General features: G+C 44.9%; 1 protein-coding gene across 4 annotated transcripts; it reads left to right on the forward strand.

Annotated features, from left to right (window-relative positions):
• Positions 1-8,550: 8,550 nt before the first annotated feature.
• On the forward strand, positions 8,551-49,814 carry LOC311595414 (uncharacterized protein). 4 transcript variants are annotated; one of them, XR_014778432.1, is made up of 5 exons: positions 8,551-8,748; positions 9,285-9,546; positions 32,146-32,256; positions 43,630-44,646; positions 48,527-49,814. XR_014778432.1 is itself a non-coding variant. In XM_084778063.1 (5 exons), the coding sequence occupies exons 1-3, from the start codon at positions 8,600-8,602 to the stop codon at positions 32,181-32,183; spliced, it is 321 nt and encodes a 106-aa protein (XP_084634189.1). In that variant the 5' UTR covers positions 8,585-8,599; the 3' UTR covers positions 32,184-32,256; positions 43,630-44,646; positions 48,527-49,814. The 4 variants fall into 4 exon arrangements, 2 of the variants coding, with proteins under 2 accessions (XP_084634189.1, XP_084634190.1); XR_014778433.1 differs by having other exon boundaries at positions 8,553-8,748; positions 43,630-43,994; XM_084778063.1 differs by having other exon boundaries at positions 8,585-8,620.
• Positions 49,815-63,329: the final 13,515 nt, after the last annotated feature.

The raw sequence follows: 63,329 nt of genomic DNA on the forward strand, positions 1-63,329 counted from the left end.
TTTTTAACTTCTTCATTTGCTCATTCCTTCTTTGCCCATTTCTTTGTTCCTTATAAATTTGAGACAACGAACTTGGGAGCCATTGTTTAGTGACCATTGATTGCTGGGTACCTTAGTCTCTGGGTCAAGTCAGTCTGCACCAGGAGGGGGACCCCACATCTCTTCAAGGTCAATACATAAATTCCCCTGCAAAAAAAAAAGACTCACACCATTTGGGTAAATAATAAACAGCTGCTGAGAGCACTCATGTGAGTCTGATGCTGTCTCAGCTACACAGAGACACATGTAGTTGTATATATTACACAGTTACATGGGGATATCGAGGTTATAATAACAGCTTCATGGGTGAGGTCAAAGAAAGAATTTGAATATAGAAAAATGTTTTGGAGCATCGTTTTCCTTCTTTATTGCATGCCCCTGCCTCAGCCTCAAGGATAGGGAGTGTGGCTTAGTGTTTCTGTCATTCACACAATGCTCTGTCGCATGTGCGGACTTCAATACATGACATATTGAGCCTCAGAAAATGTTTTATCAACTGTTGGAATGACAGAAGATTGGAATTCTCGCTGCCTCTGGTGAAAAATATACCATGTGTTTTCTGTGAGAAAAAAAATATAAATGGAAAATCAAATTAGAGTCAGATCCAGTATTGGAAGCTGCTGTTGACTGGTTGCTGGTTCTATCTCCTTGAATTTTTCTTCTAAGAGGAACCATGACTAGATACCCTCTTCCTTAATCGGAAGTACTTTGGTTTCTTTTGAATTTTTTTTTTTTTTGCCCCGGCCCGCCTGGGTTCGACCAACGCTCGGGAGGAAATTTTTCCTGTATAGGGACAGAACACACAACACGAAGAAGGGGGCAAGTCTGGATTCTGATCAAACCCCATTTATTGAGAATTTTCACAGTTTTTATAAGGCAGGGGACAGGGAAACATAATGCTATGGCAACCCAGCTGTAGGCTATCTCAAGATGAGAGGAATTCCAAGCAGGTCACAACATCCTGCCACACCGAATACTTTGCTATCTTTATCTAATCTAACTGTTAAACTACAGCAGGGTGGCTCCATCTAAATCCTATCTTTAGTCTAACTGCCGAACCACGACAGGGTCAGCTGGTGTCTGGTAAATGGCAGACTGCTGGAGAGATAGGAACCTAGGTTCTGACTGGATGGCTGAACATTGGCTATATAGCCCGTCCCCAGCATTTTTTAATAACAGCTGTATTAAGATACAATTCACACATCATAAAGTCATCCCTTTAAAACGTAAAAGCCCCCACTTCTCAGAACACACACAAAGCAGTGTTGTCATCTTAGCACATTCCTCGCCCTAAGGACACCCTGCACCAGCCAGGGCTAGTTCTCAATCCCTGCCTCCAGCTACTGCGAGTACTAACCTGCTCTCTGTCTCCATGGATTTGCCTGGTCTACACATTTCTTACAAATGGAATAATATAATGTCTTATCTTTTGTCTGACTTTCAGTAAGATCCATCGTATTGGAGTAGGAATCAATATTTCTTTTTACCACACAGTATCCCAAAGTGTGGCTATCTGGTGCTGGGTTGATCCAGTCTTAAGTTGGTGAATACTTGAGTTGTTCCTATTAGGAGTAGAGCTGTGGGCATCCACATGTGAGTTTTTATGTGATCGTATGTCTTCATTCCTCTGGGGAAGTACATCAAAGAGTAGCCATGCTGGATCTTATGATAATTACATTTTATTGAGGAAATGGGACCTTGTTTCTAAAATAATCACATTTCCTTATGGGCTTTTGGCAATGTATGAGCACCCCAATTCTCTGTGTACTCCCTAACCTTTGCCATTTGTCATTCTGTGTGCACGTGTGGTTGCTGAGAGTCAAACTGGACACCTTGCGCATGCCCAGTAAGCTCTCTGCCACAGGAGCCACACGCTCAGCCCCATCTTTAAGGGCAACCATCATAGCAATGCAAATGTTCTGCTGATCCTTGGATGCCGAGCCTTAATGGCTTATCTTCTGGATGTTGGGTGTTGGTGGTCTGGTGTGTTCATGAGAGAAGGTATGTTTCTCATGTTTGAGTCGTTGAAAGAAAATGTGTCTTTAGGTTCCCTAGAATGAGGCTAAGGATTGGTGGGATCAATGGTGGCTTCCTGAACACTGATCACATAGAAGAGGCAATGTGCCAAACTGTGGAGCATGGTGAGAATTTGTTATTTAGTAAAATACATGACCTGTCCCGTACTGAGTGGAAAGTCATGACCAAGAAGTGTGTTGCTAGTACTTCATTTTGGAGCATTTTAGAAGAACATCTTTCTTTGTGTCAACAGAAATTTGTGGTTGGCAGCTGGGGGATTGGCAGGGCCTTGTTTACCCCAGCATCTGGAGGGGTGTGTGTGTCTGCTTTCTAACCACACCATAGGCTTTCTCTGGTGGGTATGTCGAGGTGATACAGACTGTTAGCTGATGAAGACTTGCAAGTCTGGGCATCCCCAGCCCTCCTGGTGGCAAAGATGAGTCACAGTTCTGGTTAGCTGCTCCCTGGGTTGTAATCTACAGTTCACTGTAAAGCAGTCACGTTTGGAGCCTCAAGGTCTGACAAAGCACATGATCACTGATTCTTGGGAGATTTAAAATAAATAAATAAATAAATAAATAAATAAATAAATAAAATAAACATTTCAAAGATATAGTCTTATTTCTTGGAGAATGATTCAAAATCAGAAACCAAATGAGACTTTTTTCTTTTATTTTTCTAAATGACTTTATTTTCCAGTTATTGCAGTTGACTGATTTATAAACACACCGAAATGGTAGTTTTTCATATGACTAATAATCAGTGCAAAGAACAGCACGTCTCTTCAGTGAGGCTGAGAAATACGCTTCCTATGTAACAAGTTCACCACCATTATTATCTCGTATTGCGGCATTCACACTTGTGTTCTCATTGAAAAATCGTGTTACTCCCTTTCATTAAATAAACATTCAGCGCAGAATTATGCAACATGGTGCATGGCTTGGAAAATGGGAGTTAAAAACATTGTTTTGATGGATTGTTCCTCCATCTGCTTTTAGACAACTGATTTGCAATTAACTGAATTGGGGATCAAAGCAGGATTATATCTAGAAAATTCTTAACCTTGCTTTTAAGTAGTCACCCAATTAGAATGCTTCTGGCTTGTTTGTAGATTTCTCGTAAACCCCATGGAGCCTGCATTTTACAGGCTTTCATCTACAGAGCCCACTCTAGGCCCTATATTAAAATTTCATCCCCAAATGCATACGTGTCAGGTTTTACAAACCTAGATCCACCCTTGTTGAAGGAAGCCTCCCTTCTCTGTAGGCTGTTTTAAAAACATGTATAAACAAGTGACTACATTCATATGATGCTTAAAATACACTAATACTTCAAGCTATTTGAAGAGATAGCAAAGGAGAAAATCTTAAGTTTCCTAGTACTGAACCTGAAAACCAGTTACCCGCAGACTAGCTGCAGGACTACAATGTCTCAGCCACTGAGAGGGTGGCCGATGTTCAGTGCTCTGTGCCTGGAGAATGTGGCCTTGGTTTGACTCCAGGAGAATGTGGCTCTACTTTTATTCATGGCTCCATAGCCTACCTTGTAGGATGTTGCATTAAGTAGATATGAATTTATCTTACCCTAATGACACACAGATACAGCACACACACACACACACACACACACACACACACACACACACACCAGGGTTGGAATTTTTTGGCTCTGACTCTTAATAATTAAACTTTATTATACAACCCAACTAGCTTACACAAGAGGGAAAATAGGTTAAAGGGAAAAAAGAGTGAACCTTCCGGTATCCATTCCATGGGATGGGTCCCTAGATGTTGAAAGACCCCATTTCTAAATGTTGTTTAGTCAAGGCTTGCTATTTTGTAAATGATTCTATTTTGTAAGGCTTGTACAATGGTTAAGGGAGGTCACCTGAAAGGCTCAGTCAGACTGGAAAAATACCACCATGTCACAAGGCTCGCAGATGTCACAAGGTTCGTGGTCACCTACCATTTCACAAGGTCTGGGAAACTGCCCTGGGGTCAAGTTATTGGAAAAACAAGATGTATGGTCAGTGAATAGGCTAGCCTAACCATTTCCTGATTCCAAAGCCCTAACCAGAGCTAAATCTAGCCGCATTAAGTTAGCCAATCAAGACCCTGTAACTATGCTTCTCGCTTCTGTAACCCCCCGCTTCCTGCTTCCCACCCTATAAAAGGGTCTCCTCCCCTTCACTCGGCGCGCCAGTCATCCGATAGACTGTGTCGCCCGGGTACCCGTGTAATCAATAAAGCCTCTTGCGTTTGCAACCGGACTTTTGGTTTCGCTGGTTCTTGGGGAGGGTCTCCCTGACGAAGGACACTCCGTGAGGAGGGTCTTTCAATGTCTCTGGCCAGCATGCAGGTCCGGCCTGTTCGCTGATCCTCTTCCTCATCCACGTGAGCTCAAACCTGGTCTTAACCTGCTGCCCCTACCGTCCTCTCCGCCTGCCTGTCTCTCACATGCAAAGGCCAGTCTCTTCCTCCCATCGAGGGTCGATTAGAAACACAATAGTCCAGGTGGAGTCCCCAGTCCGCTTCCTGAATTCCAGGCCCAGGATGGCTCCACCCAGTCTATCTCAAGGTTAATCTCAGGGAGTATCCATGGTGTGTCCAAGGGCAAAGCCCGCCAAGACTGCTTTCACCTGTGACAAAGCTTACAATCCTTCCCACAGAATTTCTTATGTGTTAACTGGCTAACTGGCTTTCCTCCTCAATAGATGTCAGGTCCTTTTAGGAAAGCAAGATAGCATAAGGAAGAGAGGATTTCTGGGTGACCTCTGCCAGGGTTGGACTGATCTGGGTGCCCTGTAGGCCCCAAGCTTCATGCAGGGCTTGGTGTTGAGTAAATATTCCCAGCATCAATTGTCTCACTCATTGGGTGTAGGCTTCTTTCACTGTTCTCGGGTATTAGGTGAGTACTACTAATATTTTGATGGCAATCTTAATGCATAACACACGTGAGTGTCCTGCTTGTGGCAGTCTCATGGTGGAAATCAAGATGAAAGACAGACTCGGCAAGGACACCAGTCTGATGGAGGCCCCACTGTCCTAACAGGTGACTTTTACGTCACCAGTATCCCAGGTCTGAGGTAGAAGGTGGGAACCTGGCGGGGTGCAGAGAGGCTCATGTCCCACAGAAAAGAACGCGGTCATTTGACAGCATGCTTCAAGGGGGTCTGGAAAATGAGGTCTAATGGCCTCCCAGTGACATCCCTTCAACATAGAAGGCAGCACACTGCTGGCAGCTGGCCTTCCCTGCTGCACGGCCATACAGAATTGAATGCGAGAAGGGGGACGGGTGATCGAAGGTAGAAATGGTGTGGCAGGTGAGAGAGGGACAAGGACACGGAGAGTTTCTGGAGCATCTATTAGAGTGATGACAATAAGAGTGCAAAGTAAAAATAGAAGCGATTAATGTGGGCAATGTCCTTTGATCCTTTTGTGCAAAAACAAAGCCGCGGGTTTAAACCTTCTTCTCCATTTTTCTCCCACAAAACCTTCCGTTCGTTTCCCAGACAGACTGTGAAAACCTTTCAAGCCCTGTCTCCTGCCTGGATTTCAAGTAAGAATGCCACACAATACTAAATCTTGGATGCTTGTCTTATTCTACCTTTACCCTTGCAGACATCACTCGGAGGAACTTTATGGCTACAGAAAAAACCTCAAGTACCACACATGCTTAAAAAGTAGCTTGTCATCCATTAGCAATGGATTTCTAAAAAACATGTTAGTCTGTCCGTGACCTGAGAATCTCTGGAATAAAACGTATTTCTAGAGAGAGAGTTATCACACCACAGTGAAGGCATCTGGATGTAAAACCCTGCTGAAATACCTTCTGGTGAGCCAGCCGTGGTGAGAAACAAATTGTTTGAACAATAGACTTAATTAACTCTGAGTTTGTGTCTTCCATCAGCGCAGGTGTGAAGTCAGGGGGCATCTGCTGACACACCTGAGCTACAGCCTAGAGTTGCTTCCTGAGGAGGGTGAGAAACGTCTGAGGAGGTAAATAAGGCCATGATGGTCTGGTAGATCTCTCTTGCTGTTTGCAGGGAGGGCTCCGAAGGGAAGGGAACTATGGGACTGAGTCCTTCTGGAGTTTGTCTACTGTGTGCATTTTAACTGTAGAAGAGCATTTAGCATGGATGTAAGTGCAGCTTGGCTTACAAGGAGACTGTCTGCATTAGCAGATACATGCTATGCTGGCAGATGGCAAAGGGAGGGACAGAAAGGTGAGGGGTGGCTGCGATGCTGCTGCCCTTTCTTGTGCCTGCCTCTCACTTCAAGAGCATTTCCTCAGGCTTAGTTTTTCCAGCTATGTAGATGTAAACATCTCTCTCTCTCTCTCTCTCTCTCTCTCTCTCTCTCTCTCTCTCTCAACTAGTCTGTCCTAAGTTGTGCTTGCTTTCATTAAATGCCTTGGCCCCCCTCCTTGGATTTAGTGTTTATTGTAATGTATCTTAAATATGGCAATAAAATCCCCAGGGACAGAATAAAGAACACGGATATAACTTCTTGTCTAGTTGTTCTTTTAAGCTTGGTTTCATCCACTAATGACTGGGCTACGAGATTCACTTGGGTTTCCTACATCTTTAAAAAAAAACCCCAGTATTCAATCTCCTTATTATTAATCTTACTGATGAGACTGACTGCTTTCTAAGTTTATGATGCAATACCCACTTGGTGGAAAAGTAGCCTTCCCTGGCCCTGTACACATTCTCATCTTGTGTCAGGAAAGTTGTTGACAATTTATGATGCTCTTGGAGAGACAGACTTTCTGAAACAGTGCGTGGATTCCAGAAGAGACTGGCTGAATATAGCTAGCTTCATTATTTTGATTTGTCACCCAGATTAAAAGGCTGAGTTATGATATGTGTGTTTTCTATATGATTTGCTCATTCCTCAAATACCTGATCAATAATAATTGAGCCTCTGCAGTGTGGCCAGCAATGTACCGACAGCTGCTAATTCAAACCCACACACTAGTGTCACAAGCAGGTCTGAGAAGGGCGCTGGGCTCATAGGTTTGTGGGATATATTCATTATATGTGACCTCGGGGACAGATTTCCTGAAATTCTCTTCCCTTGTCCCAGGTGACTGTCTTCATAGGTTGAGGCTAAATCCAGGAAACCGTAGCTCAACCTGTGAGGCATGCAAACTCTCTCCCTAACTGTGACTGAACCCCTACTCAATGCTAGAAGCAGTGACACAGGGTTAGGGAGCACATGCTATTCTCCAGGAATTACTTGAGGTTTTGGGGGGCCTTGAGTAATTAGCAAGTGGGAAAAGCTTAAGTAGCAGAAGCGCAAAGGAATGTGTTCTATTCTGTCTGGAGAGGCCTATGGAGGTAAAGTTGTTACATTTGAAGTGAGCGTTAGAAATAAAGTGTTAGTGGGCTGGAGAGAGGGCTCAGTCAGTAAAGTGCTCATCATGCAAGCATGAAGACTTGAGTTCAAATCCCAATATGCACACTAAAAAGCAGGAGGAGGAGGAGGAGGAGGAGGGGGAAGGGAGGGAGGAAGAAAAGGAGGAGGAAGAGGAGGAGGGGGAGGAGGTGGCAGTGGCAGTGTGCTCGCATGCCCTCAGATCTTGGAGATTAAAGACAGAAAGAGGTGCTAGGCCCTAGGTTGGGATGTGGAAGAGAAAGGCAAAGACAAAACAGAAAGGGAATGCAGACTGAGCTTGATGAGAGCACACTCCTCTAGTAATGAGATTGGGGAGCAGAGAGAGTAGGAGAGGAGGTCAGTTAATCACGTGAAGCCAGTGATTTGGTGAAGAAGTTGATTTCATGAAAGTGTTTGAGCTTGTTGGTTGAAGTGGAGTGACAAGCTGTGACTATAACAGAGTGACAATTGAGAATGCTGATTAAAGTAAATTATCATGTTGATCTTATTTCCACAATCAGAGATAGAGCTGAATGAATATCCATCAAAATGGCCCAGGAGCTCTGGTGGGACCTCCTGTTTAGCATAATGGAAGCTGATGGTTCATTCCATCCTAATTTCAATTTTTGATGCATTGCGTATCCCAGCAGGGCTAAAAAGTACCAAGTTTGCATTCCCTGCAAATTCTAGTACCATGGCTTGTCTTGAAAAAAATCTAACTTTCTTTCTTTCTTTCTCTCTTTCTTTTCTTTTTTTTTCTGAGACAAGGTCTCTCTGTGTATGTAGCCTTGACTGTCCTAGACTTGCTTTGTAGACCAGGCTGGCCTCGAACTCACAACCATCTACCTGCCTCTGACTCCCAAGTGCTGGCATTAAAGGCGTGCACCACCATGCCCAGCAATCTAACTTGGTTGGGCATTGGCTTGGTTAGGAAGCATAAGGCGCATGAAATGTTGCAGTATTTGCTAACAGAAAGTCTTATATCTTTTTTTTTTTTTTTTTAGTTTTTCAAGACAGAGTTTCTGTGTCCTGGCTGCCCTGGAACTCTCTTTGTAGACCAAGTTGGCCTCGAATTCACAGAGATCCACCTGTCTCTGCCTCCCTAGTGCTGGGATTAAAGGCGTGCGCCACAAGCTGGGGGCTACCATGAAAAAACCCAGCAAAACATGAGGAGTGTCGCTAAACACGTGAGGATTATGGGAGTAAAACCTGGCACCTCAGACTGTGAAGGCATGACTATGGTCTTGGCTGGGGTCATGGACCAAGGTCCTTAGATGTGTCTCCTAAGAAGAATGTGACCTCTGTCTGAAGAAGGGTATGTCCCGCAGAAGCTAATATCCAGAGGCTGTGATCTCTAGTCACCGTGCAGCATATTCCCCGCTGTGAGAGAGAAGGACCTTTATTGAACGTGGTTTTGAGGGGCTGCCTACTCTGATGGTGTGTCTTAGGAGCAATTGGACCGTGGGGCTTCTTCTACCTTTGCTCTCTCACCTTAACATCTTACAGAAAGGGGCAGCATTGGCAGGCTCCCCACGACCTCTGAAAACTGTTTTCTGTCAGGCTTCCAAAAGAAAGTTTCTGACTGGTCTGACGTGGGTCACCTATTTTGTTCTGGACCATATGTTGTGGCTGGGAAATTTTTATTGACTGATCATATGTTCCTCTTCCAGTATTTACGCACCTCGATTTCTCTAGGCCTTCAGGACTCAAACATTTTTAAAGGATTCCACATGTAGGGTCCCTCTGTCACCCCACTTTATTTTCTTCCAAATAGTCATCACAGTTAGAAATATATTAATCAATATGCTTATTGCTTGTCAGTTTATATGCTTTTTTTTTTGCCGTTTGTAGCAAGAAAGGCCGTTAAACCGTGCCTGTGGGAAAGAAGGCGAAATCCTGCATTCCAAAGTAGATGCACCCCAGCATTCCAAAGGAGCTTGGCAAAATTACCCTCTGTACAGACAACGGAACCTGCGGAGCAGTTCCGCGAGAAAGCAGGTTTTCGACAGTGACAACAATGGACCGGCTGGTTGCTCCAGGTTGGAGGCGATAGCGGTTCCCCGTTTAGCGCAGCACATTTTTCCACTACTCAGACTGGATTCAGTTCCTTGCTGTAAGTAGACACTATCGTTGGCACAGTTATTATCCGCAATTGGTAATTCAGAACGATTTTATGGAGATGGGGAGCTGTTATGAAGTCCTAATACCCATAATCCCCCAGAGCCCTCCCGTTCTTTGACAACTCATTTCCGAGTCACAGACGTGCTCCGTGGGTCTTAGTGTAACTATTAATGCACAGGGCTCAGGCTTATGAATAAGCTCTTAGGTTTCAAGCCTTGCGTCTCACTCATGAACCATTTCTTACCTAGACGACAGAAGGCAATTTCGGTAGCACTTAACTTAATTGGTTTGTGACCAGACAAGGACTCTGGGCCCTACTTACAGTGTGTGGGCAGTACACCTTGCTTCCACAAGTCCAGAAAGTTCTCATCCTGTAAATTCAGTGTCTCAGTCGTTTCGCTTGAACCATTATTTCTGAACCCTTGTTTCTGCCCACTAAACAAGGTTTATGAAGCCTAAATTGCAGATCACTGATAAAATTGTTAAGGTAATCAGAAGGTTGTGGGCCATTGGAAAAAATGCGTCCATTTCTCTGATCTGGCTGGCCCGTTCACACATTGCCCCTTACTTGTGGAGACTTGTGCATTTACAACTTGTTGTTGATGATGTTGTTGGTTTTTGTTTTTTTACCACGTTTTCCAACCTACATTTGCATATGTTTAAAAATAGAACTTTGTTCTTGTTTGTCCATTTGGTCAGAGCAGACCTTCTTCTTTTTCTATTTTTGTGAGTTGGGATATGATAGGAAAGCTCTCTCTCTAAATATGGTGACTTTGCCACATCCACTGCAGTATCTTCCTTTTTCACAGTTTCTCCTTTAGCCTCCCCCCCCCCCCCCCCCGCACCCCTCCCCCTGTGAGACCACAGCTTCCTCCATCCCCACCTTTGCTGCATCTGGAACCTACCACAGTATTTTCCAGTTGCGCCTTAAGTGGGGCCTTTTCCCAGGCTGTCTCTCTCTCTCTCTCTCTCTCTCTCTCTCTCTCTTCTCTCTCTCTCTCTCTCTCTCTCTCTCTCTTTTTCTGGTCTCTGTATCTGCATCCTGAGACCTGGGTTCACATGAAAGCTATTCTGAAGTCTCCTGGGAAAAAACCAAAAGCTTGCCTCTCAGCCGCAGGAATTTCTACTTTCCCGTAAAAGCACCAAAGCAAGCACAAGGGCTTTCACTCCTCCATCACGCCAGCAGACTGCACTTGACTTTTTCCCATTTATTTCTTTGGTTGCTTTTGTTTATGTGTAGGGATGTGAGTGTGTGTATGTGGCTCAGAAGACCATTTTCATGAGGATTCCCTCTCTACTACATGGGTCCCAGGGATCAAACTCAGGTGTTTGAACTTGGTGGCAAGCACATTTAGAAACCGAGCCATCTTGCCTGCCCTCATATCCCAGGTTTTGATGACAGTAGCCAATGATGCTCAAGGTGCTGCCTGGGAGTGTAAATCCTATTGTACGGGAGGTGAGCTGGTGGAGAAATGAGTAGCCCGGGACCAAGTATACCTCGGCATTTCAGGGGAATCCTTGACCAAAGGGACACAGACCACCTCTCTTTTGGGGATAGTAGTAGTATGAAGGAAGATAGGTCAGGCCTTTGACTTCAGTTTACATTCAAAGGATGGAAGAGGGCAAGTCACATGATTAATTTTATGGTGGCTGTCAACCAGCCCAGAGTTTACATCCCCCACCCCAAGAATTACACATATTCAGCCATGGGTGTGATATCATGGAATTTGCGAGAGTTTGTTCCTGGACAGTTCGCTTAAGTGTCTTTTCCCCAAGATCTTGGTTCTTAATAACTCTGACCTGGCATTTGTATCATGAGCAAAACTAAATGGGTGGCTGAAGACTAATTAATGCTAAGTGTTCCAACAGCATAATTACCAGTGTTCAGCAGTGAGTATAAAAAGGAATATCTTGGTGTGTCCTGCCCTCTTTATTTTTTCTTTTCTTCTTCCTTCCTTTCTAAATCCTTAGCTCTTTGTTTTAGACTTACTTAGTGAAAGTTTATCCTGAAGGTGGGTTTCTTTCCCTCTGTCCCTCCCTCCTTTCTTCCTGTCCTCCCTCCGTCCCTCCCTCCCCACTCCCTCCCCTTCCCCTTTCTTTCTTTCTTTCTTTCTTTCTTCTTAATCCCCAGCTTTTTATTTTAGGCTTACTTAGTGGAGGCTTATCCTGAAGGCCTCTCTCTCTCTCTCTCTCTCTCTCTCTCTCTCTCTCTCTCCCTCCTTCTCTCTCTCTCTCTCTCTCTCTCTCTCTCTCTCTCCCTCCTTCTCTCTCTCTCTCTCTCTCTCTCTCTCTCTCTCCCTTCTTCTCTCTCTCTCTCTCTCTCTCTCTCCCTCCCTCCTTCTCTCTCTCTCTCACACACACACATAACCTGCCTGCAAAAATTTAGAGTGCTTTTATTCCATGTAACTTTAAATGTTAGTTTCTGCTTCCTTAGAGTCTTCCCATCCAGACAGTGAAGAGATCACAGAGAAAGCAAAATCTTGTCATGAGCTGCAGCCTTGGGGCCTTCTGAGTCGGAGCCTTATGATTTCGGCTAAGGACCACCATGCCTTGTGGCATGCGGCACAGTGCTTTGCTTCGTGACGGTGTTAATTGCATAGGCGAGCAGGAGGGTGTGCACATATGTTCTTGCAAAATTTGTTTTTTTATCAAGTCAATAACAAAATAGAGAAACAGGCTTTTCATAGCAAATGCTAATTATAACTTAAACCTCCCACACAGGAGCAAAGCAGACACACACTAGACGACTGAGCTGTGATTTACTGGGGATCATGGTTGGCAGCACTGACAGCACAAGTCAAGGACCTTATAGGCAAGATTATCCAGGAAATCCCTGGCTTCCAAAGCTGCGATCCTTTAAGGCAGCTGTATTTAAATGCATCTGTACTGCTGATTAGATGTCAGAATTGGAGCACACTGAAGAACTCTGCCTAGTGATTAGCTCAATGGACCAATTTTGCTTTCAGATACTTACTTGGAGGAAAGTTATGCATACAGATATGGAAACAGGTCTGTCATCTTCCTAGGGTACACAGGGACTGGGGAAGTGACATGTGTGCAGGCCACAGTCACTGCCTTAGCTCTGGCTTCATCTCTGGGTGAATGATTTTCTTTACCAAGAGTGTGACACAGGCACAGGCTTTGGTGGGAATGAATCGGCTTTGTTTCTCACTGCTCTGTCCATGAGGAGATCCCTAGCTACTGTGCCGGGGGTGGGGTGGAGGGGGGAGTCCATACTCATTCCAAGTGTGGAAACCACACTTCCTACTGCAAAGATTGAACAGAATATGGAAACACTGAAGAGAATCTCCACATCGCATATCCCTGGGTATCTAAAGATGCACAGTAAGCCACAAATAGCAGGCTTAGTTAGAGCTCCAGCCTGGCCCATGAGCACCTGCAGGCGACCATGCCCAGCAGCCAGTGATGTGAGGTCTGGTAGGAGGAGACAGTCAGGGACATTGTTGAGAGTTTTCAACAGCAGATTTCCCGGAACATTTGCCGGTGCCAGGGCAAAAGAACAACGGAACTACAGCACACATATTTTTATTTATGAGTGCTTTATATGCAGAAGAGGGCATCAGATCACATTATATAGATGGTTGTGAGCCACCACGTGGTTGCTGGGAATTGAACTCAGGACTTTTGGAAGAATAGGCGGTGCTCTTAACCACTGAGCCATCTCTCCAGCCCCCCAGCACAAATATTTTAATGCTACTAACCAGGTTTAGAAATGGAAAGATATTTTCCACCCCTTCCTCAACAAAATAATCCCATAAAGGCCTGTAAGACTCAAAGATCCCGTGTTGTCTCTTCTAGCCTCGACTCCCTTCTGTTTTGAAGGCCTTTGTCTCCAGATAACACCGAGCAGCAAACAAAGTGTGACTCTGTCACCAGTGGGATCTCCAATATTTAATCACTTGAATGATGCTTTCATACCCTTCTGAGAGGCCGATGCCCTCACAGCGGCCTACTAGGGGACAGGCCACTTCCACAGGCTGAAGGGGCAGCTCCGGCTGTGACAGATTCATCCCCTAAATTCACAGCTCAGGCCCATCAGTTCTTAGGGACACACGGTGGGTAGGAGGGTGTTCCCCTGAGAATGATAGCCACTGTTCTTCATGGATAGTCTGGCAGCCATCTCTAAGTCCTATCTTCCTGAAAGGCTTACAAGAGCCGAAGGTAAGGGCTAACCAGCAGCTTTAGGAGCCATGTGCACTGCCCCCTGGCTATGCTTGCTCTGCAACTGCAAACAACATATTTAAAAGGCAATAATCTCTTTCTAATGTTTCTTATTAATATGATTTTAGGTTCTTTTTATGGTGCTTTGCTTCTGCCTGCTTCACTGTGGGCTTGATGCCATCTTTACAGCAATTCGTACCCCACCACCTGCTTCCAGTACTTTCCTGGCATACGATCAACAGATGGATTTTTAAAAATTACTGAGAGTAAACCCCAGATGCATCTTGTAGGCCTCACTCAGGAAATTTAGTGTGGCAGGTGTTTAAAAACAGAATATCCACTGCCAAATAGATTTTTTGTTCTGCATGGACTTCCTACTGCTTTTAACTGATCGTAATGGTCAACATTCCCTCTCTGAGGTCACATGACATCCCTGACCTGGGAGGCCGAGTCTGATGCATGGCCCATCTTTGTTTGACATGTAGCTTTTGGGGAGGGCACCATGCTTGGTGCACAGTTACCGTGATTGGCTAGCGAAGTTGTGTTCTGCACTTCCTCACAGCTCTTCAGGGATTTCCCACTGTTGTCCAGGAGATGGCGCCCTGAGAAGAGCCAGTAGCAGGGGGAGGGTGTGAGGACAAAGCAGTGAACTGTAACAGGGTGACATGCATTCCTAGCTCACTTTCTATTACCAAAAAGGGGCTGGAGGAAGTCAACTTTGTAGAGCAGTGTTTCTCAGCCTATGGGGAGAAACCCCTTTAGGGGGTCAAATGACCCTTTCACAGGGGTGGCCTAAAGATCATCAGAAAAACACAGAAATTTACATTACAATTCAAAACAGCAACAAAATTATAGTTACGAAGTAGCAATGAAAATAATTTTATGGCTGGAGGTCACCACAACATGAGGAACTGCACAGCATTAGGAAGGTTGAGAACCACTACTCTAGTGTGTGTGTATATATGTGCATGAGTGTATAAGTGTGTATAATGTGTATGTGAGTGTGTAAGTGTATGTGTATACGTTTGTATATATGCATGAGTGTGTGTGAGTGTGTATGTATGCATGAGTGTGTGTGTATGCATGTGAATATGTGTGAGTGTGTATGTATGCATGAGCCTGTGAGTATGTGAGTGAGTGTGTGTGTGTGTGTGTGTGTGTGTGTGTTTTTGTTAAAAGTAATCCAGTGGTCTAGAGAAGACAAATGTCAGCCAGTTGTCAAAATGACAATGCTTGAGGTAGTTGTAGAGGTTGAAGTCACTTGTTTTAACCCAAGTTTGTGGTATCAGACTCTTGGTGAAGCTGTCATACCCAGGTCTTTTCTCCCTAAAATGTTTAGCAGTTTTCCACCTCATGCAGATACATGCCCGGGAGAGACATTGCTCTCTAGAAAATGCTCCTTACAGTATTGAACTTGGTTTCCCATAGGGCAGCTTTTACCAGCTTTACAAACAGATCAAAGCACCTTAAGCCCATGCTGTAGGCTTTCCTTGTGATGTCTGCCTGCCTCTCCAGTCTCCCAACAGCCACTGACACTGCTCCAGCCCTGCCCACAAGGGACACTGCTCCAGCCCTGCCCACAAGGGACACTGCTCCAGCCCTGCCCACAGGGGACACTGCTCCAGCCCCTGCCCACAGGAACACTGTTCTAGCTCTGCCCACACGGGACCGGCACCCATTGATGAACCCTCTGTCCACCTCAGCATTTTGGGGTGAAATAGACTTAGTCCACACACAGCCTCAATGGCTGGGCAATATGTTTTAGGAGGGATGTGTGCCAAAGGGATTTCTAACTCATAAGATTGAGCTGAAAATAGGTCAGCTTAGGGCTATAAGATCTGACCCCATCGATGATGATGATGATGGGGTTAGAGTAATGGCATCACTTACACCCTTCTCAGGGGACATCTTTTGTTTCTTCCTTTCTTGTCCTATTTTCTAGGTAAAACCTCCTCCTCTCTGGGAGGAAAAAACAAGGGGGCGCTTACAGTCTAAACTCTTTCTTGCGTTGTAACCTTGGACAGGATATTCAGCCTGACCATGCACCAGGTTTCTTATCTGTAAAATAAATGTAGCAGTGCAGTTTATAGGAAGGTGACTGAACATTGAGTGAGGCGATGATGTGAACACTCAGCTCACTGCTTGGTACTTGATAAATAAACAGTGAATAATTGCACCTTTTATCACAGGTTTTATGTCAGTGAGGTTTGGTTGACTCCCCCACTTCAGCTGTTATTACCTGCACAGGTGTCATGGATGTCGCCAGGAAACAGGCTGTGTGTGCCTCAGGGCTTGCTCACTGGAGGGAGGGAGGGAGGCAAAGAGGGAGGGAGGGAGGGAGGGAGGCAGGCATGGCTCTTGCCTAGGAATCTTAAGGGTAACTTGAAGGCTTCTGTTAGAAAATTGCTGAAGAAATGGGAGGGAAGGAAGAATGGGAGGATACAAGGGATGGGATAACCATTGAGATATAACAAGAATAAATTAATAAAAAATTTTTTAAAAAATTGCTTAAGTCCTCACCCTCAGCAAAGCCCACAAGGTGCAGGAACCCCTCGCTTTTCTCTGAGCAATATTTCTTCTGCCAGAATAAGAAAGCACCCACATTCTTTCTCCTCCTTTTTCCACCTCCCCCACTCTGCCTTTTTTCTTAAAGAGCCTCAGCCAGATGTTGCTATTTTCAAACCTATTTGAAGCCATTTAGGGAAAGGTTGTGTTTTCCCTCCTGTCTTGCAGTGTGCTGGATGAGACCACCTTTGCATTTCCTTCCCTCTGTGTCATCTCTCAGACTGAGGTAGGGAGCAGCAGTGTCTCACTGCTGGGGAGTTTGTCCCACTCCCACTGTGTAAAGCAGACGCCGTGAGGGGGGGGGTCCAGAGAGCTGGGTTTAACAAGGTCTCCTTGGGATGCCAGTGTTTATACTGCGCTGTGCTTTTAGACCAGGCTTCACTCTAACAGTCTTCTCTCATCGCATTGTGAGCCACCATAGTGACAGACATAAAGATAAAGGCTGTAGGGTTGTCCGAGGGTCTGCTGTTTGGATGAATCTGGTATAATCACATCTACAGTCTGAGATGGGTAGCCCTGTGTGGTAGGTGTTCCTGTTGGGTGTGTACCGCTTAGTCCTGTAATCTGTTTACCGACTTCCTGAACTTGATCATCTCAAACCAGACAAGAGATGTTTCATGTACAGCATAAGAGCATTTCTGCATGTTCTTGGTTGGCTTTGGCCCAGGATTCTCTATGCATGGGCCGCTATCTCAATCTTTAGAGTAATGCCCTTGTGAATGCCACCTGCTGCAGCACTGTAGCACCTTACTGGTGCTTTCCCAAGTCTCAGAGAGCTTTCTTCATGAGCTGCTACTCTTGTTGGCTTTGAAAACGTGGCTTCTTGGACAAATGGATTGAACTAGAAATGATCATAATGAGTGAGTTAACCCAGAAGCAGAAAAACTCACATGTTATATACTCACTTATAACTAGGCACTAGCCCAAGGGGCATGGCCCATGAAAGTCTTCACTTACCAGGAAAGTGGGATAGATGTGAGGACATCCTATTAGGACTCTAGGTGAGGGAAGTATGGGAGAATGGGGAAATAGAAGGATCCAGAGGGTCCTAGAAACCTACAAGTAGAACTTATGACGGGCAGATCTGGGCCCAGGGGTTCTGCTCAAACTATAGCACCAGCCAAGGACAATGCATGCAGTAAGCCTCGAACTCCCACCCAGATCTAGCCGATGCACAGGACATTCTCCACAGTTGAGTGGAGAGTGGGGACTGACTTTTACATGAACTCTGGTGCCCCATATTTGACCACGTCCCCTTGATGGGGAGGGCCCAGTGGCACTCAGGGGAAGGATAGCAGGCTGCCAAGAAGAGACTTGATACCCTAGGATCATATATAGGGGGAGGAGGTCCCCCTCAGTCACAGTCATAGGGGAGGGGAATAGGGTGAAAGTGGGAGGAAGGGAGGGAGGAATGGGAGGATACAAGGGATGGGATAACAATTGAGATGTAATATGAATGAATAAATAAATAAATAAATTTTAAAAAGAAAAGAAAACATGGCTTCTAGTCTAGGCCTCCTCAGGCTCCAGAGAGTCCTCTTCGGATCTCATCTGTTTGGTTCAGCCTCCAAAGCCGTACTTGCTGTTCGTATGTGTCTGAGATTTCACTCTACCCCCAAATGGTGCAGTGCTCTTCCCTTGAACCTTGCTCTTCCTGTCCCAGGCTCCTGCTGGAATCATCTGGCCTCCCGTTTGGCTAGCTTCAACTCCCTAGCTCTGCTGCTTACAGCAGACATAGCCTTCCTCCTGGACTTCTCCCACCCCATGCCTGTGGCAGATGACCCACAGTCCTGGCATCTCAACATCTTGGGATCACCTTTGCAACTTAGGCTTTCTCCTCGCAGTTTCGTGAAAACGTCTCTTGCAGTCGGTCTCCTTGCAAGGGCTCTGACACGGCCACGGTGGCTCTCTGGAGCCACAGTACAAGATTTCATGTCCCATTCAGTCTTGTATCTTTGATGGCTGCAAAACTAGTATACATTGCTGCCAAGGTATGCCACTAGCTTAGGACAGAGCCTGGCCTTGTCACCAGCTATGGTCCTGGAGAACATTCTCTAAGCAGTTGCTGGGCGGGCGGGGGTGGGGGTGGGGGGTGGGGGTGGATGAGTGAGTGGAGGTGGGGGTGGGGCATTCAGTGGCATTCTTAGTTTAGGCTTTCTCCTTTAAAAGAGTTTGCATTTTCACAAGAAAGATCCTTCCATGGGTGGGCCATGCCCTTAGGAGACTTTTCCTATTGTCTCAGTGAAGAATGCCAGGTTGTTCTTTAATGACACTAATCAGTTTAGGGAGCACAGCTACTGTTAAACTTCCCTCATCTGGAACTTCGAACGCATCCGCTCCCCTTTTCCTTGACAAAGTGTTTATTTTTCAAATCTTTCTACGTGGCCTGTTTCTCTCTCTCTCACTGTGGATTTGGATAAGTTTAGGGACTTCATCTGTGGAGTAGTCTTCTGCTCAGTACTTTTTGATGTAGTTACACTCAGATTCTCAGGACATGGGCAGAGTGCAGCCCATGTTTACTAGGAAAGAACAGATGCTCCCATTAGCCTAGTTCCTGATGGAGTTCTTGCTTCCTTCAGAAACACCATGAACTGTGTCTTTACTGGCCACACTTCTCTCAGAATTCCGCTCTCCCAGAATGCCACCATAATGGCCCAGGAAGCCCTTCCGGAAGCATGCCAGTATGTTTCCGGTCCAAGAATACAAATTCTTCCATGTTTCTCTGAAGCCTAAGACCCGGATGGCCAGCCTTATTACTGCAACGGCTCTACCTCTCCATACTGTTTGAGGTTGTGGTAGGGAAATCACAGCAGCAGGAGCTTGGGGGCAGCCAGCTGGCCATACTGCTAGCTTTCTCCTTGCTATTCAGTCCGAGGTCCCAGCCCATGGAATGGTGCTACCCTCATTTAAGGGGCTTTTCCACCTCAACTAACTCGGTCTAGAAACTTCCTCACAAATTGTCTTTAGTTATGGTTTTATTGCTGTGGAGAGACACCTCGACTATGGCAACTCTCACAAAGAAAAATATCTAACTGGGGCTGGCTTACAGTTTCAGAGGTTTTGTCCTTTTTCATCATGGAGGGATGCATGGCGGCATGCAGGCAGACATGGTGCTGGAGAAGGAGCTGAGAGCTCTACATCTTGATCCACAGGTGGCAGAAGGACACTGTGACAACTGGAGGTGGCTTGGCCATCAAAGACCTCAAAACCCCCCCCCCCACACAGTGACACACTTCCTCCACCAAGGCTACACCTTCTAATAGTACAACTCTCCTTGTAGGCCAAGCATTCAAATGCACGAGCCTAGGGGGCCCCATTCCTATTCAAACCACAGCACAAACCCAGAGTCTGGTTTCCATGGTGATTCTACATCGTGTCAGGTTGACCACCACAGTGATTTTGTGTTCTTTTTATACCCAAGCACTGTGGAGAGCTGTTGCAAATCAGTCTACAACAGGGTAGACTTTATTTGAGTCCCTTGTAAAGCAGGAAAGAAACTCCCTCGCCATTCCAACCATTTCAAGTTACAAGAGGGCACGCCGAGTCCTTGACTCCCCCTGTACAGCTAGTAGCTGTTAGCTGGGGCTGCCACGCTGTCTACTAAGTCCTAAAATTGAGTCAGCATTCACTTTCCTCCACGTTCCTGGACTGTAGTGAGTGTGAGGGCAGCTGATGCATGCCCACAGATGCCAGAGGGTTACTGCCAAGCTTTTCCTTTTCTTGGTCTGAGGTCTGGCAAATGCCCTTAGTGACGTCCGAGATATACTGAATACGCAGCTAATGCCTGTTTTCAATAGGAAAGACAAGTTTTATGTAGCAATCTCAGCCCAGAAACACTTGTAGGTTAAAAGAAGCAGGAGCCCAAGGCTTCTGAGCTATTTATGTCCATCTAAAAGGCAGGTGTCTTCCCCCTGACCTGTTTTCAGGACTACAACCCCATTACGCTGACGCTATGCTCGGGAGCTTGGCTTTGGGAATTTCAACCCTTTATTTGTGGCCGTTCAGAAGCTGTCTGGCACTCAGACTGCACTGGGGGCGCAGGCCCTTTGATGGATCTTGCACTTTTCCTGAATGCCGCTGCCCCGAACGGTTCTCAGGTAACCACTCACTGTCTGTTCGCCATCCACTCTTTTAAATAGCAACTCTATTCATAGACCGTCAGGGCCTCTCCTGAGAGATTAGCTGATAACTTTGTCAGTGACTAGGAAAATGTGAAGCTGTATTTCTGTGAGACTTGCCGGGGTGCTTTATGCTGTCGAATGGAGTAGCTTCTCAGGCTCTTTACTTCAGCCCCCTGCAGGTTTGCTGGTTGAAGTGGGAAATATTCCAGGGCATGAGCTGCACCCATAACCCCATATCTGCAGGTGTCATGTCAGGCAATGTCAGTGTCCGTGCTGATGGTTGGGATGGGGTGGGGTGGGGTGGGGTGCGGTGGGGTAGGTAGGGATGGGGTTGGGGTGACTCTGAGGGCTCGGATTAGGAAGTGACAACCACAGACCAAATCCTCAGATCAATCTACACCTCCTGTTTTTCTCCCTCCCAGTGATGTGGGTTTTTTTTCCTTTTACCTTTTAAGTGCTTGGTAAAATAGAAACAAATTCTTTCAAAACATATGAAGATTCGATGAACCTCACGCCCATCAGTAAAGTGCTGATGGAACACACCTTGCTTCGCATGTTGGCCATGACCATGTTTGCGTTGTTGTGTCAACGGCTGTAGATGTCATATGGCTCACAGAGCCTAGAACAGAGACCATCCATTTATCAAGCAGTTACTTTTCACGTGGCAGGAACTCTGCTCAGCACTGGAAAGCGAAGGATACAAAAACCAGTTCTTCCTGGAGGGCTCAACTTACCGATGTGGAGTAAGGTAAACAGAAAGTACATAAAGAGATAAATGGTGTAGTTGAGACGTATGGAATGTGCTGTGGGCAGAGGGTCCAGCCCTTCCCTGGACAGTCTCTGTCGTGGCAGAGGTGGGACCCTTGACAGCTGTAGCATTGCACACACTACTGTACACTTCATGTGCTTGCCAATCACCCTTCTTTAGGAACTCTTGTATTCTAAATTTTTATTTACATTGATGCTCTACCTCCACGTGCGTCTGTGTGAGGGTGTCAGATCCCCTGCAACTGGAGTTACAGACAGTGGTGATTTGCCATGTGGCTGCTGGGATTTGAACTTGGGTCATCCGGGAGGGCTGCCAGTGTTCTTAACCACTAAGCCATCTCCCCAGCCCCGCCCATCTCCCTTCCTATGCGTGCTTTATCTGGTTGTACACAGCAGCTGGCCTTCCTGTGGGGGCTACATGCCAAGACTCACAGTAGGTGCCTGGAACACTGGGGTATATTCAGCTCTGTAGATATAGCTATGTATACCTAATGACACTGGGGATACTTCCTGGAATGTGTTGCTAGGCAACCTCGTGGTGGCAAGACCACTGCAGAGTGTACTTACACAGACTGTGATGTCTCCAACACCACTTTTTTTTTAAAAGAGAGATGTATTTGGATTTTATGCGCATGAGCATCTGCGTGAATGTATGTGTGTGTGCCACAGGTCTGCCTGGTACCTGTGGAGGCTGGGAGATGGCATTGGGTCCCCTGTAACTGGGATGACAGTTACGAGCCACCATGTAGGTGCTGGGAACAGAACCCGAGTCCTCTTTGAGGGCAGCAAGTGCTTTTCAATGCTGAGCCGCTCTGCAGCCTCTAAGCAGTGTAACCCTCGGGGGAGTACCCTGTGTATGCTCTGCTCTGACTACAGTGCCTTATGGCACAGGCCTAAAATGTATTCTTCCTATACATACCTAAAGGAATTTTAGCGTATAATTTAAGCACATTAAGAGACCAACAAAAATAGGTAATAAACTAGAACAAGTAGAAAATATAGAATGGGAGTTATTTAAGACATGAATTTTTATTTTTCACTTTAATATTTTCAGATTATAGTAACCGAAACAAAAGGATTTCATTATGTGTGGGAGTGTGTGTAGGCGTGTGTGTGCCACAGTGTGCATATGGAGGTCAGAAGACAACTCTTAGGAGTTGGCTCCTACCTTTCTCCTTGCTGTGGCAGGATGTTTCTATTGCAGAGTACTCCAGCCTAGCTGCCCGGGAGCTTCCAGCCAGGTCCCCTGTCTTGCCTTGCAGATTTAGGAGGGCTGCGATTACAAATGCATGCCACTGCATCTGGCATTTCTGTGTGGGTTCTGTCACTCAAAGTCAGATCATCAGGTTTTTGTGACAAGCATTTTACCCACGGAGCCATCTCTTCACCCCAAATGAGATTTTCAAAGCTCATGGGACACAAATAGAGAAGACCACCCCTCCCCTCACAAAGTCATAGAAATAGCCCAAATGAGAAATCACAACCCACAGAAGCGGAAAGTGGAAACAAAGGCAGAAGGGCTGGTTCTGAGCATCATTTTCACTATTAAAGGAACTGGCAAAGTGATACGCTAAATTTGGTTGAAATTTCAAGGTTATGGCTTTACTTCTGTCTCCCAAGTGCTGGGGTTACTGGTGTGTGCTGCTACCAGGCTGAGCAGGAGTGTAGCAGTGTGGTGAACTGGACGTCTAGGAGAGACGCACACTCAGTATACACAGGTGAAATACACAGAAAAGATGATGGAGAACAAGGCAGGAGAAGGGCAGACTCCGTGAATGTGCAGATTGCGGTGTGATAACGAGCTAATGTTCGATACGCCCGGGTCGGGGACGTGGGTACCACACACGCGTGACCCCGGCACTTGGGAGGGAGGTGGAGACAGGAGGATCAAGTGTTCATAGGTGACATGAAACACTGTCTCCAATGATAAACACACAAGGAACCCGACCGCAAACAGGAGGTTTTCGGAGCATGGCTGTGTCCGCAGAGCCAGGGGAAGCAGGAAGGATACAGAAGGGAAGAGGGTGATTTTTACCTTTAGTTCATTGAGCACCTTTATGCATGTTTGTCCCACTGGAATATTAATGTCTTGGTGCCTTTGTGGCCCAGTGCATAAGAAGAAAGGGAACACCTTTCCAACATTTTTCATGACTCCACAGAGACATATCAGTTTGCCATGAACTTGAGTTTAATAAATACCAGCCTAGAGAAAGAAAAAGCTTATGATACTATCCTCCTCTGGATTCTTGCTGGTCCACTTACCCAGGGCCCTGGCTTCCTGTCTAATCCTCAGGGAGAAAGGCAGCTATTATCCTGTAAAGAAAAACCCAGGCTAAGGAACCATAGCTGCGAACTGCTGGTAAATCACAATCCCAACCAGCAGAGGTTATACCACCCAACTAAGACAAAAAGGCAGCAAACACTGTCACCGCTCTGTGCATCATGTCGAGTTAAATGTCTTTCTGGCTGTACATAAAGCTAGATAGAATACCCCAGAGGCATTTTTTTTATTGGTTGGAACAGCAAGAAATAAAGACTAAGATAAATTTAATATTTAACTCTAAATCTTTAGTCTCCCTCATTAGCTAACTTGCCTGCAGCCACATATGCTGTAAATTAAACTGCCTCTGCTGGTGTGTTGCCAAATCGCACCTTCGGTGAATGTTAACAGTGCTCATTCTAACACCCGATCAAGTTAAAAAACAAAAAGTAATCTGTTTGCCATCCGGAGATGTCATTAGGAAGGGTGGTTAAAAAAAAAAAAAGCTGTTAACTTCTTCGGGAAGTCAGAGTTGGAGGCTGGCACTGTCACCAGCCCCAAGCCGGGGTTTGTGGGACTCAATTCACAGAGCTGAAAGCAGAAAGCGCTCTTTGGATGGTGACCTCATCACTGGGAGTCTAAGCAAGGCTGGTTTTTTGGTTCTCTGGTCAATTGTTGCCAAAGTATCATTGTCCAGAGAGATGAAGAAGATGCCTTCTGCCAGGGAAGCCAATGCAGATACAGTAAAGCCTTTGTGTGGAATGTCACAGGGAAGGCCCCAGGGGCTGCAGCACAGACATGGGGCCGCAGTGCCAGCACAGAGAGTCTCCTTCACGTGATGGGCTGGTGGGTCCTCTCCCACCTTCGGTGCATTTGTCATTGTCTTCATTTGTACGTGTGACCGAGAACAAGAGCTCTGATTCTAGAAACACCAGGCAGTGCACACTGATTATTATGCAAGAAGAAAAACCTTTAAGCAGCACAAAGGGTTAGCTGCATATACCCTTGTGGGGAATGTCTGTGCTTTGTATCAGGTGCACAGAGCTCCTCCATTCAAAAAGAAAAACAAAGCAAGTGAAAAATGCAAACAGGGAGAGAAGTCACATTAAATTATAGCTGTGCTAAAGGGTAAGCTAGGACATATTAAAATATTAGAGAGCCTATTTGCACAAATAGGAATTCACAAGGGGACAAGATGCCTTCTCTACTTCAGCGTTCCCACCTCTGTCAGAATCAATGCACTAGCAATAAACACAGCCCTCCACCTGTCAGCCTCGCCCGACTCCATTCTGGAGGTATCGACAAGCCTGTGTGTAGCTCAGATTGTCTTCACCCTGGCTACACACTGGGGCTGCCTGGGTAGCACTTAGGTCTCTCCGTGCCCCTGCAGCACCCCAGACCAAAGATGCATCGTCTGCAGCATAACCCTGCAGACACTGGCATCTTTTAATGCTGCCAGCAGAGAACCAACTTAGAAATCCACTGCATTTTCAATCCCGCCCACCGCAGAACTCACTTGGGTCTTTAGAGGGGCCCCAGATCAAGGGAGTCAGAGTAGTACTCAAAAGTCCCCCCAGGTGAGTCCCATAATCAAAACCCTTTGCTTCAAACAGACCCTTCAAGTGTGATAACAAACCTCATTAGGAACAGCCAAGCCCCACATTAGATCTGTCATTCCCACGCCTTCTCCAGACCCAGAAGTGGAATCCGTCTCTATTTTGCCAGCTTTCTAGGTGATTCCTGTATTCACAGTATTTGAGTCCCACATCCTAAAATGTCACCTCTAATTGCAGATTTAGCGCTGTCCCCTAAGGAAGGTGGGGTTTGTGGTCTTGTGCACATATAAACACCATGAGATAACAGCCAGGGAGCACTGGGCACAAAGAACACGTTTTGAGCGGCTGCTACAGCATTAGCCTTCTCAGCAGTCCAAAGGACTTGAGTGTGGGGGTGCTCGTGACTTGCTTCATGTGCACAGAGCTCCTCTATTAAAAAAAGAAAAGTAAATCAACGGCAAATGCAATCAGGGGGAGAAATTATGTCAAACTTTATTTGTGCCAAAGGGTAAATATTAAAATACTAGAGAGTTTATTTGGGCAAATAGGAGTTCATGAGTTGAGTTGGGTAGCACCGGACTAAGATGCTATGAGGCTCCTGCCCACGGCAAGGGAGAAGGTGTTTACAGGGCAGATTGGATGGCTGTTATGGGGCCATATTTGAATCCTAGAAGTGTTAGTTGGCAGCTATTGGTCAGACATCTTTTGCTTCTAGAATATGACTGTTTGTGTTGGGGTGGGTTTTACTTGCTTTTGTAGGAACACAGGGCACTGGTGCCACCTTCGTCTAATACCAATTAGTGAACACTAGATACTATCTCCTAGGCCGGCTGACTTATTTCATCAGAATGCCCATACCGGTCTTTTAATGTCAGGAGGAATAGAATACATTATCATCAACACCAGGGAAAGCAAGACTGTATGAAGGAGGAAAACAGGAGTCACGGTATGCATAAGTGTTTGGAGTCTTCCTTTGCCAAGTTTATATTTTCACTTTGTACAGTGTTGGGCCTTGATCTACAAGGCAATGACAGACACAAACCAGCAGGCATGCCTCTCTCCAGATAGTGATGGTTGGAAAAGAAAGGCCTCTTGTCCTCACCAGGCTCTCTGTAATGCTTCTTACTAACTTCTTAGAGCTCAGCTCAACAAGCTTCTAGGAAGTGGTGCCGCATATCCTCTCGTGGCCACTGGGTGGCAGCAGCAATCCAGCTTGTGGTCCAACCCAGGTGATGGTGCGGGAAGATGGTTTTCCTTTGGTTAGTGTTCTGGTCATAGAAAAGTGGGCTCCTTAGGCAGGACTCAGCATATCAAAAATTCCACTGACAACCACAGATGCTTAAACGGAGGAAAAAAACCAGCGTAACTTTTAATACTTCATAGTAAATGCAACACATTTAATCTATAGAAGGTAAAGAAATTATAACATTTCCAGACCCCTAAGCACCTCCTGTATTATCTCCTTAGCTCATTGACAAGGCTGTGGGCGTTGAGTACTGAGGCCTTCGCCTTCGAGTGGGGAAGCTATAGTTGTAACAGGTTTGAGAACTTGCCTGAAGTCCCAGGCAGCCAAGTCGCAGAAGTAGGGTATGATGCGCACGGGACCACAGGGGCTGGATCCGCCTGCAGACATCACTGCATCACGGCAGCCTGCTTTGGGTATCAGGCACCGGCTGAAATGTGCTTTGAAGGGAGTTGCGTCACAGTGTGTGTGTGTGTGTGTGTGTGTGTGTGTGTGTGTGTGTGTTGGAGCATTAGCTAGCAAAAATAGCAGATTTTTTTAAAAAAGAAAAACACTTTAAGCCCAGGTCCTATATTTCTTTTTGTACATAGGCCATGCATTTGAGCGGAAGAGGCTCCAGCATCTCAGGCTCCTCCTCCTTAGTCCTCACACAGTGAGCTTCTCTGGGTGGTGCAGGTGTAGATTCGCATGTATGAAGCCAAAGGAAGAACTCCATGTTTCCTAAAAGGCCTAGAGAACACACAGCCAGTGCCCTCCTCTTTCTCTTCCTGTTTGTCATTTTAGTGAGTTACTGCAAGATGGCTGCCACAGGCAAAATAGCAGAATTTTGGTGAGAGGATGTTACTATTGTTTCAGGCCCGTCTCAGGTCCCAGGGCTGATGGTCATGAGATACAAGAGGCAGGGCTACTTTCTAACTCAAACTGCAAGGGTACTGAAGGGCAGTTTCTTGGAATCAGAGGGGTCTTAAGCTAGGAAGCAAATAGTGTTTCTCCTTATATATGAACCTGAAGTGACAGGTTTTATGTCACATGAAGTGTCAGTAGGAATATTTATTAGTTAAATCTTCCTCTATACTTGTTCCTTTGTATCTAAAGGACACATGCACCTCTCATTCAAAATTCCTCTTCACCCCACTGAGAGAAATGCACTTATCTTTTCGTAGTTTCCCAGCCGTCTCTTTCCCTCCCTGATCTTTGGTTCACTGTTACCAAGGATTATTATTTGCATTGTGCCCCACAACTTTGAAAAGGGTAGTTGTGATATGATTGAAGGGGATTTGCTATCAACCGTGACATGTGCTTCATCCTACTGAAAGGTCTTCCTGTATGGATAACCCTCTGGCTTTGTAAGGTCAAAAAGACATGCAAAGGTCAAATGGATGCTTCTTTCTTTCATGCTCAAAGTCAGAGACAGCTTGGTGTATTTGCATCTGTGTATGACGGGGAGGCGGGAGTTCTGTTCCCTTAACTTATTATAATTATTATATATGAATGGTTGTGTTCCCTGACTTTATTATATATAATACATAATACACATGTATATTTATGTTCCCTTACTTTATTATTAGAAAAATATGATGGCTGTGATGGCTAATCTTCTTCGAATTTGGAGTCCCCTAGGAGACACACCTTAGGCATGTCTGTGAGGGTGTTTCTAGAGAGGTTTAAATGAGGAGGGAAGAGTTACCCTAAGGGTGGGCAGCACCATCCACTGGCTGGAATCCAGGACTGAACAAATAAAAGAAAAAGAAAAAAAAAGAAAAAGAAAAAGAAAAGAAAAAAGAAAAAAAGCCAGTTAAACAGTAGCGTTCTCCTCTGGCTGCTTCCTGACACTATATGCAGTATGGCCATGTGTCTCATGCACTTCCTGTCGTAACCTTTTTGCCATTCTGTACTTCGTTCTCTCCCTTAAATTACCTCCTGGTAGGTGATTGGTCCCACCCCTCGCTTGCCATGCACTCTAATATGATGCCCCTTGAGCAGACTCCTGAGCAGGGCGCTGTGACTGTGTGGCCTTGTCCCACGCCTGCCCCCACGTGCCTTCTTTGTTGCACTGCTTGGCTGCTTTCCTTATTTGTTAAGCCTCACGCTTCTTCTTTAATTGGATTTGCTTTGTGTTTTGATACAACGCATCCTTAATGATTTCAGGAAGCACTGTCTAGGGAGGATATTTGCCAAAGGTTTGTGTGTCTCAATGTTACTCTACCTTGACTGAAATTTCTCAAGGAATATGTTCTCTTAATTTCCCTCTTAACTCATCTCAGTAATTTCTTTTTTTTTTAAAATTGGTAACAAGTCATTGTGTGTCAGTTATATTAATTACATTGTGTAATTTCTGTTGAAATCATTTCAGTTAAACTTTAATATAATTATCATGATTGGTTGGTATTTTGGGCAGATTCTCTTTCTGTAGTCCAGGCTAGAACTCACTAAGCACCTCAGGCTGGCCGCAGACTCACAGGAAGTCTCCTCTCCCAGTCTCTGGAGTGCTGGGGTTAAAGGCTAAGCCAGCAGCCTCAGATGGTCAGCTTTCTTTCCTTCTGAGGTGGCTGGATTGAGGCAGGGTCTCACAACGTAGCCCCAGCTGTCCTAGAACTTGTGTGGCCCAGACTAGCCTTGAACTCACAGATATCTTCCTGCCTCTGCCCCCGCCACCACACTCAGCTCAATTTTTAAATATTATATATTAATATTTTAAACAAAAGAGATAATATGATTCAATCATGGCCTTTTAGCTATGTTCAGTAAAAAGGAACATCCCGCCATTCTTTTGGCAATACCAACCACAAATCTTTTTCACAATCATTTGCTTGTTACTGCAGTGCCTTCTGGGATTGTGTTTAAAAGTATTATTCCTGGCCTAGCAAGATGGCCCGGTTGGTAAAGACACTTACTGCCAAGCCTGATGGTTTGATTTCAGTCCCCAAGCCCATGTGATGGAAGAAGAGAACTGACTCTTGAACGATGTCCTCTGACCTCCGCACACACCGTAACACGTGCACATTTCCCCACACCCACGCTCCAAATGTGAAAAATGCAAAGAACTATTATTTCTACATCAGCCGTGAGTATCAAAATAATCCATGACTTAGTTTGAAGCAGAATAATTGGCACGAAGCTATGTGGGGCTCAAAGTGGGTGAAACACCAGTGTTCTGGCAAGATTTAGAAAATAAGGTCTTCTAATAGCCCAAACTGATACAGAGACACTGGTTTGCTTTAAAATACTTCTTTTTTTCTCAATAAAAAGGAGAAGGTGGTTAAGGTTATAAAACTATGACCTAATCCATTGTTCTTTATAGTGTAAAAAAATGGTCCTTGCTGGGTGTGGAGGTACATGTCTTTAGTCTCAAGCACAGAAGCAGGCAGATTTCTGTGAGGTTGAGGCCAGCCTCATCTACATAGTGAGTTCTAGGCCAGTTAGGACTATATAGTGAAAACCTTCAACAAACAAACAAACAAACAAACAAACAAACCAAAGAGACAAACAAAACAACAGAACTGGATTCTTCATCTGGTAGACCTAAAGATACTTTTAGCTAACGTGAAAAACTATCCAGGTCACACTAAGTGCTGTATCTTCTTCCATGATGCCCGAGTGCCTATACCATCACCCCTGCTCTTGATACATAGAGTAGTGCACCATCCTGTCCTGTAACACACACACACACACACACACACACACACACACACACACACACACATATGCAGGGCAGCATAGTTTTGCTGTTAGAATGTGGCTCCAGGCTTGAGGATACATCCCTATGGCAGAACCTTTGCCCAGAATATCTAAGACACTAGAATTTATTTGATTCCTAGCTCTCTAGCCTTCTGTGTTGTTCCCTACCTCCAAGGATGTGGCTCCTAAGGCCAGACTTCCTAGGTTCAAATTCTGCCCCATCTACTGCCTGAATAACATGGGGCCACGTTGTTTAACTTTCTTGAGCTTAAAGACACATCCCTTACTGAAGATGGCCGCCTTTTGAAATGAAGATAACGGTTGCATCTGTGCTCTGGGACTATGGTAAAACACAGCGATTTGTCTTCTGCAGAGAACCAAGAACACTATGGGGTTCTTGACAAGACCCCTGTGCTGCAGACACCAGTATTATCTGTTATGAATGATCTGTACGTATTGTACCCTCTAGGCTTGTTAATGTCCAAAGGAAGATGTAGTCATTTAGGGTTTATTGAGAAGAATCCCAGGGAGTACAGGTCCTTTTCCAAAGCCTCGTAGAGAAGATAGATTTAAATTGAAAACAAATGCTCTTGACATGGTCTAAGTGATTACGACAAAGGGAGCTGGCTAACACTGAATCCACTCAGGTGTGTGATAGGGAAAGACGGGTGCCTCAGAGAGAGGGAGGTCTTTGTGCAGGGTTGAAAATACACAAAAAGGAAACCTTAATAGTCAAGGAAAGGAGATTTGACTTTACATTGACATATTAGGTGTTTACCAAATTTTTAAAAATATTTATTTATTTATTTATTTATTTACTATGTGTACAGTGCTCTGCCTCATGTACCCATGCAGGCCAACAGAGGGCACCAGATCCATTATAGATGGTTGTGAGCCACCATATGGTTGCTGGGACTTGAACTCAGGACCCTTGGAAGCCAATGCTTGGAAGCCGCAGCCAGTGCTCTTAACCTCTGAGCCACCTCTCCAGCCCACCAATGTTTTAAAGGGACTAGTGTGGTAGCTAGCTGGAAGAAAGCCTTCTGACCTGAATTAAAGTTTCATCTTCAAAGTAAGACACTGTGTGTAGCAGTTCCCATCCCATTAAGTTATTTTCTCCTTGGTGGAGGAAGAAGGCTCATCAGTCCCAGAAAGCTAGGAAAACACACAAGGCCTGGGAAGAAAACAAAACTTGCAAGAATCCTGAAAATTACAAGGTTCACAAGCTTTTGCACCCCCCCAAAGCCATATAAGCAGTAAAGACTTGCTATGAAGACATGTTGGGATCTCCAGGGGTGCAGCTTTTGTGAGTCATTGCACAGGCTTCAGTGGCCTTTTTAAAATTACACACACACACACACACACACACACACACACACACAGTGTTATATATACACAGTGCTCTGCCTGCATGTACACCTGCAGACCAGAAGGGGGCACTAGATCTCATTATAGATGGCTGTGAGCCACCATGTGGTTGCTGGATTGAACTCAGGACATCTGAAAGAGCAGTCAGTGCTTTTAACTTGGAGCCATCTCTTCTTGCCCACTTCTTCTTCTTCTTCTTCTTCTTTTTTAAAAAGGTATTTTTCAAGATAGGATTTCTCTGTGTAACAGCCCTGCCTGTCCTAGACTTACTTTGCACACTAGGGTGGCCCCTGCCTCCCGGAGTGCTGGGATCAAAGGTGTGCACAACCATGCCCGGCCTGGGTGGCCTTTTTGATAATGCAACTTCCTTTGCATCATCCATATAAGCATTCCTATAAGCAACCCTTTATCGAAACGTGACCCCAGTAAGCTCACTGGCTCCCTACAATTTGGGAAGAGCTGTTCTTTTGGTCTGCTGTTAGTGCTCTATCTGGAGTGAGCACACCTTTGTTCAGAGCTCCTTAGGAAAATTCATGCAATATGCATGGAGGAGAGAGCCAAGGGGCTTCTGAACCTCAGTAGGCCTGATGCTGCCTTGAGTAGTGGGCAGCTGAGAGTGAAGGGCTCCCTGGGGGTGCTGGTCCTTCACACTGGACCCCAATCTGTAGGCTGTAAAAGCAGGGGTTTTGTTTAATGAGGTGTCTGTGCTTTTCCTTCGTGAAACCCTGAGGTTCTAACAGCAACGAGGTGCTCTCCTTTGCTTGTCAATGTATGAAAATCAAACAAAGATGGGTGTCTGGAGAAAAACCTAGGATAATGTTGCTCAAAAGATCTGTTCCTCTATTTCCAGGTTTTAAAGGATATGTGAAGGGGAGAAAAGAAGTTTAAGTGCAGACCAAACCTAGCACCTACAAAAGGCACTTGGAGGCTGGAGAGATGGCTTAGTGGCTACGAGTGTGTGGTGAGTGCTCTTCCAGAGGATCCGAGTTCAGTTCCCAGCTCTCATGCCAAGGGCTCCATCTCCAGGGGATCTGATACCACTGGCCTTGGTGGGCACCTGCACACACACACACACACACACACACACACACACACACACACACAGACATACACATACACACACAGAGACATACACATACACATTCATACACACTTACATACCACAACACACACATATATACATGTACCACACACACACACCATAACATACAAATACACACATATACACACATGTTTACCACACACATACACACCACAGCACACACACATACACACACATTCATGCACCCACACACGCATACACCATACCACACACACACATACATACACACACACACAGTATCACACACCAGACATATATACATGCAATTAAAATGAAGCAAAAGCGTTGAAGGCTTAATACTAAGTGAATCTCACAGCATATTCTGCAGTAAGCTCAAGAAGGCCTTTGCATATTGGTGTGATCACATTCAGAATGATTCCAGGCTTCAAGAAAGAAATTCCTTGTCACTCTGTTTCTGTTTGAGTGGATAGATTAAAGTTTTTAGCTCATGGACTTCAAACTTCTAAGAAGCCTGACTTAAGACTCGTTATTACTTTGTGTTTAAACAATTACTTTGAGGATTATCCTAAATTCATTGACCATGAGTTTTTATTTCATTAAAATGGCAAACAACTCATAGACCGTGTATAGTAGATAGGTTTTGAGTAATTCCCTTGGAAACAAATATTTAAAAAGATCTGTTATACAGACTGCATTTTCCTCCCTGAGCTGAAATGAGCTTAGTGATGCGCTGGTCTAGAATCATGAATGTTAGTGAGGATGGCTTGTCTTCAGTGAGATGCTGTCTCCAATTAGTGGGCTCTGGCACTCTGCTGTGCGGCCTGCAAGTTTTCCGAAATTCTAGTAGTCGGCTCTGCTCAACATCGTGGTCTCTCCTTGTGATGATGGAAGAAAAGTTAGTAGAGGAAAAACTACATTTCTCCAAGATCTCTCCATGTCAACAAAGGCTTCGGCAGGCATGGGGCATGCTTGGTTCCAGTGGAAACTCTTGTTTCTCTACACTTCTGCCAACCAGGAAGCTAAGATAAGCCTTCTCAGGACTCCACCTTTACCAGAAAACAATGACTGTGGTTCCCCGTGCTCGGTCTGTATGAAGACACAGTAGGAGAAGCCTGACTTAAGCCCATCCTTAAAGTGCTGTCCGTTTCATCATTACTAGCAATACTCCTGAGCACAGGGCATCAACAGAGCAGCTGTGCGTCCTCGGAGAGTAAGCTGTCCAAGGTGCCGTTTCCTGGTCGCGTCATGCCGCTGTCTCACTCACAGTTCCTATTCAATAAAAGCATTCACGAGTTCCAGCCATCCAAACTGGTCTTTACATATGTAAACATTTTCCTTGAGAAAAAACATCTTTTGTTTGCTCCTACTTTTCATACACAACTTACCTTCAAAAAAAAAAAAAAGACAAATATATGGTTAGACGTTGATAAGGCCAAAATATAAGGAAAGGCTGAGCTAATCATCCTTACATGATGCTTCTAAATTTCATACAAAAAGCACCTGATTTTTACCAGCAGCGTCCCTGACACACAGTTGCTGCAGAATGCCTGCTGTGATTCGAGGCGTGAGAACGAATGTTAGTTCAAGAGCTTGCCTATCATGATGTCTAGTTGGCATTCTGAAAATAATTAATTTTCTTAAATTCTAGCACTATAACTAGCCATTAGATCCCTTTAAAAACTCTTATTTAAATATACATAGTTCATTCTTTCAGCCCTGTGGAGTCCCTTCTCAAGTGTGTGTGTTAGAAGCTTCTTAGAATGAAGCCAGTGCTGGACCTGGGGCACAGTGATGAGCGGCAATGCCAGACGCCACAGAGCAGTGAGCCTGGTGACAGGCGGTGTCAGTGATGCTGCATGCATGGCTCCCTTGTCAAAAATCTGTGTGAAAGAGAGGGAAACTGAGTCAGAAAATGATTTAGGGTAAATGAAAGGGAGCTGTGAGCGCCTACTTCTCTGTGAGGTCCAGGCTGGCTTTAGTACCACCCTTGGTGCCCAGTCGGGAGGCCAAGGCAAGGGTACCAACTCTTTCTCACCCCTGGCTAAGTCCGTGGGCAGTGATGTCTTAAGGATCACTGGCTAAACTCAAGCAAAAAGAACAAAACAATAACTGTAAAAAAAAAGCCTCAAAGCTAAAAGCAAAACAAAATGTCATGATTTGTGCATTTTTCAACAAAACCGATTTGTTCTGTGGTAGCAGATAGAGTCTGCATTTGATTTCTACAAGATATGCAGTAATGGGTTATGTACTCCAGGGAAAAACCATTCTTAAGGGAGAGAGAACGTGATGGATTCACTTCCTAGGTGAGGTTTATAACATGTGGCAGTTTTAGTGCGAGCAGGTATTTGGTCTATAAACTTGAAGGGCTTGGCATTAGTGGTAGCTCATTTCCAAATGAAGAAGAATGCAGCTCCCCCTCTCCCTCTGGTTATTAATCCTCCTGGGGAGAAGCAGGAAGATTAAGTGTTTTCCTGATGTTGTGTTTGCCTGTCATGGTAATGTGCACACGCCCGTCACCGGCACCTGTGTGCGGCACGCAGCCCTGCTGCTTCTGGTTGGTAAAGGAGCTGTTCACGGCCGGGCCTGGGCCTCATGCTCAGCTGAACGGAGTCAGGGTTATTTCCGCTCCTTGTTCAGATGCTCCCTCTCAATTAGATGCTCTACGATTAGCTGCTTTGCAATTAGATGCTGGGTTTCTTGTTCTGTGAACAGCCCGTTTTCTCTGTCCCTCGAGGCCGTTTCCCGTCCTCCCTCCTCAAAGCCTGCTGTTCCGCTTGTTTCAGTTTAAATGGTGCTAAAGAGAGGCAGAGCTGGCAGCCAGCTGGCCTCCCAGAGGGCTTTGGAGACCACCCCCAGCACTGGGGGTCTCTGGAGACACTGGCCTCAGCTGGGCAGGGTACCACATGGCACCATCCCCACGGGGAGTGGTTCCGTTCTAGTGAGGCGCACTCAAGTCAACAAACCTCATGAAAGACTGTCAGGTAAAGCAAAATGCCAAATTACTTATTCACTATTAAAATATACCTGCAAAGCAATATATTAGTGTCAGCCAGTCCGTTCTCTTAACACAACTACCGTCTGCCTGGGCAACCATGATGTTTCTTGGTGACAGACTAAATGACTCGGGATGACTCAGGATCAATTGCTACATGCTTTCTTGAAGACAATCTACTTTTCAGAGGTTAATTTTGTTTGTTTGGTTTGTGTGTGTGTGTGTGTGTGTGTGTGTGTGTGTGTATGTGTGTGTGTATACATGTGTGCAGGTGTCTGGGGAGGCTAAAAGAAGGTGTTAGGTCCCCTAGATCTAGAGTTACAAGTTCTGTGAGCTGTCCAACATGGGTGTTGGGAAACAAACTTCTCTCTTCTGAAAGAGCAACATCGGCTCTTATGTAGTAGACCCTGTCTTGAGAGTCTTGGAAGGCACTGGTTTGTAATGAGGGGATTTTACACGCAATAAGCTTGGTAATATTTTTGTCTGTTTTTCTCTCTCTGTCTCTGCCTTTTTCTCTGTCTCTGTCTTCTCTGTTTCTCTCTCTTTCTGTCTCTCTGTCTCTATCTCTGTCTGTCTCTCCCCTACCCCCCAAAAACACTGTAGCTGACACTGACCTTGGACTTCGTAGTCCTCCTGCCTCTGTCTCCCAAGTGCTGCAATTACAGGATGTGATGAGTCCTTGACCAGAGTCCCCCATTAACAATGTGTCCGGCAGAAGCCCCCCTATCACTGACCCAGGACTTAGCAGCTCTCCAATTTTCTGTATGTCAGCCGTTTACAGGTAAGGCCTGCCTCGGTTGCCTTCCCAAAGCCTGCAGCAGATGGGCCACCATGACCCATAAAGAGGTTTTGCTCCCTGCTCCAACTCTTCCATCTTTCTATTTCTGCTTGATGATTGCAATTTCTGGCTGTTTAGAGTATGGTGCACAACAAGTGAGGAGACTGCTAAGTTCAAAGTGAAGATTCTATGCCTCTACTTCCCAAGGATGGCGCCTTATAGCATAGATTAGCTAAAGACCATCACCAATCCATTTGTCCAAGCTCCAGGCCTGCTGTAGGCAGCCTGATTGATTCAAGGTGGAGTCGATTGGTTTTAAAATTCATTCTTGGAATTTTGTGTTCAGGTGCCAAACTTCAGTGTGGAAAATTTATTGTAACTGGTAAATATGAACATTAACTTTTTGTGTTTTGGTTTATTTACTCAGATTAAATTCCTGTAACAAGAACTCTTGTTGTTCATGAGGGTTGGCATATGGTGAGATTGGGGGTTCTAGAGTTTGTTGTTATTTTTCCTTTTTGGAAGGATAGGGTCTCCTGTAATCCAGACTGGCTCAAATTTGCTTTGTAGTCAAGGCTGGACTTGAGTCCTACCTTCCTTTTTTCTTCTTGAGTCCTGGGATTTGAGGCATGGGTTCCATGGCTTTGGAGTTTATTATTTCTATGCCTCAGGGTTGAAACTCTGCTTTAGACACCCTGCTATATATGCATCGAGAGTCTTAAAGATGTTCATAGTACCAACAAAACGTGTGTTCCGCACTTCACCCCTGGAGCTGTCCCCACAGCATTCTCTATATTGTTTAATTTCTTAGCAATCTTATGAATTATATATTATCAGTGTCCATTTTGCACATGAAGATACTAAGTCAAAGGAAGACTAAACAACTTGGGGCCAGCAGATGGCTCAGTTGGTAAAGTGCCCATTGTGCAAACATGGGGGCCACATTAGGACATGAAAATGGATGGAAAAGTTGGGTACATGGCATGGCCTGTAATCTCAAGGCTGGGGGTGGGGGGGGGGAGACAAAGCATCTCTGGAGTGCTGTAGCCAGCTAGTCTTGTTGAATCGGAAGCTGATTCAGTGTGAGTCACTGCCTCAGATTTGAGGTGGGGTGACAGGAGAAGGAGCTCAACTTTAACTTTGAGCCTCCACATGCACTGGCGTGTGTGTGTGTGTGTGTGTGTGTGTGTGTGTGTGTGTGTGTGTGTGTACATCCTCACACAAATGCACACACAAAACGCATACGTGGATATACCACACATATCAAATAAAACAAAGCAACAGCAAGAAAGCCCAATTTATCTAGTCACATCACTAAAAAGCTCCGAGTCATGTTGGGTGGTGGCAGCACACACCTTTAATCCCAGCACTCCAGAGTCAGAGGCAGGCAGATCCCTTGGAGGCCAACCTAGTCCATGGAGTAAGCTGCATGATAGCCAAGGCTACATAGAGAAACCCTGTCTCAAAAAAAAAGGTCCTAAGTCTAGAATTTAACCTAGATGTCTGACTCTGGCACTGACTATGGTTGTCATTGCTCATAAATAAAACAATTTCACTTAACAAGTCTGAGGAAACATAGATAAACATACAAAACAAGGCACTTGGGTAGCAGTTGCTGTGGTTTCTAATAACTGGTATAAACAATATTCTTGGTATCATGAAGTTAACCAAGGTTCAGCATAGTCATACACTGGGACCAAGAGGCTTTAAACATATTACTCGTTTTTCATTTGCTTTTGAGACGGGGTCTTGCTGTGTGTGCTACTCTGGCCTCAATCGTACCCCCATCCTTCCTTAGCCTCATGAATCTGGGGTTGCCTGAGTGTGTCTGTGGTAGGGGAAGTATGAATGGAAATGAGAAACAGATACAATTATCTGCCAATCAGAAGGAAAAACCAGAAAGGAGCTATAGTGGACAATGCCAGCAAGATCACAAGAATTGACCCTTCCTCCAGCTGATGGGCATGGAACTCCTTCCAACACACTGTAAATAATTTGACAAAAACTCCTGAAAATATTTTAAAATTTAAAATGTACAAGATCTTTAAACAATGGTGTTTTTTGTGAGACTCCATACTATAAAAAGTAAAACTTGGACAGTAAACAAAACCTGTAAGAAAAACTGTTTTTATAATATATGTACAACAAGGCCAAATTTTGTGAAAACAAGTAAGAATCTTTCTGTATTTGCATAAAACTTTTTGTAGACACAGAAAAATGGATGGTTACAAAAGAGGTTAACTTGACTACACCAAGCAGGGAACATCACATACGCACACATGCCTTTTCAAGTCTTTGCATTGTTACAGCAAGCATTCAACATTTAAGAATTAAATTTTATTAAAGAAAACCATCAAACTATAGAAATGATTATGACCTATGGGTCAAATGAAAAGAAAAATGCATATGCAGATTACATTTAAAAAGCAAAGTAAGCGTTTACACAATGGGAATGAAGTCATGAAATTCACAGGTAGATAGAGCTAGGAAAAAAAATCATCCTGAGTGAGGTAACTCAGGTCCAGAAAGAGACATACGGTAGGTATCCACTTACGTGTGGATGTTAGCAGGCTATAGTCCATAGAACCACGGGGGTGGGGGGTGGTGGTGGTGGTGGTGGTGGAGAGTTACCAGGTGGGAGGGATGAAGCTCTCTAGGAAGGGGAAATAGAATAGAGAGGTATGGATGGATGAGGTGGGGTTTGGGGAGGGAGGATCAAGTGGGGAGGAGGAAGGCGGAGAAGGATGAGAGAGGAAATATGGGGGAAGGACAACTAAAACTAAGGGCTGTTTGAAGGGCTGTATGGAAACCTAATGCAGTAGAAGCTTCCTAAAATATATACATATGTAAGGGCAATCTAAATGTAACCTCCAAAAAACGGGGAAGACATTATTTGGACATTTCTTGTCACCAAGTGAAGCACCCAATAATGGGGATGGGTTACATCTCATCAGGTTGTTGACCAAAGGGCTCCATTGGAACCTCAAACAACTTAAGCTTTTGCCAAGGTTACTTTCCATAAACTGATGATAAGGCTCTATTGTTGAAGACAACACCTGCACAACTCAGTGAACACAGAGAGGTTGAGCTATTGCCTGCCCTGAGGTAGCTTGTGTTCATGGTACTGGAAGATATGCAGCTACTCCCAAAGGATAAAGGCAAACACCCACGCAACCACTAACCCTTTATCTACAATGATGGGCTGCCAGAAAGATGTGCTAGGTCAACAACAGCACAAAGCTGTGGGAGTAACCAGCAAATGTCTGATTGGGCTTAAGCCCACTCAATGAGATGGAACCCATCCTGACCCTGCTTGGATGTCCAAGAAGCTGAGACTAGGCAGGAGGGACCTAGCAGGAAACCAAATATTGCTACCAAGTTCTGCTAAAGGAATGTAGCAGTAAAAAACACTCCCAACGACATCCTGCTAGACTCATAGACCAGTGCCTTCCTCAGCCATCATCAGAGAAGATTCCTCCTGCACCGGATGGGAACAAATACAGAGACACTTGGCTGCACAAAGTGCAGGGGGGGGGTGGAGTGAGGGAGAAAAGGAGGGAAGAAGGGAAAGAGAGGGGTTGGATTTAGATAGGAGGTGAGGAAGGGAGGATATTGTAGAAGTTTGGGAAGATGAAACTATAATCAGAACACACTGTGTGAAAAAACATTTAAAAAATGAAAATAAAACCAACCTAAATTATACATATATACATACATACACACATGCATACATACATATATATGTATGCATGTATGTATGTGTGTTATATATGTATTGTATGTATGCATGTACATATGTGTTGTGTGTATACATGTATATATGTGTGTATGTATGTATTGTATGTATGCATGTATGCTATGTATGTGTGTATGTATGTATTGTATGTGTTGTATGTCTGTATGTGTGTATGTATTGTATGTATGTACGTATGTGTTATGTGTATGGTATGTATATATGTACACATGTAGCTGCCGAGAAGACAGGGCTGTAGCTCAGTGCTACAGTGCTTATCTAACATCCATGAAACTCTGGATTTGATCCTTAGCAGAGCATTAAAAAAAACAAAAGGTTAAGACTATTTTGGATTAGAGGATTTTATTGTTTTTAATCTATCTATATTTTCTTAATATCAACTTAATAGTAATGAACATAATTTATTTAAAAATTTCCTTGAAGCCGGGCGGTGGTGGCACACGCCTTTAATCCCAGCACTTGGGAGGCAGAGGCAGGCCGATCTCTGTGAGTTTGAGGCCAGCCTGGTGTACAGAGGGAGTCCAGGACAATCAAGGCTACACGGAGAAACCCTGTCTCCAAAAAAAAAAATTCCTTGAAGAAACAGAAAACTCAAGGTGGGGAACTTGTTCCCAAGGCAAAATATAGACTTAGAATTTGTTCTGGAAAAAAAATGAGGGTGTAATTGATGAACCACTGTCAGAGCAAACAGCTGACTGACACAGGATGACACAGTGAGCAGTTAAGTGCCTGAAAATGTCTTCTCCATTAGAGGGCGACATCTCCCATGTCACTATCAAACAATCTTCTTGTCACAATACGCGATGAGGAGCTTCTGTTGTTTCACAAGGGCTATACTTTTCATCAAAAATGCTCTGGTTTCTTCTAAAGAATGCTGATCTTCGAAGGAAAGAAAGAATTTGACACAGAAGAGGAAAGAAAGAGCAAAAAGAGGCCAAAAGGCAGATGTGTAGAAGCAGGGCGTGGCAGAAGCGCAGGGCGTGGCAGAAGCGCGGGGCGTGGCAGAAGCGCAAGGTGTGATGACCCCTGATTTCGGCTGCAGGATGCTGTATGCCTGGGGATTCTGCAGCCGGACAGCCCCATGGTTGTATCTGTTGGGAGCACTGGCGTTCTGACTTCTGTCGGTGTGACAAATGCCCCGACTAAATCCAACTCAGGGGAGGAAAGGGGGCCTTTCAGCTTACAGTGTCACGATCCTGTCCAGTGCTGGGGGAGAGTCAAAGCCAGAGCTTGAAGATAGGCATGCTTGGCATTCCAAACGTCACTAGCACCGATGGAGGATCGCACTCCACAGGCAGAGGTGTGGCCGGAGCCATGGGGGAGGGTGGCTTATGTTCAGCTTTATTACACAGATCAGAGCCCATTGCTTAGGAATGGTGCTGCCCACAGTGGGCTGTTAACAATGGTTAGCAATTAAGGTAATCCCCAAAGCACATGCCCATGGGCCAAGCTGATCTAGACTCAAATGAAATTCTCTTACTAGAGAGTTGACAGCTGAAGCTTCCCAGGACAGTTGGGGACTGAACTATGCACTTGGTGTTAAGATAGGACTTTTCAAAGCTAAAGACAGCTGGCACCTGTCACACCTGTCACCCGCCTTTCGTGGAACTGTGTAAGGTAGGTACATTTGAAAGGAGTTTAAGATGCAGAGTGTATGTGGCATTTATTAAGTGCCCATGAAGGCAGATGGTTACTGCAGAAAAATTTTTTTTCATTTTTCTTCACCTTGATAAGACTCAAACCAAAGCTTCATTCATACAGTAACCCAGATCTAGTATTTTCTTAAGATAAAAGTGACATATAGAAACAAGGAAGTAGTCACTAGAATATTAGAGAAATAATTCTTATCCATCACTCTGGATCATAGCACTTGAGTGGAGAAGACTAAAGACTAGACTTGCTATTTTCTTTTTTCGAGGCTCTTGCTTGGGAAGAGGACTCTAAGGTGAAGGGAAGAATAGCTGGCAATTTATTTTTTACTGTCTGGGATGTCAATTGCACAGGGCTGAACTCTGTTGTTGAGGGGAATGCCATTGGTCCCTCATTGGTCCAGCGGAACCAGGAGGTGAAGAGCTGACATAGAGGTGATTGGAGGCTTATTGTAGCTGTTAGTGGTCCTACGTCCTGGAAGGCTGAGCTAATGATGAAGTAGAATGCCTTTTCCTTTTATGTCCCTTTGTGTCTGGTGTTTTCAGTTGTTAACTCAAGGTTGAAAGAGAGCAAAATAAAAACCTGGAAATAAAAGCAAGTAAAACTCTCTATGGTCTGTGCTGAAGAGGATAGGAAAGAAAAGACTTAGGCTCTTCAGCACCAGTTAGTATGGATGTACTGGGAGAGGCCCTGCCTGCACACATACTAAGACACACTCTTACCATGAGCCAAGATGACGATTTGAAAGGAGGACTTCCTGTTCTGTGCTTTCTTTTTTCCTCTTATTTTAGAGGACTGCATGTAAACAGTCCTTGAAGGAATTCATTCCATGCCTCTCTCTAGTCTAACTTCGCCTAGTCCTGGCCTCGTTTCGCCCATAAGAACCACCTTTGGTTCATCACATAAACAATTTAAACCACTCCAGCGTGTGGAACGTGCACCTGCCAGTCTTTCCCTCATCCTGCTGTTCCTCTGGCTTCTTGTCCTTACCTTCAAAGTTCATCTAAAAGTTTTCTGTCTTGTTGTCCCCCCCCAGCCCCTCCCCCACATTGCCACATCCTCATCTACCCTTTGGTCCTTTGTCCTTTGGCCCCTCCTCCCTCGGCATAATTCCTTGAGTGTGGGCTATGTTTTGTCCTCCACCTCTGGCTCAGAGGTCTTCTGCCTGCCCTTAGAGCCTTCTCACGGTCGGCCTGTCTCTATCCTCGTTGGCACTGGCAGACCAGAGTGGCTTTTCTTTTCCATTCCCAGTACTAGGCTAAGACCAGACAACATGCTTAAAACATCACTATTGGGGACCTTAATAGAGACAGTATCCAACATTTCTAAGCCTCTTCTTTCTTTTTTTCATTAAAAAAATGGGCATCTGTGCATGGGCACATACGGGCAGCAGTGCCATGAGCACCTTTCTAGTATAGACACAGCTGGATGCCTGGCATTAATCCCCCGGTTTCCCTCAATCTCTATATGTAATAGATTTGCAAGTCTATTACATACCTATCAGAAACAGTGCTTAAGAATATGCCAAGGCAGCCAGGTGGTGGTGCCCCACGTCTTTAATCTCACCACTCAGGAGGCAATGGCAGAGGCAGGCAGGTCTCTGTGAGTTTGAGGCCAGCCTCATCTACAGAACAAGTTTCAGGAAAGCTAAGGCTGTTACACAGAGAAACCCTGCTTCAAGAAGCTCTGGTCTCTTTCCTCTCTTTCTCTAGCATTACACTCCTTCTCTAAGTATGTTGCCTGCAAGACCCTTTGAAAATCCCAGTCTGATCACATCTTACCTGTTCTGGAAGACACCAGTGACTCTCCTCTGTCATTTGGAAGGCACTATAACCTTGTTTCTCTGCTCCACACTGAGGCCTCTCACCCAGGCGCCTCACCTCTTTAGCCCAGGCTCTCCTCCTCTCCTCAGTGTCCCTTGAGACACCCTGTTCCATGGCTTAGGCTCTATCTTCTGTTCTCAGTACTTTCTTCCTTCTCCCCCACATGGTGATTTCCTCCTGGGTTGTAAAACATACCGCCTCCCCCCCCCCAACCCCCCCGTCCCCCCGCCCCGCAGAACCTCTTTTTTCACAAGCCTTCTTTGATCTTTTTCAGGAGGGATAAACCTTCCCCCTTCTCTCATCTGCTGTCAGAACGTGGTACCCCTTGTGTTTGAAGTCTTATCGCAGTGCATTCTAGACAGTTGAGAGCTATCTGAAGATTGCGCCAGGACTGCAGCTCAGCCATAAAACCATCTCAATAGCTTATCGCACCGCTGTGACCAGAGCTCAAGAAATACGTCCGGCATGAAGATGCCTAGGGACACTGGAAACATGCCGCCAGGACCAGAGTTACAGCAGAGCTAGCCTTGTGTTGGCATGAGTGTGAAAGCACTATTTGTTCGGAAATCCAAAAGGTCTCAAAAGATTGGTCGCCGCAACCAATCCCTAAACCAGTGACTTTTGCGTGGCGTGCACCAGGTGAGACAAGCCGCTTGGGGGCACCAGAGACACTCCGCACCTCTCCCCATGGCTCCAGGATCTGTCTGGCCAGATTTCTCTTTAGCTTTCATCAATAGCTACAAACAGACCTAGCTTCTCTCTGTCTGAGGCTCAAACTGGAGGTCCCACTTCGCCAGCGATGTAGACGGACTTGATGTTAAAAGTGATTAAAACGAATTAAGAAAAATATGAAGAAAGTGATTAAGAAGTTGTTTGCTACTGAACACTGGAGTAGGTTTAAATCTCTCACCAGACTACAGAAAGTTAAGCCACTTCCCATAGCAACAGCACATGCACAAAGATGGGCCGTACCTCTGCCTGGCATTTCTCAGCAGCGTGACAGGAGTCCGGAGGAGGGCCACACCTGTGCTCCCATAGGACAACTAGTAATTCCTCCCTCTGAGTGTCAATAGGAGCCCTGACTTTTCTATATGACTATCTTCCCCATCAAATCCCTATTTCAAGAGCGGGGCGGGCACAACTCTGGCAGTACGGCTTGTGGTTAGCAATGAACCTCTTCAGCTAGTTTGTGAGAGAGACAGAGGTTTCTCTCGTGTTCCGTCTTTGAAAGCATGTCCTACTAATCAATTCGACTTTCAGTTTCTCTAAAGAAAATGCTTCCCTGGGAAAGGTAAGAGGCTGAAGAAAATGTAGCCGAAATTAGCTTCATTTTGGGTTCTGCAGATGCAACGGCCTCCACCGCAACGGATGAAGGCATCGTGGCTTCAGAAACGAGCCCTTCACCGAGCTATGAAGAGCCCTCCATGAATCTTAGCTTATAATTATGGTTTGATTCTTTGGGGGCACGTTACAGGCAAGCATCTCCAGGCTTCATTCCCCGGCCGAGCCTTCTGCTCAACTCGGCTCATCTGGTGTGCTTGCCCCTCACCCTCACCCTCCAGTTATTTGCTGATGACTATTTAATTATCCCTGGCAGGCTTGAGAAACCTCGGTGATTAAGAGTTATAATACTTTGTTCCATTAATCTTCCTGGATTCTTTTTCATTTAAGGAAATCAAAATGTTTCTTGTTAATTCTCCGTGTACCTGCAGGAGCTTGGTAGTTAGTGTTAGAGGGAAATAGAGCTGTAATAGTGGCAATTGACCGCCTCGGTACGCAGCAATTAGGATGTGTGTGTGCTGGGAGGTTTGGGAGGCTCGCCATGCTTACTTAAGGCTCACTTAGACCACAAGCCTACACTCTGTTGTCTATTATAACGTGAGCTCACATGCCTGTTCCTGGGTTCATCTGCATTTATTGAGGAAGCATTGTACCATCCCTACCATTTCCCCATCTAAGGAGCTGGTGTAAAATTTGTCCAGTTTTTTGAGATGTATTTTATGATTTTGAACCATGTTCATGTGTTTGTGTCTCCACTGCATACGTGTATATGAAAGCTGTGGTCACGAGGCCAGACTTGTTAGAGCCCTTGGAGCTGGAACTACAAGTGTCTGTGAGCTGCTCCCACTTGGGTGGTGTGGGGACTGCATTCCCTCTAAAAGAGCAGTTTGTGCCTTTAACCACTGAGCCATCTCTCCAACTCCTGTATACTTCTAATCAATCTTTGAGATTATCACTCTTTCTACCAAACTATCGGACTCACCAAGATTCATGGGGAAGTGGGTGGCCCGGGCCATTGGGATTTAGACCCTTCTGTTATTGACTTTTCTTAAGAAAGTTTTCACCGTAACCAAGGCTGCATGTTCTATTGACAAGGAAGGAAGTGTGGGAAAAACAAGAGCAACCTCGATGGTCCAGAGTCTAGTTAATACTGCTGCTAGCTTCTATGTTACTAGCTGCGGATTTTTCTTCTTTAATAAATGACAGTGATAAGATTTTTATTGAACTGAGGATCTTTTATGAAATGGGGAAGGCAGCAGTAGGTGGCGGGGGTGGCTTGGGGGGGTGGGGTGGGGTTGGGGGTGGGGTGCAGATGCTTCCCAGGATGGGTCAGATGAAACATACACCTGCAGCTGAGTTAAGTACTGAGTGATGAGGACTTAGTGGAAGTAAATGCCTTCTTCTAAGAACAGCAAAATCAAGCTAGTGGTCGTGGGCACAATCTGCTTGTAATATTTGTTCTGTCATATGCCGAGGTAATTGGATCTATCTATGATGGGTGGCGCCAATCTGATTAGAAGTAGTCAGAGGAGAGTTTGTATTTGGAGGAGACTATGTTCTGTTTTCAGTGCCCTAGAGGATCTTCAGAACTGTTCAGCTAAATTTAGGCTGTGTCTTTTTAATTACCACTTTACCACTGCGACCCCATTACTGCCTCTGAGTGATGACTTTGTTCATTTTTCACTTAAGGGTAATGAACGGCTTGCTTAATCTAGTTCCGTCATTCAACTTTGTCCCAAGGAGGTTCTTCATAGACAATTTCCATTTTAATCAGAAGTGAACGGGACTGCTGCCTTTAGAGTGGTCCAACTGCGGGCTTACTGGGAGTGTTATCAACTTTGATCTTTATCCAATTTAACTTTTCTGCCAATGCTTCCAGTAATGTTCTTTAGCCTGAAGAAAGCAGAGCTCACAGTGTGGCAATCTCCTAGACCTCCCCAAAAGACAAGTGGGGAGGGGAGCGTTGAGAGGATGGGAGAAAAGAAAAGGACACAGACTACAATGCTGGTCTTGGCCTATGTGGCAGTGGGGAGCTGGTACAATCTTCCAGGACAATCTGGGACTTCTCCTTACCAGGAGTCCATGTGGAGATTCCTTTTGGCTAGCCAAGGTGCTATTGAACAAACACAGTCTTCCCCTAGTGTTACTGTCTACAAGCCTGATGACAGCCTGGGCTGAGGGTGATCGGCACGGAGGATGCCCAGCCAGTGCTCAGCTCTGGAACAGGCCTAATGGCATCTATAGTGACACTGGCAGCCACAGTCGATGGCTGGGCAGCAGGCAAAGCCTTCTGTTGTTCAGCTTGTGCAGACCACAGCACGGGCTTTGCTTTTATAGCCTCCAGATTGCTTCTCTGGCCTTTGAAGGGGAACAGTTAGGATGCCAGCAGCCCGTTCTGTTTACGGCCCATCCTCTGCTCTGTCCAGAACCCCTCCCTCCTTGTCAGCTTAGTCATCTTCTGCAGTTAGATTCCCATCCGCCTGTCTTTCCGGATCTCCACTCCCTCCTCCCCCCAAGCTCCTACTCTTTTCTTTCCCTTCAATAACCTTGTTGAGATCGAATTGCATAGTAAATGTCACATACTTAAAGAGTCGAATGTCATAAGGTTTGACGTATGCATTTACTCAGGGGAATTATCAGTTCCGTCAAGATAATGAACGCATTTCTCACACTGAAAGTTTCACGACACCCCCGGTAAAGATCTGGCAAAGATCTCTTTATCTTTGCAAAGGTCCTCTTTCTATGGTCTTACATAAATAAATGCCCCCTCCCATTTTGTCGTCTGGTTTTTTTACCCAGCACAAATATTTGGAATTCGTCCACACTGTTGTGTATATCTAAGGTTCACTCTTTTCTTTTTAATTGCTGAGGGGTAATCCATTTCTATGGACTATCACGGTTTATTATACTTATTTATTGAGCAGTCATTTCTTTTATTCTATAAATCCATAGTTTTAAAAGCTGGGAGAGCTTTGCAGATAACTTACCTGAGAACATCACTGCACAGGTTAGTTAACTGGAGCAGGACTCTCCAGCCTGTGCTTGCTGAATTCCAGTAAGAAGACAGGCATTGAGGAGGGACACTTATTAAAACAGCCTCTGGACTCTAACACAGGTAGACTGTGTCCCATGTGGAACATCAACCAAGTCATTTCTTTTTTAGATAATTTGTATTCTATAAGGCTGCCCAGCCTGCTCAACGCTGAGGTTGTATATAGGTGTGTGATGCCACACCCCTCCCCCAACTAGCTGAAATTATTTGGTCAAAGCCATAGAAGGTTAGGAGCCAAGGCGGATGTAAATACCATTTTTTAATTTTAAAATCAGATTTCCTTTCCCCTACATTGTGTGGAGACCTGTAACATCAGACACATGAAGCCTGACGCCATCTGTACCATGACTCACTTTACCGCCTCAGGAAGGCAGTGCTCCAGCTCTGGGGCTCTGAGCTACACTAATAGTAAGCTCATTCTTCTGTGTGTGTGTGTGTGTGTGTTGTTGTTGTTGTTGTTGTTGTTGTTGTTGTTGTTGTTACCATTGGTATGAACAGCAGCAAAGTAAGACCATCCCTTGTGATTAGAATTATTTTACTTTAACAAATAGCCATGACCCCGCTAGAGAAGTCTCTTGACCTCTCTGCATTTTAATACGTCTTTATCTACAAGTGTTGTCATCGCTAGTTTTGTTTCCTTAACTTTATGGATCAGTACTTTAGATACATCTGGAGTTAGTAGGACACACAGAGCAGGATGCACAAGACCAGGGGACTGTCCAGATCTCTCTCTCTCTCTCTCTCTCTCTCTCTCTCTCTCTGGTTTGAGGAAGAAGAAGCCATGAAGCCTCACTTGATATGTTTCCTGGAAGGCTAACTGTGTATATTTCCTCGGCAGATATAATTTCAGTGACTTTGGGTTACCTTCTTCCGAAAGTGAACTCACCAGGCCGAATAGCAGCTGACATCTGCCGGCTGACAATATGCTACTTCCCCTGTGCAGACCAGCTATGGAAGGGCACCAAGGCTGTGAGAGACCAAGCGGCAAGAGAGCCTTAGAAAGAGGAGAGGAACATGGCTCCAAAGCACCCTGTCAGAAAGAAACAACTACTTACTTCCCTTTGATAATTTGGGCATTTTCTTAACAAGACTTTCCACATCTCAGCTGGGCCATTTAAATGCATTTGCTATCTTTGAAGACCTAGAAGTTTTTGTTTCAGGGGATGGGATGAAATCAGACTTCGGGCATCCTTGGGTGGAGCTGTGGGAGGCTGCAGTATCCACTAGCCCTCCTGGGCTCCTGGTTACTGCATATGGAGTTCCTTGCCTTTGTTATTGGATCTTCATTGTGAGCTATAGGGTCTTAAGCATCCTCTGCGTTTGCTGTTTACATATCAGCACTAATTGTGGCATGAAGGGCTTTGTCTTCGAGTCACAGGCTTGGTAATGAGACAGAAGATTAGTAATTAGGCAGTGGTTCTAATCTGAGCTCACTTAGTGTTTGTGGGCCCCTAGGCAAGCCGTTTAACCTTTCCAAGGCTAGTCCCTCATCTGTAACATGCTAATGCTAACAATAGCGTGCACACTTGTGAGTGGCTGTACAGATTAGAGATGTGACCGATGAAGTGCCTGGTCCGTAGATGGTGAAGGAATGTCAGCTTGCAGGTGTCGCGGCGCAGGGGACAGAAACTTTCTGAGTTCTCAGTACAACTGACCAAGGGCCGACAGAGCCTACAGGGGTAGTTAGGGTCCCATCACCTGGGAATGGCTCTGTGTTTTGTTCCTCGTACCTCATGTCTCCCAAACACGGCTATTATCACCACGGAGCTTGAGTTTTTGCAGCATTTCTGAGAATCATACAGCTAACCTGGGTGTTGACTTGAGAAAGGACTCTGGTAGATTTGCAAAGCCAGCAATTTAAATGTTGCTGCATTCCAGACACAATTATAGAATGCGTACATGCACAATGACAGATGGTTCCCACACGTGTGACAAGGAAGCTAATCTCGTTGCTTTACGGTCACACTTCTATGACAATGCAATTTTACTTTGCCAAACTGTATATCTGTGTTTATGTGCATATCCATGCTCCTTGACGGCTTATTTCTGTGCCCAACCAAAACCAAGTACAATAAAAACTGTCTCTTTCCGCTCCAGTTTGTTATTTCTTGCCTGTGTTATGACAGGAGCTCTCGCTGTGATTTCTGTTCTGTCGTAATGAGAAGCTGTGACAGACATGAACAGAAGAGGCTTCGAGTGGAAGGCTCCCCAGATTTTCTCACGCCTCCCCCCAAATGTGAGTCTTACTATTACAGTGGTGGGGTGGAGAAGTATCATATTGAGAAAGAAGAGAGGAATCTAAAAATGAGAAAACAGCTGCCAAGACAAATTCAGAAGAAGTGTCCTGATGCTTGGGGAATGTTTAGAGAGTTTGTTCTTGGCATTGTTGCCTATAATCAGCAATTAGCAACTCGTTGATATGGCATTTGTTAAGTTCCTCCATTATAAGGTAAGGACTATTGAAAGCGCATTAAAGCCAGTAGGAAAACACACTGCCACATTCACTGGAGAATACATTTCAGGCGCTAGGAAGAGGTGGTTAGCCTGAAGCCAACTAGTTCTTGGGAATCAATAATCTCATTAGACCCCGTGGGTCTCTAGACTTAGCGGAGTGGCACCATTGCCACACTGTCTCCACCCGTAGGCACCCACCTTAGTAGAGAGATAAAGGTTTTTATTTTTTTTTTCAGCTCTTACATTTGAAATCACTTAAAAGTTGTCTTCTAAATACTGGGCTTAGAGCTGAGGCTGGGGCTGGCCCAGACCAGCAGCTTCTGCTGAGGTCCCTTCCCTATCAGTCAGCTCAGGGTTAATCTGGTTGGTTTTAGAAAAGAAGGAAGGGAAAATGTTTAGATTCATCAGGAGCCTCTGTTTTCCAGCCCACAGCTGCGACGTCGGAAACACACAGTAAAACAGAAGCAATTTGCTTTCTTTCGTCAGTGCATAGGAAACCAGGACATACAGTTTCTCAAACTCTGGCAAACCTGGGAGCCTCCTGCCAGGTGTGCTGCCGAGGGACAGGAACTGTTGCTGATGGGGACAGGTGGAAATGCCTCCGCTTCTGTTTAGAAGCTCTCAGCTCAGGCAGAAAATGCCTGGAATGCCGGTGACTCAGCACCAGCCAGACTCGGCTCAGCAGGCATCGTTTACCTCGGCTTACAGCCTCCTTCTTATTAACCAAAATACTTTTGGAATTGGCAGTATTCTAAATTATGTCAGTAGCATAGAGAGATAGAGTATGGAACGAAAAATATTTACACGATCGTTCGAAGAACGTGGAAAATTTGCTATTGCTTTTGAAGGGCTAAGAAAACCAATTACCACAACTTTGGTGGTTTTGTTCTTTCATGGTTCTGCGGCCTAAGATCCGAAATCAAGGCCTTGCTCCCTTCAGAGGACCCAGGTGAGACACCCCATGGTCCTTCCAGTGCCCAGTGACTAAGTTTGTAGCTAGGCAACTCCTATCTTGTTGCCATTCAACATGGCTTCTCCTTTCCCCCCCTCCTATTGGTGATGCCAAATCCTTTTCTGCCTTAAAAAACATTATTATGTAGGGGCAAATTTAATGCCATATTCTATATGTAATTTATATTCTACAATGAATGCCGTGGTCTGTGAGAAAGTTGTCCTCCAGATGATTCCACTACTTCCTGCACTCTGGGAAAGACCACCCAGTGCCATAAACTAAACCTGCCAGCACTCTCTAGAAGATACAATTAACACCCAACAATCCCTGGAGATTCAGCCTCCTGGACCCAACCTGCTGGAAGGTCTGCATTCCTGAGACTCACAACCTTCCCTGGAGATCCGGTCCCCACTCAGCCTGCCTAAAGGACTACATTCCTGAGACTCAGGACCCCCCTGCCCCCCCTACCCCCCCCCCCCGCTTATGTTTTTTTTCCCTTACTTCCCTGTGACCCCTACCCCTTAATTACAGTTTCTCCTAATAAACCCGTTACCCTTGAAGCTCCGGTATCACTCTCCTATCCTGCTCCATCAGGAAGGATTGTGATCCGAAGCTCTGAGCCCGTGATACAGAACCCTGTGTTTGCTGCATCGGTATCGAGTCCCGGTGGTCTTTTTTGGGGGAGTCTCGCGATCTCGGTAATCTCGGCCTAACAATTAATGTAGCTATTTGTCACCAGATTTATGCACCATTATTTCAGTCAAGGACAATCGCAGCTGAAGATCCTCAGTTACATTTACAAAAACCCTTTTTACGCAAGTAAGGTTGCATTAGCAGGTTAATTTTAGGACTTGGAGATGTTTGTTTGGAGGCCTCTGTTCAACACATGGTACTGCACATGCTTGTTAAAGGCAGACCTAGCAAGGGTGGATCCCAGATCCCCCAGCAGCACAGCTGATGACCTTGTGGTGGGTGGTAGGTGGAGAGCGGGCATCAGAAGGGATGGTGTTTTTGTTATTTAGTTTTGGACCCCGAGTTCAAGCTGCAGCTCGGAGGAAGCGGAACCGGGACCTTGCCCTGAGCTTTCCAACAGGGTCATCATCATTATTTGATGAGGAGGCATGAAAATGAATAAAAGTCTACAGCTTCGTCTGAGCGGGCCTTTATTATATCATCTTTATAAAGATTTTTTTTACCTTAAAATGCTTCAGGATAAACAGTATGATTTATGAACAAAATTAATTTTTCATTTGCGTCCTAGCAGCACTTAGTGTTTGAAGTGTCATGATCAGAAATGCGCACTTCAGGCACGATTACCAAGCACTTGAAATTCTTCTGTAAAATCTGCAACACGAGGATTTGTTAATTAGCGTGAGAGATGTAAAAATAACTTTTCATTAATGAACGAGTGTCAAGTCCCAGCAGCTTTGCATGAAAACAACTTCTGGAAATCTGACAAGGTCAACTACCTGATTCCTTGGAGAGAACCCTTGGGTGAGAACTCCTGTCATCTGGCTGCCCACGGTTTACAGAACACTTTTGTTGATCTGAATGGTACCTGTTTCCAGTGTTTAAACACAGCAGCCACTGCCTTGGAGGGCACCAGCCACCCAGAGGACAGCACGGGCCTCCCCCAAATTTACCAAATGAGATTGACCAAAGTTGTGGCTGCTTCCTGATACACTGGTGGATATTTGCCAAACCTGGCCTATGACCCAGGAAATTATAGGCAAGCTGGGGTAGCCTCACCTACCACCAATTCCACTGATGTTTACCCACAGTTTTGAGTGTTTGTCGAAAGAACACATTGACTTCATTACATTTGCAATAGAATCCTTCAGTTTTTGAACTCGTATTCTGCAATACAGTACTAGGGTCTATGGACTTCCATAAAGCCATACATAGGCTGTGTGGTCTTTTCATCACCTGTCTGAAGTCAGTGATCTGCCTGAAACTGGGTTGTATATGAAAGTAAAAGGAGGAGTCAGCTCTTTTGAGAGACATACTAGAAATTGAAAACTGTGTGGACTACAGTGCTGTGTACACAAAAGGCTCAGCGACAGAGGGATCTGTCTATATGTGTTTATCACACACACAGGTACTGGATGAGGGGAGCCAACTTGGTGGAACTTTATAATGATCAAAAATTGAGGACTGGGGGCTGAAGAGATGGCTTACTGGGTAAAGGCCTTTGCTCCTAGGCCAATGACCTGAGTTCAGTCCCTGGACCCCACATGATGGAAGATGAGATCTCCGTCTACAAGCTGTCCTCTAACCTTACATGTGCGCTGCGTGTGGCACAAAGGTGCATCTATGTGTGCGCACACACACAAAACAAGTGCAATAAAAACCGAGGACAAAATTATAGTTATTTGGCATTCACTTATGTTAATACGGATGTTAATGATAATATTTACAAACCAGTAGAATGTTTGATATTCCTGGTGACAGTGATTACCAGAAAAATAATGGTTTTCTTAATCCTGTGTGTTAAAAGGCTTTCAATAATATTTCATAAATTTAGAAACCATAAAAAGAGAGGTTCTAATAATCTAATCATGAAGCTGGCTCTGCATATCATAGAAATCACATGCATCCATGCGTTATTGCAGCAAACGGAAAATTACAAAGGCGAGACCAATGGCAATGTGATAAAATGTGAGTACAATTCTCTAACTAAAACATTCTAAGATTAAAACTTACACATAGAAGAGAAAAAAGGCCTTCGTAATTGAGGCAGATAGGTCAGGTTTAAGAAAGAATGTCAAATCTTGGCTGCGCTTCCTGACAGCAATCTGCCTTCTTACTCCGTCCAGCAAGAGAATGAAGAGTCTAGGAAGAATCAGAAAGCAGTAAGCTTTTTACTGGGAACATCCATCTGCAGAAGTTTGTACAAAAACCTGAAAGCTCACCACTTGAAAACAGAGCCAGTGACCACTATAAATAGACTCACGGGGTTACTAGAGTCTTGGGTGCATAACAGAAGGGCTTCTGGCCAGAAGAAGTTACTCCCATCTGAAGAAAAGGGGAGGAATAAGAGAAAAAGGAAACAGGACAAACAGGAAATAAGCCAGTGAGAAGACCCAGTTTTTGGTTTTGTTTTAAATGTTTTGGGATGGGGTCTGACTATGCTGCCCTGGCTGGTTTAGAACTTGCTATGTAGACCAGGCTGGCCTTGAACTCAGAAATAATCCTGATCCTGCCTCCCCAGTACTGCAATTAAAGGCACACATCCCCACACCTGGCCTGGGGTGTTTTCTTATGATCATGAACCAGTAGATTCTCATAGCTGAGGCTCCGAAGAGTTCCCACAATTCTGTTTCCCAAACTGTAAGGTCATCAGTGATCAGGCAGGGGGCCTAGTCCACGCAAGGCAGTGTTCTCAATTCTCACACTTGTAGTTGCGTCCTCAATTGACTTGACACTGAACAAAACTTCCTCCCTTGGGGCTTGATAGGTCTTAGGTCCCACTAAAGTTGAAAATACCTTTGTCTCCGTTTTTGACCTGCAAAGTTTAAAAAGTGTAGAGACTAGTTCCATCTTGTTTTCCTGTCTTAAAGTAAAGGGCTAATCAGGGACAGCCCTGAGAGGCTGAGGTTTTGGCTGGCGTTCGGGGCTGTGACAGGAGCTGTCTAGACAGCTGAGCTGGAACAACCTCAGGGCCTGACAGAGAACCTCTGACATGGATATATTATCCCTGTCTTATTTTGTTTGATTAAAGACTTAACAATAAAAACGTGAATGCTATTTTCTAATGCTTCCATGAAAGCTGAATAAAACCTGACGCTTGTGATTTCGTACCAAACTTTTAAATGGCCATTTTAACTCATATTAGCTCCAACGCACAGCCTTAGGCTTATGATGCAACAAAGACTGAATAAGAGGTCCACAGAAGTCTTGGTAATGCTTGAACAACAAGTGCCTGTTGAATATTGGATATTCTATTTTTAGAATTGGAGAGACAGTCTAACAGAAACTTGCCCTACATGGCTGGAGTAGAAATGACACAGTAAGCATCGTCTGGGGCGTCCACTTGTGGTATTAGTCACTTACCGTCATTTACAGTCCTAAGATGAACACCCAGGACCAATTCTTTCATTGCCTAGGAATGTCTGCCTGATGGAAAGATAAGACTCAGCTCCAAGGAGAGCCGCTTTCATGTCAGCCGCCTTTCTACATTATGGTACCTGCAGTTTTTCCAATGGGTATATTCTTGAAAGTCAGTTTATGCATTAGAAATGCTTTCATGAATTTATTGATAAAATCGGTAACGGTAACAGTGGACTTGTTGCTGTTTGTTCAGGCACGGCTGCTTTCACAGGCACAGGGTTCAAGGATCTCAAAGGTTCAGATTTGGAAAATTTTTAGCCATTTCTATGAAAAAAATGTAGGTAAATCTGCCATGATAGTAAACCTTTGATTCAAGGAGCCATCAGAGACCCCAAATGGGGAGGGGGGCAGATCTGACATTATCAGGCTTACAGAAGAATTTCTGTGGCTGCTTTTTGTGTCTTTCCCCTTGTACTTATCTTGTACACATGGCAGAATTCCACCCGGAACATTACTCAGCTTCCTGTCACTGTGACAAAATATAAAGGAAGGCAGGTTCATCCCAGAATTGCTGGTCCCACTACTTCTCAGCTTGAGGTAAAACAAAATACTGTGGTGTGAAAGCTCGTGACATCGGAGGCCCTTTATCTTATGATTGTCAGGAAATAGAAAGACAGGAAGTGGTTGGGGTTCCGGTATGCTTCAAAGGCACAACCCCAATGACCTATTTACTCCAACCAGACTCTGCTTCCTAATGTTTCCAACATTTCCTGCTAGCTCCCCCACTTAGAGCTCAAGCCTTCATACGTGAACCTCTGGGGGACCTTCCAGCTCCAAACCACAGCACCGTCTGTAGCTTACTTACATTGTACTATTACAGCTGGCAGCAAGAATTGGGGGGGAGGGACAACCCCCCTCCCCAAACCAGTCTTAAAGTTCTGACCCTCCCTTGGCTGCTTAGGGTGTACGACCAGATCACTGCTCAGATGAACCATGCAGAGTACGCTTGCCCATCCCTTGGCTTTGGCCACAGGACACGCTTCCCCCGGTTGGCATGCTCATGACATGGATAGGGCTTGGGTTGTGCTTGTCTTGGGTTGTGCCTCTCTTGCTAAGACCACGATAGAGACAAAGTGGCCCTTAGAGAAGCGCGGAACAGACCAGGGCCGAGCTGCTGCCCAGAGTCGCCCAGCTGGAGTCAGTTGTGTGGGCTGTGCTGTTGCTGCTGTTGTTTTGTTTCTGTTAGGTGGTGGTGAGTGACTGGCACACAGATTGCCACCATTCAGTACTCCTAATGCCTGAGAACGCTGAGTGCTCTTGTCACACTAGGTCCCTGGCACTTTGTAAATACTGTATTTTTTGAACTATAAGACGCACCCAATTTTAGACCAGTAAAACAAGAAAAACAGTAAAAAGAGCAATCAGACCATAGGCACACCCTAATTCACCACCACCACCACCACCACACACTTTTGGAGGGAAAAAGTGTGTCTTATGGTCTGAAAAATACAGTAGGATCTTTTAAATTCTTCCAGCTAATCTGGGAGGTAAGTCCCCACCTACCTACTGTATACATCAATCAATCAGTGCCTTGAGAGAAAAGTAATTTGGCCTAAACTACAAGACAGGGAGGGACAGAACCTGAGTTAGTGCCACCAGTTTATGGAGCGCATCTCCTGTCTTCCATTTCTCCCACATGCTCATTCTGACTGACTTGCTAACCTTAGTGGACACTCTACCTGTGTACTCAGCAGGAGGGGCAAACCTGGAAACACAATCCAGTCCATTTGCCCACTCCACACACATTTAAAGAGCACCATGCATCAGAGCAGCATGAGCCATTCTAGGGATGCAGTGGTAAGCCTGAACCTCACCATCAGACAGACAAGCCTCCTCTTCTTTATTACGGGTGTGTTTGCTATAAACACACTCCACATCTTGGTTGCTTTCATCTTACCCTGCGTGTGTAAACAACTCCAGACAAAGGAAACATCTTTAAGGAAGTGCACATCTTTTAGTGTGAGCCCAAAGCCTTTGAGCGCACATCTTTTGGACTGGCAATGGTTGAAATGTCAGTTACAACTACTTTCAGAAATGCACCTAGCTGAGGGCTGGAGAGACGGCTCAGCAGTTAAGGGCACTCATCATGCTCTTCCTGAGGACCAAGAAGAGTTCAGTTCTGAGGACCCATGCTGAGCCACAACTGTCTGTAATCCAGCTTCATGGCTCTCTACTGCCCTCTTCTGGCCTAGTCAGGTGTCTGCACATATGTGGTATACTCACCTACAGATACACACACACACACACACACACACACACACACACACACACACACACACACACAAATGTGAAAACCTTTAAAATTTTTAATTACTAAGTAAATCTGTGTTGTTCTTTGACAGTGGATGTTACTGGGATGCTATAGGTCAAAGAGTTTGGAAAGAACAAAATTACTTCTACTCTCCTACAGGGGAAAAACAATAGGATTTAATAATTCATATCAATAAATATTATTAAACTAAGACCATTTCTGAATTTTAGAATAAAAGTAATTAATCTACCAAAAGAATGGCAAAGCAGGAAAGATTAAAAATTGTAATTAAAGAATGGGACTGACATTTGGTATCAGAGGCATCTTGCAGACTATCTGAGTAGTACACCAAACAAAGTGAATTATTTCTACCATAATACAGTATTTGCTATAATACAATGGCAAGCTAGAAATCTAATTGCAACCTGTCAAGGATTAAAAAAAAAACAACCCATGGTTATAATGTGGAAAATGCAGGAAGAATAGATATGATCTGTATTTTTTAAAAAAGAACAGGGTAATGCTGTCATGTAGTTCTATTTCCGGATATCAGGATTTAATATAATAAGAAAAGACAGAGAAAATGAAAATTGGGGAGACTTTGAATAGGAACTTTAAGAAGGGGATTTGCAGGCGAGTGGAAACAGGCTGATTTTGATTATATTTCAATGTGAGATAAAGTAAAGATGGGTAAATCCAAAGTAAAACATAATTATAAGTTTCCTCATAATCCCTGGCAAAATATTAAAGATTAGATCCCCGAATTGTGTTAGTAGCTCTACATGTTTTACCATTCATGGGGACCCACTGTAAATTAACCATGGTCAGAAGTCAGATACAAGTGTGCTCATATGTGGAAATAATCATAAAGGTGTTTAATAAGATATCTGGAATTTAAAGTTTTTCCTTTCTCTTTCGGAAATGGGGGGGAAAACCCCATAAACTCATAATAGAAAATAACCTTACGAACAGTAGAGTAGGAGTGAGGAGACAGACTGTAAAACTACTCCTGCACCGAGAACAAGGCACAGCCTACCTTCACTACTAAACGTTTACCGTGCTGTGAACAAGCCCTTGATTTCTCTCCCAGTGTCCACTGCGAGTGCCAACTAATTCTCACCAAACACAGACAACGTCACGGAATGTCAGGGGTTAACTGACCAACGCTGCAGACCAGCAGTGGCTGGGAAAGATGGACACTGCTCAGTGTGCTATACCGTGGACCCACCAGTGTGACCAGAGAGGCCAGCAGCCCCTCATGTAAACACTACAACACATAGTTTTGCAGTAGTGATCCATAGGTGAGATTAACAGTTCATTTTTAGGTGAAGAGCTGAGATTTGGGATACTTGATTGCTTATGAGGGCTCTGAAGTTGACCAGGCTAAGTAAACATGGCTGCTCTGTTCTGAGTCTGAGAAAGCCACAGCGTGGTAATAAGCCTGGCGACTCCTCTGTCTTTTTCTCTGTCTGCTCTAGCACAGAAATACATGGACTCACACAGGAACCAGATGCTGATGAAATGTATTTTTGTGGGTTATGTATTGCAGAGATAGGATGGGGATGGAGGTGGAGGAAGGAGTTCTTGTTGTTTTTTCACAAATCACAAGGATTTTTTCCCCTTCTTTTTTACAAACGAAATTAAAACAATAAAAAACACAGAGACAGCATTGTTAGAAAAATTAAGTAAAAATTACATTTCTCAAGTTGTATCATCTTTGAAGAAATCACATTAACCTTTTCCATCTCAGAATAATTTTCTGAAGTATATAAATAAATATGAATATTACTCATTTCCACTTTATTAAGTAGAAATATACATTATTTGATTTTGCTACTTCCCAAATTTACTAATACAGATACTGACATGAGGTAGCTAGATTAGAGGCAGCTTCTATATGGAAGGTATAATATGGCCATGTGTTTACTATTATTGAAAAGAGTATTCATTATATTTATAATTATAGTAGTAGATTGGAAGTAGTTTGGATAATAAGATTCATAAGGAGAAAAATTGCACAATGTTTTCTATATTTTCTTTCAGATTTTTACTCTTTTAAAATTATGTAAATATGTAATGTACAATTTATATCTTACTTTTTACCGATATTAATCAACCCTTGTTTATTTGGATAATAATTTCCGAAGACTATCAGGATATTGTTTTACTTGCTGTTCAGTATTCTACCACATCAATAAATGGGCACTGTCTCCAGCCGTCACCTATTTGCCTTTGCTTTTCAGTGCCTCGTGGTAATAGTGATGAGGTACTTCCCTCGGCTTCCTCTGCAAGTGTCTGTGGGTTCAGGAGTGACCTTTTCCCATCGAGATGTGTTAAGCAGCGATGGAGCAGCATGAGGCGTTTCTCGGACTGCCTCACAGCCATCTTCCGCAAGACCTTCAAATCCCTGCCCTACTCTGCTGCTAGTTCAGGCTGAGCCCAGAAGACCCCTGTGGAAGACAACCGGCGTGATTCCGGCTCTTGCTGAAGGGTCGCTCCTGCCTTTGGGTGGTGTGTGAGAGTCTGTCGAGCTACTGAGATTTGAAGGTTTTTCTGTCACCACTCACACAATCTTAACTATTGGAGACAGTGGCATGGCGGTGGCATTTGAAAGGAGGTACTAACTGCTCATGAGTTATGATAAGTGATGTGTATGCTGACGCTGGGTAGTGAGGAAAACAGGGGGTGGGAAGACCGAGACACATGTGACACAGCAGTGGGAAAATGTGTTAGACGCCATCACCAGAAGCTGCCTAAGGGCAGACCAGGCAGGCAAAGAGCCCTAGGCTCTAGGCGAAGACAAAAAAAAAAAAAAAAAAAAAAGTGTGTCAATTGTTATCAGGAAAGCACTAGAAGAAAGAACTGAGTCATGCAATCCAGTTCAGAATGGTGTCTTTTTTTCTTATGAGCGCAATGATGGTGACATCATCAGGTGCCTGTGAGAGAGTCTTAAAGACACAAAACCCCGAGGGCAGAAGGCAGGCTTGATACTGTGCTTGTGGAGGAAGTCTGGGCGGGGCTCCTGGTAACACAGCTGCGAGTGGACAGGACTGGATCAGAAACTAAACACAGAAGGACTGAAAACCTTCGACCTCCAGAGACAGAATCATCTTTGGGCTCTAACTCAGAAGGAGCACAGAAACTTCTTCCTGAAGGCAGAACCCAGGCTGGGGAGAGCATTCATGTGGCCCCTAGTCTGGCCTCAGAGCCGCTGCTCCCTAGCGCTAGCTCTGCAGGCCAGGCTCACGGGGTTCATAATCTCTCCTTAGCTGAACAACTAACTGGGTTTCTCTTTTCTTTACTCTTCTTCTGAAAGTCAACAAAAAATCTGCCGGATGTGATAGCAAACGCCTGTAATCCTAGCACTCAGGAGAAGGGAAGAGTTCCAGGCCAGCCTGCGTTAGACTTTGAGATCCTGTTTACTGCTGGGAGTGGTGGCGCACGCCTTTAATCCCAGCACTCGGAAGGCAGAGGCAGACAGATAACTGTGAGTTCGAGGCCAGCCTGCTTTACACTTTGAGATCCTGCTACCAACCAAATCAGACCAAAGTGCCAAATCCCATAAAAAAAAAAAAAAAAAAAAAAAAAAAAAAAAAAAAAGGAACAAGGCACCGACGCATGCCTCAGTGTAAATGGACTTTGAAAACACGGTCAGGAAAAGTAGAAGATATCGATGACACACACGTAGTTTGGAAACCCAATACAGCTATAGCCATGGGGGCCCGGGAGGGGCGCTGGGGGGCGAGGGACGCGGGGGGGGGTGGTCGGGCGAAGAGGGAAAAGGCTGATTGATGGGTTCCTGTCACTGAGCTGGGGTGAAGGATGAATGTATATGTGGGCCAGACCTTTAAAGGAATTTGTAAGTGTTCTGGAGCTGTAAATGGACTTAAAAATCATTGAAACGAATGCCTGCGAAAATAGGATTAGCACAATTAGAATATTCCCAAACTCTGAACTGGCCTATAAGCGTCATTTTCTGTGGAACTTTAGAGAAAAGCGTTTTGAAGCCAGACAAGGTGGGACATACCTTTAATTCCAGCACTTGAGGTGGGGTGGGGGGAGGGGGCGAGGACGGGGAGCGGGGGAGGGCAGAAGCCGACCTTCGAGATTGAGGCCAGTCTGGTCTGCATGGTGATAGTTACAGGACAGCCAGTGCTACACAGTGAGACCCTGTCTCCAAACAAAACAAAACAATAACAAATCAAATAAAAACAAAAAACAACCCAGAGATAAACAACCAAAACCTGAAAGCCAAACAAAACAAAACAAAAAAAACCAAACAACAACAACAACAAAAAGAAAGAAAGAAAGAAAGAAAGAAAGAAAGAAAAATGAAAACAGTTTGGAAATTTCCCCTCACATTTCTCCCCTGTAGCCTTCCCCATGCACCCTTCCTCACCTTGCTCTCTCTTAAATTTATGACCTCTTTTTCTTTCTTTTTTAAAAAATAATTTATTTTTATTTTATGTGCATTGGTGTTTTGCCTGCATGTACGTCTGTGTTAGGGTGTCTTGGAGTCACAGTTATGAGCTGACATGTGGGTGCTGGGAATTGACTCCGGGTCCTTTGGAAGAGCAGTCAGTGCTCTTAACCACTGAACTATCTCTCCAGCCCCCTATGGCCTCTATTTCTATAATTGTTTTTACACATAAGCACACACATGTTCCTGAATATATAAATATGACCTGCTCAGTCTGTATAATGTTATTTGTATGCATATGATTTCAGGGCTGACTTGGTTTTGGATAACCAGTTATGGGGCCCCTGCCTAGGGAAGTCCATTTCTCCTGCTCTCAGCATCCTTTAATTGCCTACAGTTCTTGAGAATGTTGTGGCCTCAGGAATGGTCCCTCTATTGCATCAGCATGCCTATTGGGGCAGCCTCTGTTATGCAGCCATGTTAATGAGACGTCATGTGTGTGGCTACTCTGACATATCTAGAAGACAAAAATCTCACAGCAAATTTCCTGTTCCTTTGGACCTTTACAGTCTTTCTACCCTCTTTTCCACAGTGATACCTGAGTCTCAGGAACAGGGGTTGTAGATGTGTCCTTTGGGGCTGGATGTCACACAGACTGTTGTTCTCTGCATTTTAATTAATTGCTTGTGGATTTCTGCAGTGGCCTTTGTCTGTTGTGAGGAGATATTTTTTTTTGATGAGCAGTGAGACCTGTACATATGTGTAAGGATATTTAAATGTAGTTAGAAATTATGCTGGTTTAGTAAAGGGTCATCTTTAGGTTCTCCTGGAGAATTCATGACTTCATTAGCCTGAGATGACTGGTTAGGTTTCTAGTACCAGTGTTGGCTCTGTTTCTTAACCCAACTATCCCATACAAGAGGGAAAAAAGGTTAAAGGGAAAGAAAAATAAACCTTCGGTATCTGTTCCATTGGATGGATCCCTAGTTGTCTCTGGTCTGTACGCTGGTGTCTCCCCAATTCACATGGGGTCGTGTTCCAAAACCTGTAGCCTTCTCTCTCCTCTCCGCCTGTGTCTCTCTCTAGCGCGCAATGCCGGGTCTCCTCTCAGGATCTCTCCTCCCATCGATATTCGATAAGAAACACAATAGCCCAACCGGAGTTCCTGGGTCCATTTCCTGAATTCCAGACCCAGGATGGCTCCATGCAGTCTATCACAATGTCGGTCTCAGTGGAGTATCGGTGTTTCCAAGCGCCTTCACCTGGGATAATGCCTTCAATCCTTCCCACATACCAGGGATGATTTCCCTCTTGCTCAGTGGGCCTTAAGTACAATCAGATAGCCGGTGGGTAACCACCAAAGTGGGCATGCCACCACTGAGCCCTAAGGGCTAGCTTGGTATGTTAAGTTCACAGGCATTTTAGGAGTCGCTTCCCTCCCTGGGAAGTGCACA

The sequence above is a fragment of the Acomys minous genome (assembly GCF_964271855.1).
Source record: "Acomys minous genome assembly, chromosome: 4".
NCBI classification, from domain to species: domain Eukaryota; kingdom Metazoa; phylum Chordata; class Mammalia; order Rodentia; family Muridae; genus Acomys; species Acomys minous.

What these genes read in the sequence shown, in the direction of transcription:
- LOC311595414 (XM_084778063.1), top strand. Translation starts at nt 8,600, where the DNA reads ATGAGGAGTGTCGCTAAACAC. An exon ending in TGAGGAGTGTCGCTAAACAC is followed by an intron (nt 8,621 to 9,284) that starts GTGAGGATTATG and finishes TGCCGTTTGTAG; the next exon opens with CAAGAAAGGCCGTTAAACCG. An exon ending in ACTGGATTCAGTTCCTTGCT is followed by an intron (nt 9,547 to 32,145) that starts GTAAGTAGACAC and finishes CTCTATTTCCAG; the next exon opens with GTTTTAAAGGATATGTGAAG.